Source organism: Ixodes scapularis, unplaced genomic scaffold (assembly GCF_016920785.2).
Source record: "Ixodes scapularis isolate PalLabHiFi unplaced genomic scaffold, ASM1692078v2 PGA_scaffold4__175_contigs__length_147842914, whole genome shotgun sequence".
Lineage (NCBI taxonomy): Eukaryota > Metazoa > Arthropoda > Arachnida > Ixodida > Ixodidae > Ixodes > Ixodes scapularis.
This window is the reverse complement of record NW_024609879.1, coordinates 15,904,667-15,976,597: the sequence shown is the minus strand read 5'-3', so window position 1 is coordinate 15,976,597 and position 71,931 is coordinate 15,904,667. Positions and strand designations below refer to the sequence as shown.

Here is a 71,931-nt window from a genome sequence, read left to right as displayed (position 1 = left end):
TTGATGAGTTGGCGTTCAATGAAGCGATGTTCGATGAAATGTCCATTATTCAATGAAAGGCCAATCAATAAAACAAAGCTTCATCGGACGACGATGCCTAGCTGTTGTGAGCCGCAATATTTCGCGCAAAAAAGAAAGAAAGCAGAATAAACAACAAGTAAAACCACAGAGCTGCCCTGCCTCATATCACCCTCAGTTGGAGCTCGGCCGACACATTGCGCCGATCAAGCATCATTAACAGCTCAACACCTAAACGCCACGGCGTTCACTATCTTTGTTTGGGTGATTCCACCCACTAATATAACAACGCATACAATGCTCCGTGATAAAGCACTTTTTGTCTTTGTGTATGTGTTTTTGTGACATCTAACCTTTGGTTGCGCTCTGACTAAGAATGAAACCATGTATACTAAAACATCGATAGTGGTCTCTATTTTTAGCCACGCTCGCACACGTAAACGATGTGCTTGTCTTTGACACAGTGGCATTCTCATCTCCCATACACGAACAATTGGACAAATAGGTTGGTCGGCCTTTTGACCGTGACGTATGTATAATTCAAAGAAGCACCGACAGGCGGGCGCCCCTTTGAAAACGAATCATGCTCGCGTAGAGATATTTAGCGGCTATAGAATTGTCCGTGGGTATTCATTTCTAGGCCAACGTGTCGGCGTCAGTCGGTACAGGCGCTGGAGGCGTGATGAAAATGCTGGCAGAAGTCGGCTTGACGAGCCCCACACTCTCCCCTTGTGGCAGATGGCAAATAAACCAACAACAATATTTGTCGACGGGCAACTGATTGAAGAGGCCAATCGGTAGTAGGATGACTCGACAAAGGGTAATTCATCAAAAATTACAACTCGTTGACAATTGTCTGTGAGGCCATTCAGTTACCACATTGCACTCATCTTCTGTGTTAGGACTCATATGTTAGACATTTTCATATAAGCAAGTTTCGGGCACCGGATATTTTTTTGAAACGCTGTTTTACCGAATTTCGCATCTCCCGGTTCGTTGAATTTTGATATGAAATCATAATATAATTATTGTACTTGTCACTTCTTCAATTAGAATTGGTTACAGATAATTATAAAATAAAAGTAGGCTTTCGCAAAAATTATGTCGATTACAGGCTATGCCAACGTAGCCGAACGGTAAAAAAAATGTTATGAGGGTAAAAGAGTCAAAGTACAGGCTAGCTGGTGGAAGTCAACCATTTCGTCGTTTACCCTGAGACTGGGTTTTTTTTTGAAGAGCAGAAGTAACAGAAAAAACAGACAGGTTTCAAACGTTTGGGACCTGTCTGTTTTTTCTGTTACTTCTGCTCTTCAAAAAACCCCCCAGTCTCAGGGTAAACGACGAAATGGTTATGAGGGTGTTTTGGTTAGGGTTCAGGAAACACAAAGGCGATTCTTCAAATGAGCACTGGTCACACAGGCCGACTGGTAAAATAAAAGCACCCACCTCGCACAACTGGAAAAAACAATTTCATTAGACGCTTCGCCTCCCATGCGGGAGGCATTTCAGTAGTTACAGAAGAATGCCCGTGTAAGCTTCGTGGAGAGGGCCGCGGTTTTTGTTACACACGGATGTGTCCCTGCGAACAAACAACGATTCTAGGAGTTTTCGGGACCCCCATCTGTCCTCCCTCGCGAAGGTCGTCGCGGCCGGGAAGTCAAAAGACGCATAGTACACCAGTTCAGAGTTCAGTCGGGTCGCGTGGGATGCGTACGTGACGTCACGCTTGTGTTTACAAAGCAAATGCAAAGTTCAACCTCAAGTCAAGGCTATTTATCAAGAATGTCCGTATAAGCTTCGTGGAGAGGGCCGCGGTTTTTTTTACACACGGATGTGTCTCTGAGAACAAACCACGATTTTAGGAGATTTTCGGGACCCCCATCTTTGTCATAGGGTGACTCGTTTATCGGACTGTTCGTCGCAGCGAGAGTGCAGGGAAGGATAATAATCCATCCCCGATATCGTGCAAAAAAGAATATTAAAAAAAAAAAAAAACGAAGCGGAAATTCTGATTTTTTTTTTTGTGGACAGGACATTGTAGGTGAACATGGCTTCCTTGTTTGATTCACCAAAGTAGCAAGAAAGCGGCATTTTACGATCGAGCGAGCACCGTTGGACACACTGCTCGAAATAATTTTTTGGGGAGTTTAACGGCTTTCCACTGCGACATAAGCACGTGGATAGTAGAACAAATATTGACAACAATAAATGTTGAATATTTTTGGCACGCTCACACCTGCTTTTTCTTCATAATTTGATGACTCATATGCTGATTTTGGTTGCGCAACCGTACTTCTGACCGGCAATTTTATTGCATACGCGAAGCTTTTGCGTGCGATCCACTAAAGTTTATTATTTTTGGGTGTCCAAGTTGAAGCGGTGCGTGGTATTTTTCGATCTCTGTCCTAATTATACGAAGTTTCACGTTTTCATCCTGTAAGTGAAGTGAGTTGGTTAGTGCTAGCATCGAAGGCTTACTTCGAAATCTAATATGGAAATAATGTCTCTGTTGATGCATCGCGGACAAAGATACATATGCTCTTATCACTGTAGCAAAAGAATGTGGCAGGATGTGTGCTTTTGTTATGATCGTGTACCATTGTAGTCGACGTCATCCCAGCATGGCGTATCGTTTTTGTATTCTGTTCAGCCCTGTGAACCACACTTAGGAAAAAAAAATAAAAGTTTGCACGTTGTTAGTTAAATTTTTTGTTATACTGCAGAAACACATTGCGCCCCGTGTTTTTGAAGGCACGGTAGACGGTGGTGACAGTGAGGTGGCCGACCTCCATGTCCGCCGGCGTCTCGCTCGACCTCCTCGGAGGACAGGTCGTTTTTACTGGTGACTGGTGCATACGTGGAGCAACTCCGCGCGCATTGCGTTCTCCATCTCAGAGAACGCAATACATGACTCAGCTCTATCTCGTCATTGCTCCAAAATGACAAGTGGAATTCGCAACTGTAGTCGGTCACAGGTCAAGAACGAAGTGGGAGCTCCTCCCACCCTGTTCCACTTCAGCGGAGCGAACAGGGGAGAGGAGGTCGCCCCCTCTCCAGCATTCGCAAAAGGCAAATTTTAGTTTATTAGGCCACTAACTGTAAATTTACGCTCGTTCCTTTACGTCCGCCGCAGTCCATAATGTTATCCCGTAGGAATACCAAAAGTATCATTTCTTTCAGAAAAAGCAAACAAACAAAAAAACATAATAATAAAACGCTCGGTATATCACAGCTTTGACAACGCTTCACGTGTGTAAGGTCCCCACGGGGGGCACCTGTGAAAACAGGTGTTTGGAGAGTGGCGTCTCCACGGACCCCGAGCCATGCGGGTTCGCTCGCCCACGTCTGGCTGTGCGTGGCTTTCCCGTGTCCGGGGAAAAGGGCATCCTGGTGGTTGAGCCGAGCCTGGGGTAGGTTTGGACCCTTCGGGGCCCCCCGGGTGAGGCAATACACCACTTCGGCCCCCGCTTCTCGTAGACGGGAGTCCTGGTAAGGCCCGGCCAAGATGAATGTATGAGACAGAGTATATGCAGTGTTTTCTATTCACAGAAATTGCAGAGCCTGCAGTAGAAAAAACATCAAGCGACTCCGATGTCTCAGATGGAATGTCTTTAATCACGCGCGCTCGCGACCACACCAGCGTTTGTGCATTGCGAATGGCGATGGTGCGGCGAGTTAAAAGAGGAAATAAGAAACAACGAAGTGGGCCCTTACGGGGCCCCCACAGGGCTCCCCCTCTAGAAACGTTGCCTGCGGTCGGGAACTGACTGCAGTTGACGGACCGAGAGGCCGGCGAAGTTGAACTGAGCGTGGTAATAGGGCTGAGGCAGCATCCGATAACCGCCGAGATGAAAGTGGGCTGGCGTCTGGCAGGCTGCAGGCAAAGGGGATCGACTGCGTGCTATGCTCCTGTAGTTGCCTCCAGCGGAAACAGTGGGCACTCACCGGTGGCTCTAAGTAAACCTCAGACTCGCAGAATGATGCGACCAGCTGGGGGGGTCGCTGCAGGTACAGTCACGATCAGAAGTAATTGGAACACGGGAGCGGTAGCCCAATGCTCTGGGCCCAACTGCATTGCAGCGCAATCTAGCCGCGCTCGTGGGAACTGATAAGAGTACGCGCATCCGTGCATGCCGGCGCCGATGGCCCTTCTGCTCCTCTCGATCTATTCCTTTACCGGAGGTTCTAATCGTTCCTTATCGCTTCTGGGACGCAACGCTACGTCCCCGATGGCGCTGCAAGCAGACAGCGGGCACGTTTTCAGCGAGGACGATAGCGAGCACGCTTCCCGTGGGTGTGAACGGTGGAAGCAGGTGCACTATCAGCATTATGTGAAGTGGGGTGTTTGTGGCTTCTAATTTCTTGCATATCACGTTGCCAAGTTCAATGACGTGAGAAATGCTTCGGGAATCGCCTTCACGACTCTCCAGTGAAGCGTTTCTTCACGTGCTAGGACACGTATCCAATAAGTGAACTTTAAATACGCACAATACGCTGGTGTGCAATGAACCTCCAGTTTGCTTTTTATATACCATTTTAGTTTATCGTAGCAGACGAGTGAACATATATGTTTGCGTCACGAACCGTCTGTTTTCATGCTCAATAGACCTTTGACATCGTTTTTAGCGCCATACTTGTTAGAACTGTCGACTACTGCTTTTTAGAACTACTTTCAACTCTGGTAGCACAAAGAAGATTATGGCCTTCGCGTGCCATAATACTGAAAGATTTATTTCCTCAAAGAAAAAACAGCAACAACAAAAACAAGATACCTGCAACGACTTGTTGGCCTTCCCAAGAGCGCGGAGGGCCTGCCTAGTAGCTGGTGAAGGTTCCGTTTACGCTAATTGCTTCCGCTATTCGTTGGGGCAGCGACTGCCTCAACGAGGCCGTCTCTGTTCCGTAGCTGGTCGCATTCGGCTTCGACGGCTCGCCAAAGGTCGTCCGGGGTTGCCGTGACAAGGTTTAGCCTTGACATGTGGTGCTTCAGCAATCCCCAAATATTTTCAATTATATTAAAATTCGCCCCTTTCGATGTCCAGCCAAGGGCTCGCACCGCTCGCTCCTCGAGAAGAGCCTGAAAGGCCCTTGCTGTGTGTATCGGACTATAATCGTGCTGGAGAAGAAAGCACCCGTCAGGGAACGGGCCGTTCAGTGCGTGTGGGATGAGGTGCATGTCCAGCAGCTCGCAGTATGCGCAGGCATTGAACGCTGGGGGGAGTCTCACGAGCGGACCAAGGCCTTCCTTTGTGATGGCCCCCCAGACATTTACCGCGCAGTGCCCGCTGCTCAGGACGTCACAGACACAATCGGGCTGGTACCTGGTGAGGGGAAAAATATAAATATAACTGTTACCAACACGCAATGGTTTTTTTGGTCGAAATGCATAATCTGCTAGTACCATTGACCAATGCGACGTGCAAGTCAATGTTTATTGAGCAGTTAAGGCCGCTTTACACAGTAGCGTTTCGGCTGTCTTTTCTGCGCGGGAGAGGGGGGTGGGGGATACGTTTATTGTGAGAGGGTTACGATAATCCTTTCATAATGGCAGGTCGCGTCGTCACAAGCGGTTGCGGTGGGTTGCAACGCAAGCAAGCGCGGCAAGCAAGCGCGACGTGTGAACCGGTCTTTAACCAGCACGAGCGGCCTCCGTAAATAATCTCAAAAGTAGCAAAAAAAAATGAGCATGTCTTTTTTACCTGACAAGTTACAAATAAAGCGTATGCACCAGAGAGCTGTTAGTATTCCGTAGCCTGCTGACGACGTCGTTACTAGGGAGCTTTAGTAGATCGTTTTCAAGGGCCTCCTACCGCTTAGCGGAAGCTCGCGCTGCCACTCCAAACCATGCACTGAAACGCGTGCCAGGAGCGGTAGCCGGCCTCTGCAAACAATTTACTAAATCTCACTACTATCCCAAAATATACCTGCAGTTGTAGGGCCTCCAGACATGGCGCTGCTGATCCCATCTTGACGAGAATGTGCTCTCATCTGTAAAAATCACCTCTCTCCAGTCAGTCACGCTCCACCGCTCATGCGCACGTGCAAAGTTGAGGCGTTGGCGCTTCTGCCTGTCTGTCAGGTATGGCTTCTGGGCAGCGATGCACGAAGTAAGACCGGCTTCTTGTAAGCGCCTCCGGATGGAGCTTTCGCTGAGGCCAATCTGCAGCGCATCTTTGATTTCTCAGGCATTTTGAAAAGGATCAACCACGACGGCTGCAACAATGAGTTGGTCAACTTCTTCCGAACTTGACCGGGGCCGCCCGCTCCGGTGGGTGTCCTCAATACGTCCATCCTCGTCTCTGTAAGCTTGGATGACGCGGTTCACAGCACCAAGCGACCGTCCTGTTCGGTCGGACATTTGTCGTTGGGATACCCCTTGGATGCTGAGTTCAATAATATTTCGTCTTTCAGCCAGTGGCACCCTTAAAGGCATATTGGTGAGACAGAAACAGAAAGATTGCTGTCCCACTAAAATGTGCTCTCTAATATCTTATCTCGACATAAACAAAATAAAAACGCTGATCGTTGCTTGGAACTTATGGCCTTTGTGAACTTCGCGTGTTATTTTCTGCAGCTGGCGTTGCTATCTACTCGAGAACAATATAAATATATTTTTTTACGTAGCAATGCGTCACGCCATTAGCGATTGCCGCGTCATTAAACCAGCACTGATCCGCTTCAGATGACCCTGATAGTGCACCAGTTTCCTCAGTTCGCGCTCGCAGGGAGCGTACTCGTAACGCTGGATGGATTGATGAATACGGCTGAGCCCTTTGGATCGGGCGGTAGCTTACGCCACCTAGCCATTTTGTTTTACCATTTAAGCTTAGAATATTTAAATGTGAAATCTATATTCACTCCGCAGTGCAAAGAAAGTGAGGCTATGAAACCCCCTTGCCATCAGTGGATAAGAAAATACCTAGTTTTCTCTCGATTTCTGCCACCATTCACTTAATCTTTGCTTGGTAATCTCTACAGTCTTGAAATCCACTCTCCCTTCGCTGTCTCTAAAACCCAATGACTTTATTAAATCTATGTTGTCTTCGGTAGGCATAGGGTGAAGCCCTTTACAGTAGAGTATCAAGTGCTCAGCCGTCTCCTCCTCCTCTCCACAAGCAGTGCACACTGTATCAATTTCCTGGTACTTCACTCTGTATGTTCTGGTTCGCAGAACACCCGTTCTTGCCTCAAACAGCAATGAGCTTCCCCTAGAATTGTCATAAATGCTTTCTTTGGCAATAACTCTTGTTTAATCTATAGCTTTCCAGAGCCGTCTTTGTCTGCATTCCCTCTAGCCACCAATCTCTTTCTGTGGCCTTAACTTTCTTCTTAACTGAGACTTGCTCTTCCGTATCTTCGCTATAGCCCAAAAACTTTCCTCTTAATTTCCTAGTGCGCTGTCTCCACTTTGTGTCTACACTCCTCATGTATAAATAGCTGAAAACCTTTCGTGCCCATTGCTCCCCGTCCATTTGCCTCAACCTATCCTCAAATTCTACCTTGCTCACCGCTTCCCTGCTCTCAAACGATGCCCATCCCATGTCTCCTTGTACTCCCTGGTTTGGCGTTTTGCAATGTGCCCCCAAAGCCAGTCTACCTACTCCGCGCTGTTTTATTTCTAGTCTCGCATGCACTTCGGATTTCATGCATAGCACTGCGTTTCCAAAAGTCAAGCCAGGCACCATGACCCCTTTCCAAATCTCTCTCACCACCTCATACCTGTTGTAATTCCGAAGTGCTCTATTTTTCATTACAGCTGCATTTCTGTTGCCCTTACCTATTATATACTTTTCATGGTCTCTGAGATATTCTGCACCATCACATATCCATACTCCTAGATACTTGTATTTACTAGCTCTCTCAACTGTAATATTCTGTATCTTCAGCCTCTCAACTTCATCCTCGTTAAAAATCATGACTGCCGATTTTTCGCTACTGAATTCTAAACCTAATTCCTCTCCTTCCCTACCACAGATGCTCATTAATTCCTGCAACTCTGTCCTGTTAGCCATTAGTACAATATCATCCGCATACATCAATCCCGGTAAGGATTGCTGAATTTTTTGGCCTAGCTTACTGTAAGAAAGGTTGAACCCAAGCCCACTCTTCTCTAGTCTATCCTCCAATCCTCTCAGATACAACATAAACAGCAAAGGCGATAACGGGCACCCCTGCCTAAGGCCTCGTCTTATCTCTATTTTCCCTGTCGCCTTTCCTTCCCATGTTATAATCACCTTGTTATCTTTGTAAATGTTCCTTAATAGTGCTGTTAGTCCTTCATCTAGGTTTAAGTTCTCCATTATGTCCCACAGGTTTCTTTGGTTCACATTGTCATAGGCACCCTTGATATCCAGAAATGCCAGCCAGAGCTGTCTGTTTTCTTTTTGCGCTATTTCTATACACTGTGTTAGAGAAAATAAATTGTCCTCCAACCTTCTTTGTTTTCGAAACCCGTTCTGTAATTCGCCCAGTATGCCCTCGCAATCTACCCATTCCTCCAGTCTGTTCTTTATAATCTGCATTACCAACCTGTAAATAACCGGTGTCACAGTTATAGGACGATAATTCCTAATATCAGACTTATCTCCCTTTCCCTTATACAGTAAAACCTCGTTATAACAAAGTTGAAGGAGCGATCGTAATTATTTCGTTATAACCATTAGTTTGTTATAGCCAATGTCCATTTCTTCCCTATTAGCAAGCAAGGGGAATTATGATTGCTTTGTTATATCCATTAGTTTGTTATATCCCATTTTGTTATAACGAGGTTTTACTGTATATCATACTCATCCTACTAAGCCTCCATTCATCTGGAATATTTCCTTTTGTTATCATGGTACTCACTACCTCCCTTAGTTTTGCCTTAGATTTAGGACCCAAATTCTTCACCAGCTTGATAGGGATACCATCTGTGCCTGTCGACGTGCCACTAGGGACTCTTCGTTCCGCCTTTTCCCATTCTCTTTGTCCAAAATCCGCGATGTCACAAACTGGACTGCTACTTCCTTCGGTTCTTCTATCTTTCACATGTAACCGTTCCCGAAATTTCTCCTCCATCACTGCTCCTGTATATTGTATCGCATCATCTCCCTCTAATTGATCTCCCTGATGCGAGAGTATGAACCTCTGTCTAGCTTGCGTTGTTTCACCGAGTGAGTTCAAGTGCTCCTAAAACTTCTTGGCAGCGTTTCTATCTTTCTTACTTACATTACTCATCCATTCCTCACCCTTTCTCTGAATTTTCGCATTGATCAAACTGGATGCCTCTCGGCGACATGTTATAAAATTGTCCCATTTTCTTTTTACTTCCGTTTCGGACTCCCCACTACGCTTGGAATACCTGTGTTCTCTAGAGGCTTCCTGACGTTTTTGTATCGCTTGCTTCACTTCTTTGTCCCACCAGCTTTTTGGTCTATGTCCTTGCTTCCCCTTTCGTTTACTCTTCACTTTGTCTAGTTCTAGAGCAAAAAGCCTAGTTAGGCTCTCATAGGTCCAATCTGTATACCGTTGCCCTGAAACTGCTGCCTCTATTCTTTCAACAACTATTTCCAACTCTTTGTCGCTGCAGAAAGTTTGCTTTGAATTATGTTGTCTAGTTTCAGCATTTACTTCTCTGGCAAAATTCAGCTTAATACGTTTGTGATCACTACCAAGACTTTTGGAACCTTCTTCATCTATTTTCATTACTTGTAACTTACCATATATTTTGTGTGACATGAGTACGTAATCTATAGTTGAATGCAGATTGCCAGTTTCCCAAGTTATGTGCCCGTCACACTTCTGACTGGTATTACATAAAACTAAGTCATGTTTTTCCACCAGTTCTCGTAATATGCTTCCAGTTGAGTCCGTATACCCATCCAGACCCTCAATATGGGCATTCATGTCTCCCATAATAATTATTTCGGAGCCTTCCCCTAGTTCACTAATGTCTCTTGATATGCAATCAATCATTTTTCTGTTTTCCTCTTTAGCACCTGTCCCTGTCCGTAAGTAAACCACTCCAAGGACTGTTGATTCCCCAGCGACTTTTCCTTTCAGCCACAAATGTTCGGCGCACTCCTTTCTGATCCTTTGAAAGTTCATATTCTTCTTAATAAATGCTCCAATTCCACCTCCCTTCCTCGTTCCCTCCATTCTGTTGCATTCTTCCCACACATAGTCAGGGTTGCAAGGTGGCTGCTCCATGTCTCTGAGATGTGTTTCCACAAACCCATACACCATTAAATCCTCCTTTCTTAGTTGCTCCTCCACCTCTTCCCATTTTAACCTATTTCTACCACCCTGCATGTTAATATATCCAATGTCTGATTGTGCTGTTTTTTTATACCTGTTCTTACGTTTTCTCCTCTTTTTAACCCTGGGTGCCTCTCCTGACTTCGTTGGCTTTTCAATTACTTCAGTGCCCCCAGGGCCCTCGGTCCCCCCAAAAAAGCAGTCACCGTGCGGCCCATCCTATCCCCCACCCTGTAACCCGTGGCCTCACTGTAGTGAATGCCATCTGCAAAAGGGCGGGAGCCAGCCTCGTACACCTCTCTGTTTACTTCCATTACGTCGTACCGAAGCTGTCGACACATACCCTTAATTACTCCGTTGGCTTCGACAACCCTCCTCTCCGTTAACCCGGACTGCCCCCGAACTTCTGGAATGGTGCACGCAACCACATGCACATTCTCAGACACGTCCCTCAGCTTACGTATTCCCACGTTTAGCTGCTTTCCGAGGTTCTGGCTCCTACCCTTCAGCACATCATTAAGCCCCGCATGAACTATTACTAGGTTCCTTCCCTCCCGGTTATCCCACACCCCCTCACGTGCTGCGGTCATAGCATCCACCATACACTTCCCTGGCTGGACCTCTACGGTTACCCTCTGGTCTCCCTTCACCCTGTTATGTACACCCCTCCTAACCCGTGCTACGTTAGAGCTCCCCACTACCAGTACCCTAGATCCCCCTGGTGCCTGCGCGCCTTTGTCCTGCGACTTATCTGCTGTCACCTGACTGCCCGACGCCTGCTGCTCGAAGGCGCCATTGAGCTGAGGTTCAATCAGCTCTCCAGCGTCGTCGAGCCCGCCTGCCAACAGGCCGGACTCCCGACCACCAGGGACCCCAGCCTGCAGACTGGCGGTTCGTCCCGCTAGAACTGACACTTCCTCCTTTCTTCCCTCGCTACTCTCACTCGCTCGAATTACCCCTTCCAGGCGCTCTACCCTACTGTCACACTCCCTCTTACGCTCCTCTAAACCCGCCTTCCATACTTCCCCCAGCTCTTCCGCCTGCTTCTCGAGGCCGACCCGCTGCTCCCTCTCATGATTAAGCTGCCTAGTCAGCTCCTCTACCTGGGCCTCGAGACCCACCCGCTTCTCTCCTTCTGCCTTAAGCTGGGCCTCAATCTCCCGAACTCTACCCTCCCATTCCCCAGTTACCTGCTGAAGCTTCACACAAAGCCGACACTCGAAACTCACCTCCGCCGCCACCTCCAGGCTCCCGAAACCCGTCTCCTCCAGGTAACACCACCTCCCACACCCCTCGCACTGCACCAACTCGTCCCCACCCTTGTCATGCCGACCCAAATCTAGACCCATGTCTAGACCGGGAACAAACCGTCTCTTCCCGCCAAAAATTCAAACAGCCTACTTTGCGAAACTAACGTTAACTGCTGCTGTTCAAACCTAATACTGCTACCGTATAGTCACTTCCAATCAACTCTCAAAAAAAGAGAGAGAAAAGAAGAAAAACTGGCACTTAGCTTCGGATGCTCGAGGAGAACCAGGAAACACGTCCGCTCACCGCAACTCAGTTACAGTTACCGCTCTCGGACGCTATCAGCGCCATCACGTGTCGTATCTGAGAAGCAGGGAAGGATTATCTTGATCTCGGGTAAAAGAAATAGATAGAGCGGTGCAGAGGGACTGTCGGTGCCGGCATGTACGCATGCAGTCTCCTATCAGTTTCTACGAGCGCGGATAAGTCGCGCTGCAATGCAGTTGGGTCACCGCTCCCGTGTTCCAATTACTTCTGATCGTGACTGTACATTCCTCAGAGTCGCAGTGTTGAGCTGACAAGCGACGCTGATGTTCTACGACTCAACAGCCGCACTGCCCTTGACGGTCAACGACGCGCCGTAGCCGGTGGCAGAGCAATCACGGCAGCAACGAAGGTAGCGAGCGCCGCAGGCCAGCGTACCGAGCCGGCAGGGACGAGCGAAGTGGATGCGTCCCGACGTGCCGGCGTCAGACGCGATGGGGGATGAGGTGATGCAGGCCACAGGTGAGAAGGCCGACCTTGAGGAAGACGTTACTGACCTCCGCACCCTTGTCCGAAGCCGCATCGTTGTAGTGTCTCAGGTCGCGGAGAACATTCACCTGGATGGCAGATGCTCGGAGCAAATCACGTTCAGGTCACCATTTTTGTAGAGAAAGCGTCAAGCGACTCCGATGTCTCAGATGGAATGTCTTTAATCACGCGCGCTCGCGACCACACCAGCATTTGTGCATGGTGAATGGCGAACGTGCGGCGAGTTAAAAGAGGAAATAAAAAACAACGAAGTGGGCCCCCACGGGGCCCCCACACCTGATATGGAAAAAAAAAAGAAAGGTGTGCTCGACATCTGTCTACTCAGTGGTCTTGTCCACGGGGGCCGTGTTCTTCATGCATTACACAAAGGCCCCCAGATACTCGTCATCTCCCATTTCACCCCTGTGAAAGAAGACGGTGCGCAGCCGCTTTTCCTTCTCTGCGTTAGCCTTGCGGCGTGCTGGCTGGCCGTGCAGGATGCTCTCCATGTCCCCCTCATTCTGATCCTGCTCAACCCGCAGGTGGCGCAGGAAAAGGAGGAGGCCAGGGTGCGTCTCTCTGATCAGGACCCCGAGGCGCCAATGCCATGTCTCGAGGCAGTTCGTGCCTCGAGGTTGGTTGTTTTCCATGAGAGGCTCTACGGTCCACAAAGCTGGTGGAAACTGTGGGGGAATTCTTATCCAGATCCCGTGGTTGGTGCGGAGCTTCCCGAGGATGCAATACTCTTCAAACCAATTGAAGATGACCGTGACGTCCTCTTCGTCCTCGAACTGAACCTTCAGCATCTAGAATGTCTTTACAGAAAAAAAATTGTCATGGTTATTTGAGGCACCAATGAAAAGTCACACTTCTAAACTTCTTAAAAAGTTATATTAAAAAGTTATTCCGGCACTATTTTTAAACATTTCATCCTCATCGTATTCCCCATCTCTCACCCCTCATCTTCCCCACAAATGACGTAAGGTCAAGGTGGTGGAAAAATCATTGAAATACGTCTTAAACAAAAAGTTATAAAAAACACGAGGTAAATTTTAGATTTCGGAAATGCCAGTCCCAAAAGATTTCAAGCCCAAATTTTAGTTGATCAACACAAAAGGTTTTTTAAGAATGTAACAAAAAACACTTACATGGTCATGTAACTTCCTGCCACATAGCGTATCAACTAGCCGATTTTTATTGACTATCTCTGGGTCATGTGACCTCATGTGTCCTCATGTGACCTAGTGCCACTAAATAAGACGCTTCAGAGTAACGACACTTGGCCATATTGTGTCTTAAAATCATGGTTGCCAGTTATCTGAAGCATTATCTGAAATCACAGGAAACGCTTTTCTGTCCTCCACAAATGTTTAGACAGTTCACGGCAGAGCAAAGCAATATTACATGACCTTCCCAACACCGAATCTAATGCTGAGGAAGTCGCACGTTCTAATCATGACGATGGGCAGTTCCGTCTGCTCTGCATAAGAGCCAAAATGGCGGCGGCCACAACAATGTAGGGGAACGGAGTGCCGATACTCTAAGCGCAGCTTATTTAGTGGCTCTAATGTGACCTGCTGTTGCAAGGCTTGTCAAGCTCACTGTGTCTCTATCGCATCCAAACTTGGAGTTTACTGCATATTCTGTCATCCCAATCTGACTGTTATCAGGATGCTGAAAAATAACTGGACGATATTACTGATTAAAGCATAAAAATGGATTTAATGGGACGATGCCCGTTTCAAGCTCGCACCATGGCGAATAAAAACAAATTGATCCTTGCCCCTAAGCCGGCTCTCGATCGTCGTCGTCTTCTCTCTTTGACCGAACCGATCGCTGTTGAAAATGTTCAACAGGCTGCCGCCTTAGGGGGACAACGAGGCACCTCGAGGGAATAAAGAAGTTGTACTGGCCGTTCGTCGTAGTATTTGTCCACTTGCCAACTTGAAGTCGCATGATCGAACGTGGGAATCCCGACCTGCATGCAATTCTGTTATCCATCATAGTTTCCACATCGTTTTAGGACACATTGGCTCGTGTATAATTACGATGTCTCCGACCTTTAGATCATTATTTTCCTGTGGCTTCGCATGATGTGCCGAACAAAGCTGCAGAAGGTAGTCGAACATCCATCTTTTCCAAAACTATGCAACTAGTAGTTGTCGGTAGTTCCAGCGTTTTGAGAGTTCATCTGCTCTTCGTTGTAGCGCCTCGGCGTCTTTGGATGTCGGCAATGCTGTGAGTCGCTTGCCGATCAGGAAATGAGCAGGAGTTAAGGCTCTTAGCTCGTCGTGCTCTGAATGCATAAACGTCAACGGTCTTGAGTTCACCGCAGCCTCAACTTCCTGTACCACAGTGGTGAGCTCTTCGGAGTTTAGTGAACTTCGTCCAAGAATCTTTCGAAGGCAGGACTTCACGCTATGAACCATCCTATCCCAAAATCCCCCCCAGCAGGCTGCCCGTTCAGCGCTAAGTTTCCAGGATATCTGGTTGTGGGCAACGTAGTCTTAAACGTCCTGGTGGCGTGAAGCTGTCCATACTTGCTTGATGTCTTTAAACAACCTTTTGAACGTGAGAGCGTTGTCCGAGTAGATGGCCTTTGGCAGACTTCTTCGTGCCACAAACCGACGTAGTGTTAATAAGAAGGTCTGGGAAGACATGCTTGATATGACTTCAAGGTGGACCGCTCTTGTCACTGCACACGTAAAGAGAGCTATGAAAACTTTGTTCGGGGTCATGTTCTTGGTATAAAGGGGGCCGACAAAGTCGACTCCCACTATCGAAAGGGTTTGTTGGCTCGATGCGATCAGCAGGTAGAGGAGCTTTAGGTGCTGACAGTGGCTTGAGCCGATATCTAGAGCATGTAGGGCAGTTGTTTATACATTTCTTTACCAGTTGTCTGCCTCAAATAATCCAAAATCTTTCACGCAATTGCGTTAGTGTCTTAGCGACTCCTCCGTGTAGAACTCGGATGTGTGCACTTGAAATTATCAACTCCGTTATGCGGTAGTTGGCTGGTAGAATGAGAGGATGTTTTACTTCTTCTGTGGAACGCAATTCTTGGAGCCTTCCGCCTACTCGCAACCCTCCTTTGCCATCAAGAAAGGGGCTAAGCTCGGCGATCTTCGAGCTTTTACTTACTTGCCGTTTGTCTGTCAGTGAGGCTATCTCTTCAGAGAATACCGAGTTTTGAACATGTGTGATTCAGTACAGTTCTGCTCGGATTACTTCGTCCGCTGAGAGGTGATTTGCCGACACCTTTTCGCTTGAACAGTTGTTCATAAAACGAAGTATCCAGGCAGTAACTCGGATTACCTTCTGCAGTCTGCTGTAACGGTGGAGGTCGAACAACGGCTCGAAAGAGCTAGTTCTTGCTGGTAGCCCAGCAGCCGTTATGCAGTCTTTCTTTTCCACCAGAGCTTCTTCAACGCAGTGGTCGGGCCATTCATAAATGGGTCTCTGGAGCCACACTGGACCTTCCCACCAAGCTTTCAGTCTCTCGGCGGAAATTCCCCCAATGAGAAAATCGGCCGGGTTATCCTTTCCCGGACAATACTAAAGTGGAAATTTACTGTCAGCCGTTGAATCTCTTCAACTTGATTTGCGACAAACGTTTCCCAGCGCTGCGGTTGCCCTTGAATCCACTTCAGAGTAATCATGGAATCTGTCCACATGTAGCAGGTATAGTCCTCTGTGTCAAACGTCTTCTGGACGTACCTCAAAAGCCGTGCTCCAATGAGTGCTTCTATCAGCTCTAACCGTGGGAGCGTTTGCCGTTTGAGTGGGGCAACACGAGCCTTTGCTAGTAATAGACGAGTATTGACGTTCCCTTCATTGTCAGATGATCGAATGTAGACTGCAGCGCCGTGTGCTTGAGGACTGGCACCCGTGAAGACATGCAGTTCAGTAGACCGCTCCAATCCTCGCCATTCATGGAATAGGAATCGGGGTATGGCGAGTGCTTGAAGCTGATGAAGTTCGTGTCACCACGTACTCCATTCATTGCTGATCTCTACAGGAAACTCAGCGTCCCATAAAATATACTGTTCCCACAGCAGCATTTTTCCCCACAGAGAGGGAGGCCAATGGACACAAAGGCCACTTTCCAGCACGCTAGGAAACATTGAAAAAAACAAAAACACGGTGACAAGGTGGTGGTGGGAGAGGATCTGTGAAAGGGTGACAGGCAAGGCAGTTCAGTGTTATGAGTCTTGACGATATAAGTGGCCACACATTAAAGTAATCAGAAAAGTAATGGTTACTTTTTAAAGTACTGTCCATTTATGTTTGCTGTCGAGTAATCAAGTAATCTAACTGAATACTTTTTAGCCCAGAGTATTTGTAATTGATTACCTTTTTTAGTATCTGTACAAGACTGCCTATGAGATAAGTAATGGTGAATTCGGGTGGTCGCCTCTCTCCTCTGACCTCGATTCAGCAGAGCGCCCCCTCCTCGCCGCCAGAGCTACTCGGGATCCTTTTCAGCCGATCACAACTGCTGCCTTCAGAGCGCTCCGAGATTCTCAGAAGAGTCACGGAATTAAAATTTCTGGACATTGGTAATGCATTAAAAACAACACGATCTTACAGCGTACGGTGGACAATTGAGCAGAAGTTACGCTCGCAACGTGATGAAATAACGGTTTTGACATAAATTGTTTTACTCATCGGCACGTAAAAAAAAGAAAACAGTATGCGAATTGATTTTTGCAGAACGGAATGAAAGCCAACGCTTGGAAACAGTTGTCATCTCATCGCGTTTTCGACAGTGAACGCGCTGCGATAGCGGTCATGCTTACGACTGAGCAGGCGAATATAAAATGGTTTATAAACCGCATTTTTCTTACGGCGAAATGTCGTGCAAGCATCGCTATGTGACACAAATCACAGTGCATTATATTCGGCTCTCCCTTTATTCTACAACACAAACCTTTGAACGCACTTTTACCAAACCTCAAAAATTTCTTGAAGCGACTACAAAATCCGGTAAAACAGCGGCGAGCTCTGCGAGCTGTTTCGTCGTCGGTTAGGCTTAGTGGAATCAACGCCGTGAGATGAACGATCTTGTGAAAGCACTGGGCACACTTCACATGTCGGCTTTTCCTGTTACGGGCGGAAACGAATGTCGTCCCGTCCGTTGTAATCCTCGCACCGTCGAATGCACAAGCACTTTGTAGAACCCCACATCAATCACCGTCATGCCGGACCCCGCACACCACTATACACCACCACAGACCACTGCCGGCCATCGCAGTGCTGTTAAGTTTTTTTGGGCGAAGTCGCCAGGACGCGACCTAAAAGTCGCCAGTTTTAGCGAAAAGTCGCTGAGTGGTGATGATGATGATGACCTTTTTCGGATTTTTTTTTTTATAAAACGTAAAAGCTTTTTTTTTTCTTTTTTTTTTTGTGACGAGACAAGTGAATAGTTGGAGTCGGCCGTCCCATTCCCAAGGACTCGCCAACACCTTGAGTGACTCAAGGCGTTGGCGAGAAGATCCTGGTCCATGAACAAAACAGCGAAAGCCTGTTCTGCTTCATCCTTATCGAACAAAACCCTAGCTTTAACCCGCGTTAAAGCGAGGGAATTGCTTCGGGGTCGGAGAACGTCACCTCACCCACAACCGGATGAATAGAAATTAACAAAAATGAGTGACATCCAGAGCTGTCCCCTGGAAGCCACCGGAGAGCTATCCGACTGACATATTTTCCCCCCGTTCACGTAGCTTTAGTAACAATTTACATAACTAGAAAAAAAAAAAAAAAAGTCCCCAAAAAAGTCGCTAATACTCCAAAAACACAAAATTGTCGTTAGGACGACTGAAAACACTCTAAATTTAGCGACTTTTTCGCTAAGTTCACACCACTCCCAAGCAACCACGTATGTCCGTCGGACGTCCGAACAAGAGCCGAATATCCATTGCCAGGGAAGGACGTCCGTCGGACGTACACTGGACATCCGTTTCCGTACGTCCAAATTCGGACTAATAGTGGACGTCCTGTGGATATACAGAAATGGATGTCCGAGGGCTGTCCATTTGTGGATGTTCGAACATATCCCAATAGGTATTGGGAAACCATTCAAAAACAGTTACTTAAAAGTGGTTCCATTCTGCACTAAACGATTATCATAACAGAACCTTTTTGTGCAGAGGATATACCTTTCCCTAATGAAGATAGGTTTGAGGCCCCCCCCCCCCCCCAAGATTCTTTGACAGATTTGATGGCCCCTTCAAGATTTCCTGAGGTCTTAAGAGGTCCCATCACAGTATTTCCTGAAGTTCCATAGGGGCCCATCACAATTTTCTGCAAAGTCTGATGGGCCCTCTAGGATTTGCTAAGGGTTTGAGGGGCGCAATAGATGCTTTCTGGGGTCTCCAAGATCATTCAATAGGTATGACGGGGAAAAAAAGAGGTGGACACATCGGTAATTCGTTTTTTTTTTTCAAGTGTTGTCCGAAGGTTTATTAATAGAGGCCTAGAACCTTAGAATTGTAAGCTCCTTTCAAGCTGATACTGTGTGCGGTAAAAAGAAAAACAGTATTGTATGTTCTCGACTACAAGTAATCAAATGAATTGTGATGCATGTGTACTACTTTTTAAAGTAATTTTGCAATCATTTGATTACATTTTACGTAGTGATGTCGCAGTGCCAGTTGGCCTTATGTTTCGTAAGCTAGAAGGAAACAAGGATGTTAGACAGCAAAATAGTTTTTTATTTGCAATCAGAACCAGGGCAGAGGCACCTTTCTCACACTTGAAGGTAGATGCCTACTCTCCCTTAGAAGTGGTGCACCTCTCCTTTGCGCGGCGAAGCCACTCCTTGACTTCCGTTTCCACCTCTTTTTTCGTAGACTCTTTGCAGTGCTTTGTCCGCTTTATAGCAGCTGAAAGCAATAGATGACCCTTATAGTACAACTTAAAAAGGCAGGGAATTGCGTTGCAAACTTCTACTTACCAAAGATCAATTTGTACAGCTTAAGGCTACGGAAAACCTTCTTCCCTTTGCGCCCATCCATGCTGAACTTGGCTGCAGCTTCGTCACTAATCAGGTGTGCAAGCATAGACCTTACAGTTGTTTTGATAGACAGGTCCCCAAGGGAGGTCAGCTCCACAACCTGGAAGGAACGTACAGAGCACGACACAGTTAATACGAACAAGACATAGCCAGTTTTCGCTGTTTTACTCTGACCAGTGAAACGCTATCCCCAAAGCTACTTATATCATGGAAAGGGTTCATCTTGGGGCAATAACCTTGGTTATAAGAAAATGCAATCCTCAATTCACTGTCCATGCAAAATGCCAATGCCGTGTTTGAGCACATAAAACGTGGGGCTGGTGCCTGGGGAACGTAAGACATGACATAAGGAGCATTACGATACCCAGAAAGCAAGTATAGCCAAAAACGTTTGGCATTCAAGGTTAGCTGGATAGAAAGAACCTGAGCATGAATGGGTTTACAGCTTGTATTAACTGGGCTAGGCTTTACAATTAGCCAATTCACACCCCCTCTTTATCTCCGAGGCCAGTATGAGTGAACTGGTGATACCTTGAGAAAGATTGAATGAATGTGAGGGCCCAAATTTTATTTTATTTGGGCAGTTGTTTACACCTCCTAGTCATTGTTCTATCTCATTAGTCATTTCCCATGCTCTAAGATCTGGAACTGTGGGACAGAGTTGCCATTTGAAGAAATACGGAAGTAGTCAGAGCTTGCTCTACACTCATGAAATAATGCTAAAGTATAGCACCATTACAAACACCTTTGTTGCTTACCAGAGAACAGGCAGTCTCACCCCTTCGATGCATCTCGATTTAAAATCACAGCTTGCTCCTAGCTTATTTGTTATCTGCATGTCTTAACCTTAGCTGCACACTAGGGATAAGACATAACAGCAAAGCCTAGAGAATGCAAACACCAATACTTGCCTCAGTAAGTGACAAAAACTAGAGTATGGGCAGGCATTGATAACAGCAATTGCTTACCAAAGCCTCACTCGTGGCATCTGTAAGAGCGCCATCAAACACCTCAATTGCTTCAGGAGTGTCGAGGGGATCAACGAGGATCGGCTGGCTGGGCTCTACAACGAAACTCACGCGCTCGTAGCAATGTCGAAATCATGTCCATTATCTCCGTCTGCTGGCTCCTCATGACGCTCATCCCATTCAGCACCCGTCGCTGAAACTCTGCATGCAAAGAAAAGGCTTGAAATAAATATTGGCAAATAAAATTAGTGCAGGCAGGAGACAACATCCTACTTACCAGCAGCACTCAAGATCCTAGCAGTGGCCCGCAGATCAGCTAAAAAGAAAAAAAAAAGATGGCAAAAAGTCAAGAGCTTAGCCATTTCAAAACTATTCAAAGTTGTGCAACCATGCTGTGAAAGAAAAACAATTGAAATCAAATTAGCTTACCGCAGGTCGAAGCACTGGTGCTAGGCGTCATGTGTTGCATAGCCTGCAGTGCTGAAAAAATTTAATGAAGGACACACAAAATATCTTAATACGCAGCTGCAACACAATTCTGCAGTTAAGTACCTTGATCTAATCGACTGGGAGCCGACATCCTTGTCAATGTTTGAGATGCGGTTGAAAAACCACTGGCATCTACGAAGATAAAGACAACTGCAGGCGCTAGATGCAATAAGGGTACAAGGTGACTTGGATTGCTTCTCATATTTATTTATGTTATTTATTTATTTGGTACTTCTGAACTGCCCTTCAAGAGCCCGTGGGCCTACAGGAGGGTGCACCATGCATACATGCAAGAGCTCAAATGACACAGAATACAAAATTAAAAAACATGCCTAAAAAAGTAGGAAAAAAATTTACATATGTAATATCAACAGAATGTGACCTCCGACAGTGGAAAACATACAGCGCAGAAACCTGTTGCCCCCATATCTGTTGTTTAAAAAACAGAAAGGAAAACATACAATCAATGTATACCTTGAGCAGGGCTCGCACGCTAGGACTTCCAGGCAAAAAAATATCCACCTCTGGAGAGTTCACTTTATTTAATATGCTAAAAGCCTACCGAAAAGTTTCCAGATGTGAAAAAGTCACTTCGTTTGTGGCGGTATGGTGCTCCATACATTTGCTTGCTCAAATTTGATTAAATATAAAACTTCACCCAGAAAGATATGAAAGAGATGGCGATTGTTTTTGCAAGCTTTGCATTTGAATTTGCACTGCTAGTGTGCGTAGCTCTTTATTTGTAAAACGATCATGCAATGTACCTTTATTTCGTGAACTGGGAGCCGGTGTCCTTGTTGACGTTTTAGGTGTCTGGAACGAACCACAGGCACCTGCGAAGATAAAGACAATTGAAGGGGCTACATGCAAGAAGGGTACATGGTGACATGGATTTTTCTCATATTTAGGTTCCTAGATGTGAAGAAAGCCACCTTGTTTTTGGTGGCATGGTGCTCCATATATTTGCTTGCCCAAATTTGATTAAATATAAAACTTCAGCGCTCACACGGAAATGAAATTAAAGTTAATTGGTTCTGCAAGCTTTGCACCTCAACTTGCAGCAATATGTGCATAGCCCCTCATTTGTAAAATGGCCATACATTATAGGTTGTTCGCACATAACGTCAATTTGGCATTTTGTTGTTAGCTTGTTTTTTCACACAAATTTACTACATTGAAGGATTACATCGTAACCGGTTGAGATGATGTCAGCGGTGCTCTACGCATTTGAGGGGGCGTGTCAATCCTTGGAATGCTCGAGTTTGGCACACGCCAGACAGCTCACAACAACAAAATGGTGGACGAAATTACGTCAGTGAAAACACCCTATAGCTACCTTTATCTTGTGGACTGGGAGCCAGCGTGTTTATCGAAGTGCTAGACGACTGGGACGAACCACTAGCACCTGTTTGGAGATGTCTGATTAAGTTGGGAATTGGTAACATTAGAATACAAAAAGCGAAAAACAATATAAGTGGTTTTCAGGAGAAACTGTACCTCGCATTAGTGCAGCTTGCGACATTTCACTGTGTATTGATCTTGCCGGGCTCGCACTCTGTGATTCCAGTCTCTGGCTACTGGCTGTGAAAAGCGACCAGAAAACCTCAAATTGTAAGATGAAAAAAGTACAAATTGATCTCCCAAAATATAAAAAATGCAGTTGTGCCCCAACCCCCTATATAAGCACATTGTTTACGTAAAACGACAGATCAAGTACGTCTGACGACACACCCTAGACTTATCAAATGCCAGGTTCGAATTCTAAGCTAAAGGTTAAGAAACAGTTGCAACGGTCAACAAGGCTGTCAGCTGCAGAACAAAATAAAAATCAAATAGCGTTACGCGAGTTCTGCCGTGCGCAGAGCGGCATCGGGGCTTCCGGGAATTCATCCGAGCTTGAGTCGGACTCGCTCCAGCGTGTGGGGCGAAATCTCCTACGCTTTGGGCGTATCTCCTCGTCCGAGAGATCAGATGTGAACCGCGACCGCTCCAACTTAGATCGCCCTTCTTCGTAGGAATCTGTAGTCACATAAGAAAAAAATACTTACAATTAATGAACACTGCTGCACGCATGAAGAGATGCAATATACTCACTGAATAGTCCTTTCACAGTCACCTCGAACTCAGAAAACCCTGGTCCTGGTGGCCCCCCCTTTCGCACTAGCTTGACAGCCTTATCGGTGGACACCTTCGGCCATAAACAGTTGTTTCCCGTGACCCACGTGTAAGGCACGATCTCCACCTCTTGGGTTAGCCTAAATTCCACAATTGCATACATCCCTGAAAATGAACAGAAAAACTGATGTGAGAAAGTCATCAACACTAACCGGATCTAAAAAGTTATGCAAAAGCTAAACATTTACCTTGAGCTGCTGAAATGGCGGCGGTTTCACGGTACCGTCGCTTTCACCGACAGTAAAACGTAAAACCCGGTCGTGGTAACACCAGAGTCCAAACCACGCGCTCCTAGAGCCGACAATGCACAAATATCGATGGATTTCGTTGGCTATGGATTTTAACGGATATGTGACACTAGCGGCACCTAGAAAAGTTGAAAACTACATGACGTCGGGGTTAAACATCAATAAATAAATAAATTGGTAGCGTTTGTTTTATTCATACATTAGTTTGGTGACTTATCAATTTAAACAAATCTCCACAGACAAATTATAACAGCACAGTCGTACCGTCGGTGTCATCCTTGGTGTTATCCTACGTTGATTTCATGAATTGCAGTTTACACCAACACGCTCGGCAACAAGCAGTAAAATAATTATGCCTAATTTTTAACAACAAACAAGAAAAGTAGCGAGAAGTATATTCTTATTGAATCATATACCGACTAACCACTGATCGGTATAGCCAGCTTCGCGACCTCACCTGTCTCGGCTGGCAACCCGATTTTCGAGTTTTGTTCTTTTTCTTTGTTTCTTCCGTGTCCACGTTGTTGCTGTCGCGTGTCAACGGTTATACAACGGTGTTACTAAAATATTTTTATTTCTGTTTTAAGTAGTATGGTGCGTGTGTGGCAGTACTCACGTTGGACAATGTTCCAGAAGAACTTTTCGTCTAGTTGAACTATCTGCTTGAGTTGTCCATTTCGGGTTAGTACTTGCTTTCCATACCACGTCCTTTTTTTCCATCCCCCTCTCTTTTTGTGTTACTCGAAATTCATTCCGTTCGTGTTTTCGTAAGTAGCGTCCTAAAGGACTAGTACAGATGTTGGCTAGCGTTTCACAACTTTCGTTCACCTATAGTTGAACGGCCTACTTGTTTCTATTTTTGGGAAAGTTAGTTTAGTCTCATTCTGAACCGCTTCGTTATTTCGCGCATATCATCCGTACCACGCTTTGTTTTTTCCGTCTTCGCCCGTTCCTGTCTGGCTGGAAGCACATCCAGTCTGCGACTGTGAGCTACAGGTACGTTGACGGTGTACGGGAAAATTGCACGCACTCATGCCTTTGTCAACTTGTTTTCTTAGGTCTGCACGGTGGAGAGGGGCTTCCCCACGCCTGGGTCAAGCACATCCAGTCTGCCGCTGTGAGCTACAGGTACGTTGACAGTGTACGTGACAATTGCCCTCACTTATGCCTTTGTCAACACAGGGGTTTCCCCACGCCTGGGTCAAGCACATCCAGTCTGCCGCTGTGAGCTACAGGTACGTTGACGGTGTACGTGAAAATTGCCCTCACTTATGCCTTTGTCAACTTGTTTTCTTAAGTCTGCACGGTGGAGAGGGGCTTCCCCACGCCTGGGTCAAGCACATCCAGTCTGCCGCTGTGAGCTACAGGTACGTTGACAGTGTACGTGACAATTGCCCTCACTTATGCCTTTGTCAACACAGGGGTTTCCCCACGCCTGGGTCAAGCACATCCAGTCTGCCGCTGTGAGCTACAGGTACGTTGACAGTGTACGTGACAATTGCCCTCACTTATGCCTTTGTCAACACAGGGGTTTCCCCACGCCTGGGTCAAGCACATCCAGTCTGCCGCTGTGAGCTACAGGTACGTTGACAGTGTGCGTGACAATTGCCCTCACTTATGCCTTTGTCAACACAGGGGTTTCCCCACGCCTGGGTCAAGCACATCCAGTCTGCCGCTGTGAGCTACAGGTACGTTGAAGGTGTACGTGAAAATTGCCCTCACTTATGCCTTTGTCAACTTGTTTTCTTAAGTCTGCACGGTGGAGAGGGGCTTCCCCACGCCTGGGTCAAGCACATCCAGTCTGCCGCTGTGAGCTACAGGTACGTTGAGAGTGTACGTGACAATTGCCCTCACTTATGCCTTTGTCAACACAGGGGTTTCCCCACGCCTGGGTCAAGCACATCCACTCTGCCGCTGTGAGCTACAGGTACGTTGACAGTGTGCGTGACAATTGCCCTCACTTATGCCTTTGTCAACACAGGGGTTTCCCCACGCCTGGGTCAAGCACATCCAGTCTGCCGCTGTGAGCTACAGGTACGTTGACAGTGTACGTGACAATTGCCCTCACTTATGCCTTTGTCAACACAGGGGTTTCCCCACGCCTGGGTCAAGCACATCCAGTCTGCCGCTGTGAGCTACAGGTACGTTGACAGTGTACGTGACAATTGCCCTCACTTATGCCTTTGTCAACACAGGGGTTTCCCCACGCCTGGGTCAAGCACATCCAGTCTGCCGCTGTGAGCTACAGGTACGTTGACAGTGTACGTGACAATTGCCCTCACTTATGCCTTTGTCAACACAGGGGTTTCCCCACGCCTGGGTCAAGCACATCCAGTCTGCCGCTGTGAGCTACAGGTACGTTGAAGGTGTACGTGAAAATTGCCCTCACTTATGCCTTTGTCAACTTGTTTTCTTAAGTCTGCACGGTGGAGAGGGGCTTCCCCACGCCTGGGTCAAGCACATCCAGTCTGCCGCTGTGAGCTACAGGTACGTTGAGAGTGTACGTGACAATTGCCCTCACTTATGCCTTTGTCAACACAGGGGTTTCCCCACGCCTGGGTCAAGCACATCCAGTCTGCCGCTGTGAGCTACAGGTACGTTGACAGTGTACGTGACAATTGCCCTCACTTATGCCTTTGTCAACACAGGGGTTTCCCCACGCCTGGGTCAAGCACATCCAGTCTGCCGCTGTGAGCTACAGGTACGTTGACAGTGTACGTGACAATTGCCCTCACTTATGCCTTTGTCAACACAGGGGTTTCCCCACGCCTGGGTCAAGCACATCCAGTCTGCCGCTGTGAGCTACAGGTACGTTGACAGTGTACATGACAATTGCCCTCACTTATGCCTTTGTCAACACAGGGGTTTCCCCACGCCTGGGTCAAGCACATCCAGTCTGCCGCTGTGAGCTACAGGTACGTTGACAGTGTACGTGACAATTGCCCTCACTTATGCCTTTGTCAACACAGGGGTTTCCCCACGCCTGGGTCAAGCACATCCAGTCTGCCGCTGTGAGCTACAGGTACGTTGAAGGTGTACGTGAAAATTGCCCTCACTTATGCCTTTGTCAACTTGTTTTCTTAAGTCTGCACGGTGGAGAGGGGCTTCCCCACGCCTGGGTCAAGCACATCCAGTCTGCCGCTGTGAGCTACAGGTACGTTGACGGTGTACGTGAAAATTGCCCTCACTTATGCCTTTCTCAACTTGTTTTCTTAGGGCTGCGCGGTGGAGAGGGGTTTCCCCACACCTGGGTCAAGCACATCCAGTCTGCCGCTGTGAGCTACAGGTACGTTGACGGTGTACGTGAAAATTGCCCTCACTTATGCCTTTGTCAACTTGTTTTCTTAGGTCTGCACGGTGGAGAGGGGCTTCCCCACGCCTGGGTCAAGCACATCCAGTCTGCCGCTGTGAGCTACAGGTACGTTGACAGTGTACGTGACAATTGCCCTCACTTATGCCTTTGTCAACACAGGGGTTTCCCCACGCCTGGGTCAAGCACATCCAGTCTGCCGCTGTGAGCTACAGGTACGCTGACAGTGTACGTGACAATTGCCCTCACTTATGCCTTTGTCAACACAGGGGTTTCCCCACGCCTGGGTCAAGCACATCCAGTCTGCCGCTGTGAGCTACAGGTACGTTGACAGTGTACGTGACAATTGCCCTCACTTATGCCTTTGTCAACACAGGGGTTTCCCCACGCCTGGGTCAAGCACATCCAGTCTGCCGCTGTGAGCTACAGGTACGTTGACAGTGTACGTGACAATTGCCCTCACTTATGCCTTTGTCAACACAGGGGTTTCCCCACGCCTGGGTCAAGCACATCCAGTCTGCCGCTGTGAGCTACAGGTACGTTGAAGGTGTACGTGAAAATTGCCCTCACTTATGCCTTTGTCAACTTGTTTTCTTAAGTCTGCACGGTGGAGAGGGGCTTCCCCACGCCTGGGTCAAGCACATCCAGTCTGCCGCTGTGAGCTACAGGTACGTTGACGGTGTACGTGAAAATTGCCCTCACTTATGCCTTTCTCAACTTGTTTTCTTAGGGCTGCGCGGTGGAGAGGGGTTTCCCCACACCTGGGTCAAGCACATCCAGTCTGCCGCTGTGAGCTACAGGTACGTTGACGGTGTACGTGAAAATTGCCCTCACTTATGCCTTTGTCAACTTGTTTTCTTAGGTCTGCACGGTGGAGAGGGGCTTCCCCACGCCTGGGTCAAGCACATCCAGTCTGCCGCTGTGAGCTACAGGTACCTTGACGGTGTATGTGATAATTGCCCTCACTTATGCCTTTGTCAACTTGTTTTCTTAGGGCTGCACGGTGGAGAGGGGTTTCCCCACACCTGGGTCAAGCACATCCAGTCTGCCGCTGTGAGCTACAGGTACGTTGACAGTGTATGTGATAATTGCCCTCACTTATGCCTTTGTCAACTTGTTTTCTTAGGTCTGCACGGTGGAGAGGGGCTTCCCCACGCCTGGGTCAAGCACATCCAGTCTGCCGCTGTGAGCTACAGGTACGTTGACGGTGTATGTGATAATTGCCCTCACTTATGCCTTTGTCAACTTGTTTTCTTAGGGCTGCACGGTGGAGAGGGGTTTCCCCACACCTGGGTCAAGCACATCCAGTCTGCCGCTGTGAGCTACAGGTACGTTGACAGTGTATGTGATAATTGCCCTCACTTATGCCTTTGTCAACTTGTTTTCTTACGGCTGCATGGTGCAGAGGGACCTCCCCATGCCTGGATTTTGCACCATATGTTCATAACACACTTAAACTTCCCTTTAGATGACAGGGAATAGCTTTTCCCCGTCATCTACAGGTAGGTTTCAGTGTGTTGTGAATATGCACTCATACCTTCGTCAATTTGTTTGCTTGGCGGGGGAGAGGGGGAGCCGTAGCGGCCTCCCTCCACCGAGGACTAGCACTTCGTCACTCGTCCGGTTAATTTGCGATAGTTACCGGCACTGGTATCTTAAGCTTTTCTCGCTAGGCATGAGATTGCTTTTCCACGACACAGCCAATCTGGTAGATAACATAGGCTAAAAATACTGAAAAAGTCTCTAGGCACAAGTGCCATTCATATAGTCCAATTAATATAATTAAAGCATATTTCTTTCATTTGTTTACAGACGGACACTCCCTCCAAGGTCTGACTAGGACATGGGTCAGACAACAGCAAGACAGCTGCTAAATATATGGCAGAAGAGCTTTCCAGGGCAGAAAGGTATTGCACAGTTGACAAAAAGGGCGACTGTCGAGGAGTGGAGCCACCAGAAGATCTGGAGAAAATGCATACTATTAAAATTATCATCTTATTTCAATATAGATTTGGCTCATGGTCTTTCATTGGCACAGCATGCGGGCTAGGGTACGACATTTTGAACATTCATAGCTGTCCAAGTAAAGGGTAAAGCATAAAGCGCCGTTCACACTCTTGCGACCGAGAGACCAGACCGGTTTTTAAGCCTTTTGCAACTTCTTAGGACCGGATGCGCTGCAGCGGAGCTGGTCCTAAGAGATCGCAAGAGGCTTAAAAACCGGTGTGGTCTCTCTCGGTTTTACTCGGTCGCAAGAGTGTGAACGGGCCTTTAGACGTAATGCCCTAATCCCTAGGGATTTTCAGGCGCGATATTCAAAGTATGTCCGCTGAGGATCCCTGTTCGGATGTCCTCCGGATGTACAAAACTCTTACCTTTGTACGTCCGTCGGACGTCCACGGGACGTCCTTCGGATTTTCGCGGATGGCCCTCGGATGTACGATATATCCGAAAAGGATATCCATCGGATGTCCGATGGATGTCCAGTGGTTGCTTGGGACTGGGCCATCGTCAACAAAACCACGTGATCACCGTCAAGCTACCACGTGACGCCTGCGCCGCTCCGCACTCCGACGGCTACAGACGGAGTGCCAGAGAGCGCTCTGAGAGGGAGAGGCGCCCTCGGAATGAACCACCCGATCAGGCCACAGCACTCTCGTTCAACCACCCGATTTCGCGCGCTCTGGAAAGAGCGCTCGAGAGCGCGCAGAAAGAACCACGCGAATTCGCCATAAGTTTGCACATTCTGTGTTACTTTAGTGAGCATTGTACAGTACCAGCCAAAGCCAACACGGCCGCAGCACCGCATGGCCTCATACTATATGTGTGCGGCATGTTGACTGTGAAAGAGGTCTACTCACATTACAGTATTCTCTATGCCCCTCCAAAAAAATTGCATCACAAAATAGGTTATAGGGCTAGCTCAAAGCATATGCTGTAATGAAGACCTAAACAACAAAAGTCCACCACAGAAGAATTAATTTATTTATTGTACCTTGAGGGCCCTAAAGGGCATTACACAAGGGATGGACAACTAAAAAAATGAAAGCCGCTTACAACTCCCTGTAACGCCGAATTAGAGCGCAGCTCTTGAGGAGGAGGAGGGAAGGGCACTGGGGGGGGGGGGTTAAACTAACCAGGGGGGGGTCACGTTACCTTGGGGGTCACGTGACCCCCAATGCCGATGATGTCATCACTGACGTCACTGATGACGTCATCAGTGACGATGACGATGCGGGTACCGATGACGTCATTAGTGACGTCACTGATGACTTCACCAGTGACGATGACGATGCGAATGTCGGTGACGTCATCAGTGACGTCGCTGATGACGTCATCAGTGATGATGACGATGTGGATGCCGGTGACGACATCAGTGACGTCACTGATGACGTCATCAGTGATGATGAGGATGACAATGCGGATGTCGGTGACGTCATCAGTGATGATGACGATGTGGATGCCGGTGACGTCATCAGTGATGATGACGATGACGATGTGGATGCCGGTGACGTCATCAGTGATGATGACGATGACGATGTGGATGCCGGTGACGTCATCAGTGATGATGACGATGCGGATGCCGGTGACGTCATCAGTGACGATGACGATGTGGATGCCGGTGACGTCATCAGTGATGATGACGATGTGGATGCCGGTGACGTCATCAGTGATGATGACGATGCGGATGCCGGTGACGTCATCAGTGATGACGATGACGATGTGGATGCCGGTGACGTCATCAGTGATGATGACGATGTGGATGCCGGTGACGTCATCAGTGATGATGACGATGACGATGTGGATGCCGGTGACGTCATCAGTGACGATGACGTCATCGGGGGGTCACGCGACATCGGCGGGGGTCACGTGACCTCGAGGAGGGGGCCACGTGACCTCAGGGGAGTCACGTGACTTCGGGGGGTCACGTGACCCCCCACGAGGTCACGTGACCTTGGTGGGGGGCTCGCGCGGTGCATTATGGGACATTTCCCATGATGCACCGCGCGGTTACGCCGACGGCGACGCCGCTCAAGCCGGAAACGGGCCCCTAAGAGCTGCGCTCTAAAAAAAGAAACAGTTAATAAGAAGTTAGAAGGAAAATGCATGTTCACAAAACAAATACAAATAAGCAACGGTACAAGAAGCACCAAAGAAAGTGTGGGAGCTCTTGGTTTTGAACCTTCATGCCTATATGACTGCCATTTAAAACATACAGGAGGGGTTGCCAGACGACACTGTCCTTGAGCTGCAGGGAAATTCCTAATTTTTAGGGAGTTGCATGGCAGGAGGGTGATATTACGGGAATGGTCACCTATCCACAATGCTTTCTGTATCATCTTTTGTTCTGAGTTTTTTCACATTGATTTGGTTCCATACTGACTAGCATTTCTGTTAAATTTTTCAACGAAATGCTTTCATCATGAGAAGAAAGTAAATGAGACATGTATATTTTGAAAGGTTTTCAATGACATGCGTGCGCGAAGACAGTAGTAAGCATACCTCGGCAAACCTCACTCATGAGGGCCCTCACTCACCCTCATCTTCACAGGTGAGGTGAGGGTGAGTGAGTTTCTGAACCAGGAAAATTCATGAGTGTGAGGGTGAGTGAGGGCTGTGAGGGCCGTGAGGGCTGTGAGGGCCGTGAGGGCCGTGAGGGCTGTGAGGGCCGTGAGGGCGGTGAGGGTCATGAGTGCGTGAGGGGCGTGAGGGCGGTGAGTGGCGTGAGGGCCATGAGTGCGTGAGTGGTGTGAGGGCGGTGAGTGCGTGAGGCCCCCTTCAGATCGAGCATCTTTCTCAGCAATTTTGGTGTTAATGGCGGGTTGTTCTCTAGCTTTCCCTAGATCGACACGAATTGCTGAGATCGGGTCCGGCTCGAAATAAGCAAGCAACTCGGAGCAATTCGAATACGTTTGAAGCGGCTGCATCCAATCAGGGACGCAAAATTTTCACGTGATACCTCGTGCCGGTGATGATGACACCGAATGACTTGGTTCTGGTTTGAAATCGATCGTTTTTTTGGAAATAAACTGGTTTCAGAAAGGTGCATTAGTATTCTTAACGAGGTTTAAATGCATAAAAACACGTTTATAACGCGTAATTCTGTCTAAATAGTGCAAGAAAAATAAAATTTTATGATGACGATGGCAAATTGCAGCAATTGGTTGCTGCGTGTGATCGCGGGTGGCCCGTGTTGCTGGTGTTGCGACGTAAAGTATCTGGGCGAAATTGCCCCGTCCGAAGCTGGCCTGAGTGGCGTGAGGGCCATGAGTGCGTGAGGGGCGTAAGGGGTGTGAGGGCCGCATGGGCGGTGAGGGGCTTGAGGGCGGTGAGTGGCGTGAGGGCCGTGAGGGCGGTGAGGGACGTGAGGGCGGTGAGGGCCGTGAGGGCGGTGAGTGGCGTGAGGGCGGTGAGTGGCGTGAGGGCCGTGAGGGCGGTGAATGGCGTGAGGGCTATGAGTGCGTGAGGGCCGTGAGGGCCGTGATGGCGGTGAGTGGCGTGAGGGTGGTGAGTGTCGTGAGGGCCATGAGTGAGTGAGGGGCATGAGGGCCGTGAGCGCGGTGAGGGGCGTGAGGGCCGTGACGGCCGTGAGGGCGGTGAGTGCGTGAGGACCGTGAGGTTCAGTGAGGGTGAGTAAAGGGCTGAAGGTGAGTGTGACTGTGAGGGTGAGGGTGAGTGAGGGGCTGAAGGTGAGTGTAGCTGTGAGGTTGAGGGTGAGTGAGGGGCTTAGGTGAGTGTGGCTGTGAGGGTGAGGGTGAGTGAGGGCGACCTAAAATGCCTACCTCTGGTAGTAAGTGAAAAATCAGTTACCAATTTCTCTAATATTTTTCGGACAAGAATGTTGCCGTCTCAGCCGAAGGGAGGTTGCAAGGAAATGAGCAACTGTAATATATCTAAATTATGTTTCCGCCTTATCGGCGACCTTCTCTGTTTTTTTTGTTTTTTTAATGCTTAGGAATGACTAGAGCCACAACTTTGAACCAAGTCATTTGATACCTCCTAACTATTTTAATTTAAGAGTCCTCAGGTCACGAGAGCCACCCTCGGGCCCATAAAGAGCCATATGCAGGGTGTCTAGCAAATTAATATTTTCGAATTCTCTGACTTTGAAAATATTTTTTTTTTAGTATGGAACCGAAGCCATCGGTCTTCAAACAATACGCGTATTGTTTGAAGACCGGTGGCTTCGGTGCGTTTCCATAGGAGCGAAGCCTTTTTCTTTCTTTACTTTTTCCTCGGGTAAATTCGCTATTTGCAAATTTTACAAAAAAAAATGCACCATCTGTGGGCAACGCTGCACAAAGTCATAGCACGATAGGGTAAGAAACCGAATTTTGCGGTCGATTTAAAAAGCCTGGCTGCTCCTTGAATCACCCAGTAGTAGCTCTAACTAAATATAGCCTTGTATCGCGCCCTCCATCCAATCTAATCCAAAGCTTGGACTGAATTTGTCGGCTGTTCCCTTTGCGTCAGGTAGCACACTCTACATCGGATGAGCAGAGCCCGCGCTCTGCTCTAAGCAGAATTTATTGCCTATTTTTTTGTCCCCAAGCCTTTAAGTCCTTGCTCAGGGTGCTCAATGGCGTTTCCGGCTCATTTTTTCTGACTGGGCTCACTTTTTGACTATACCCCTGATAATTCCCCCATTTTTCCCAGTAAATAAAATTTCCCCGACGATTCCCGGTTTTCCCGGTCGTTCGACACCCTGCATAAGCGCCTAACAAGCGCCAGCTTGGCCACCCCTGCCATACAGCGAACAGCTGCACATGGGAAAGCAAACTCTGTCAGAAAGCAGCGGGAGCACTCGTGCACATAAAGTAGAAAAACAGGCAAGAAGCAGAGGGGGAGAGCAGCAAGTCAGAGAAAATAGCGTGCTTCGGCGGAAGTACTAAAATGCAAGTCAGCAAGGGCAAAGCTGTGATGCGTGACTACAATCCATGAGATGTTCAATTGCTGTAGCTTTGGCAGCGCTTCTTTTCGGAAATATTGCTTCCAATGAGGAGATGACAGGTGCACCAAAAAGTGTTGAATGGAGATTCATACTATTGTGTAAAATGATACAGCGGCATCTCTAATTATTGTTGTTGCATTAAAAACTTTAACGGTGTTAGCTTAATTTAATGTGACTGATATTTCTCAGACCACAGCCTGTAGCACACACAGTACGGAAAGGATAATGGTTTTCTTATAAACTACTAGAATTCGGGGTTTGCTGCCTTGTAGCAATTGGCTCCTTGAGGCTTACGCAGCTTGTCATGCATAACATGATTGCATTATTGATCATGCCACCACAGTGTGCCATCCCACATTGAGGCATCTGTGAGAATGGGTGCCTGCCATTCACAGCGGTGACCATGCCACGTGACGGCACCCTGCCAGCTATGGCTCGCAGACTGTGAGGTTCCTCAAACCGACATCGATAGTTAATTGTATTCTTGAATAGCGCTGGAGGCACGCACTGCCATACCTTTCCAAAACCTTTATCATGTTTCTAGCGACTACACAAGCAAACAATGGCTTCTCTACAGATGCCATTCATGATGACTTTGTCCTTCCTTACGCACAAATGAAGAGCCAGAGCACAACAAGCTATAATTCCTTAAATCTACAGACGGGCCCACACCAAAATGAAGACAATGCAAGCCTTGCTGTTCCCTTACCTGCTCTTTTACCTTCTCGAATCTGTGCATTTTTCACTAAGATATCTTCTAATCGCCTTAGCACGTTGCACTGCTTGATCCATTAGTATTTGATGTTCGACAAGACGTCCAATGAAGAAGTCTAAAGAAAAATTGCATTGAGTGTGAAAGGTCAAACTTTTTACTTGCTAATACTAAGCAAGATATAAAAGTGTGAACAGCAGCAGAAGTACTTATTTGCACAATGTTTCCAAAGGAGAGAGAGAGGACTTCTCTCGCGATGTCATGTAATTAAAAATCTCTGCTTCTGTTCATACTTTTGTATCTTGTTTTGACTTTATCTTGGTGAAAAGTATTTACAAGATCACTGGCTATCTCCAAAACAACTCCAACAATATCAAAAGTTACATGCGGCTATAAGATGCGGTAGTTTATGTATAGGACTTCGTGTTTTCGGAGTTTATATTTCGCGAAATTCGGGGGGTGTTTTTCGGAGTTTATCTTTTAGCGAAAATTCGGTGTTTATCGGAGTTTATTTTTCGTAAATCCCCGATTCTCCGAAATTCAAATATTAATTTCGGAGTGCTTCCTATTAAAAAATAATTAATAATAACCGGATGCAAACGTATGCCAGATAAAAAATAAAACGCGCTTGTGTCAATTGAGATTTTTTCAGTTGAATTTGGCGTGTGTGTCATTGGCATTACTAATTTGTCCCACGACAAAAGTCGCACACAAGTGTGGCTTCGATAAACATCGATAGCTTAAAATCAATAAACTGCCCGAGGTAGCCCAAAGGAAGCTCGTAGTCATCCCATCAATCTATCCCGCGGCCACGCGAGGTGGAGTGGTTAAGGATGTAATAGAGAAGTTTCAACTGCCCCTCTTCCCTATTTTATACAATCTCTATGGTCCGTAGCTTTCACTGTTACCCCCAGAAACATACCCTCTCCTTTCTCTAAATCCCAAACTCCATGGCCCAACTGGAAACCAAAAGAGTGGGTTTTGTCGTGACACACATGGTACGATGACATGTTTCCGTGAACCAACCTTGACGAGACAAGCCGCAAGACCCCCTTTTGACAACGGTCCGAGGCTTTAAAGATAATTATGGTGTCATCTTCCCAGGACCATTAATCCCGCGCTGCTCAAATTTAAAAAAAAAAAATACTTTTTTTTTCTTTTTTTTTTGCGGGGGGGGGGGGGGGGGGGGTGGCATGGGCACATCACAATTCGGAGTTTATCGGATAACTCCGAATTGAGAATAATTTTACCGGCGGGTGTTTTTCGGATTTATCCGAAAACACGGAGCCCTATTTATGTACCATTCAGAACCTTTTACTGCGTTCCTACGTCCGAGGCTTACGGACCCTAAGCAAGAAGATTGGCCGCTGTCAAAAAATGAATAATCCTTATTTTATGCAGTTATGAGGAGAAATGGGCAGTTGAAAGTGAAGGAGAATGCAAGTTCATTGATGCACTTTTTGCGTAAACCAGCATGTTTCAACAGAAACTCGTACCAACAGAAAATACCCACAAGCATTGCTGTTGTCGCTGTTTTTACTACTATGACAGTTAACATGACTGTTCCAGTGTGTTGCAGCTCGGAGCATGGGGGGGGGGGGGGGGGGGAGAGAGAGTTTGTGCTGCATAATTCACAAATCTTCCCAAGTTGGATTTTTTTCTATCGTACCGAGGTGCACTGATATCCCGTTATGTTGAGGGGATGGTGAACTAAAATAAGCATTTAATGTGGCTTTACACACCCCAGAACATCGCTCATACAGCGATATCCCCCAATGGGCAGTCATATTTTTGAAAAGGGTGCTACTGAGCAAAGAATCTGACGTAGCTATTCTGGTGGAGCAGTTAAGAATGAGATGAAGTGCCCTCATGCCTTTGTTCCTAGCTTCGGCTACCCTCCTCGAGGGTATGAAGCAAAGAGGAGGAAATAAGAATTCTAGTCTCGTGCAATTGCATCCCTTATTATACTCTGTTTCACCTTATGTTTTACCGCAGAGAAGGCTACAAGCGCGAGCTCCTTGCTCTAGGGCACGTCCTTGGCACATCTAGGTGGCACAGGCTCTCGTGCGTTCAAAGCAGCTCCCAACGCTATGAGCTCGCGCTTCTAGCCTTCCCTGCGGTACAACATCAGGGGAAACGGAGTATAGGGGCGAAGCTCCTTAGGGGCTAGCCATGTCCGTATGTCCGTCCGCCGTCGGGTGCACGTGCTCCTGCTTGTGAGCTCACGAGCACGTGAGCACGTGCTCCTGTGCTCGTGTAGGGAAAAAAACGCATCTCCACGTGGTGATTGATGTTGATTGAGGCGAAGCTCTGGTGGTGCTTGTCTGTGTAGACAATGAGCCGCAGCATGCCGAGCCTTTCATTCGTTTTCATCTATGTCGGAAAGAAAATGTGTGGTATGGAACGTGGTTATATACGCATTTGAGCATTTGACTGCAGCGTGACATGGATGAAAAGGAACGAAAGGCTCGGCGTGCTGCGGCTCAGCGTCTACGCAGATAAGCACCACCAGAGCTTCGCCCCAATCAACATCATTCACCACGTGGAGACGCGGTTGTTTTTTTCCAAAAATACAACCCTCCGTGCGAGATATCGATGTAAAAGTGATATTGAGAAGTTTGTTGCGTCCTACCTTATTTGGTAAAAATACAAAGTTCGGTTCAGCATCCCTTTAAGTCCATGCTCCTTTAATCCTGCTGCAATCCTCAGATTCATACTCCAAGACCAATGACTAAACAGCACACAAGAACAAGAAGGGTCGTAACTATCGAAAAGCTGCACAGCCACTTCCGGATGTAGAGTTACAATACGAGCATTAGCATGGGCACGAGCTGCAAAGGTACTAATTCTTCGAAAAAAGAGTTAATAAATGCAGCCTATAAAAGCATGTGATCGGAGAGGGTAAAGCAAATCAGTCGGTAATAATACGAAGTGCATCTTTGAATCTTTCGCTAGAGCAAGGTCTGCTGATATTCGGTTTCAGACAAGACACTGAACTAGAGGAGGGGTAATGAGCTCAGCGAGCGCTCACAGCTGCCGCACTCCATGTCGACGGCGCCACTAAAGCATGTTCTGGATAGGCTCTATGAACCGGGCAGCCAGGGCGGCTCGCATTGCATTTGCTGCGTGATTAAACACTAATTCGGCATGACACTCTATCGGCCACAAACGACAGCAAACATGGCGTAAAGCATACCTGCCAATTCTTCCGAAGTTTTCGTAAAATGTATGAATTGGGGCTAATTTTATGATTTTACGAATCTTGCTTCAAATCTTACGAAAAATATACCTTTTTAATTTTTGTTTTTTGTTGTTGTTTGTGTAACTCCGTTGTTGGCGGTATCTTGCACCGCCACAAGAGGACGATAGGTACCGTCCACAGCAGCGTCGTGGTTTTTACTCTCCGTCTATCCGGTGGCCATGGATCCAAAACCAATCCAAAGCTCAAAGCTTTTGTTAGTGTGTTCGGGGGTGCACGGGTGCACGTTGGTTCGGCGTGTTCAGACGTTGTTGAGCCAGGTTGTTTCGGCCAGTTTCGAGGCGAGAAGTACGGCGTCTGTGTTTGTTGCACGTGTAACTGTAGCATTCTCCTGGTCACTGTGGCTTTGCGGCGCAATGCCGAACTCCAAGCCTCAAAAAGAGGTACTTTCAGGTGTTCCAGAAGTCCTACACGTCAAAATTTCCAAAAAGCGAGAGAAGTTTGGATTTTGTAGCACGTGCACGTGTGATGTAACCCCGCAGGGGGCACCTGTGAAAGCAGGTGTTTGGAGAGTGGCGTCTCCACGGACCCCGAGCCATGCGGGTTCGCCCGCCCACGTATGGCTGTGCGTGGCTTTCTCGTGTCTGAGGAAAAGGGCATCCTGGTGGTTGAGCCGAGCCCGGGGTAGGTTTGGACCCTTCGGGGCCCCCCGGGCGAGGCAATACACCGCTTCGGCCCCCGCTTCTCATAGACGGGAGTCCTGGTAAGGCCCGGCCAGGATGATTCAGCCTAGTCGCCACTTCTACTATCCCCTCCTCTCTTTCACCCTTGTCTTCTCCTTCTTTTCACTCTTCTCATTTCTCTTCTTTCTTTTTTCAACTCCTTTGGCGGCAAGGGCTAACCTTGGGTGGCGACAGACTCCTTGTCCAGAACCACACTTGGGTATAGTACCTGGGCAGTGCTAGTAGCGTAACGTCTCCAGCAAAGCCCTGTTTGTTATGGTGCGTTACCTATTCCCGTGTTGGGCTTCGTGGTGGGCGGCACACCACAGGTTCTGAAGACTCTCCGCCTCTTATGGCTTCCCCCTCCTCCAAACCGAACACGGCGCGTGCCCCTAAAAGGGGTTGCTCCGTACTTACTTTCGAAAAAGCATCCGAACCGCCAAAGTTTCCAAGATTTTTTGTCATTCAAGCCCTAGATGAAGAAAAGCCACTGGCTAAGCTCTCGCCTTTTCTAGTTTCAAAATGTCTTGATGCCATTATTGGATAAGCTTTCAAGGCGAAAAAGCTTTCTGGTAACCTTCTTGTCGAGGTTGAAACAGAAGTTCAAAGCAGGACGCTTCTAAAACAGACATGTCTAGGCGAACACCAGATAAAGGTAAGCCCACATCGGACACTGCATAGTGTTCGAGGTGTTATTTCTGAGCCTGATCTGATAGATTGCACTGAGGATGAAATTCTGGCTGGACTCCAGAAACAGGCAGTGGTGGCCGTCAAGCGGATCACCATCCGTAAAGACGGGCAGGAGCAGCCAACCAAGCATTTGATCCTGACTTTTGAACTGCATACGCTTCCTACGACCGTTAAAGCTGGTTACCTACACTGCAAAGTCCGGCCTTTTATCCCCAACCCACAAAGGTGTTTCCGGTGTCAGCGCTTCGGGCATGGCTCGCGAAACTGTTGGGGCCGTGAAACTTGTGCAAAGTGTGGCAGCAACGACCATGTTGCTGACATTTGTGAGAATACTCTCAACTGTGTTAACTGCCAAGGCAACCATGCTGCTTATGCTAGAACATGCCCACAATGGAAGCGGGAAAAAGAAATCCTAACCCTTAAAGCACAAAAGAATATTACCTACCAAGAGGCAAAACAACAGTATTCCTTTTTCGCAAAAGGAACGTTTGCGCAGGCGGTGCAAAGGGGACCAGCACCGCGAACAGAATCGAAGGCCACTCAGGTCTCTCCTGAGGTCCTGGCAGTGGCTCTTCAGTCCCCAACCCCCCAGCAGCGGCAGCAGCTTCCCCTGGTTTCTGGAGGAAGCGCACCAGCTGCCTCTCGACCACGGGACAGGCAGGGAGCCCCCCTAGCTGTCTCCACTCCAAGGTGTCCCCCCAGGGAGAAGGAGCGAGAGTCTTGCCCCAACTCACGGGAGAGGGCCTCGTCCAAGGAGCGGCATCACGCCGCTCCTTCAACAGCTGAGGGGCGGGGACGGATGGAGTTGGGCGACGTTCAGCCCAGCACCTCCACTGCTGCCCCTTTGAGTGAGGGCGGTCGTGGCCGGGGAGTCCGGCCCTGTACCTCGACTTTGCCCAAACCTACACAACAAGCCTCGTCTCAAGAGGTGGAGGCGAGGGACGAGGCCACCGAACCTTCCGCTCTTTCGTCCGATCAGGACGATATGGAATGGGAGATTTCTAAAACAAAGAAAAAAACGAAAAAACCAGTAATACCTCCAAAGTAGTTTCCTCTGGGAACGTCATCCCAAGACCAGAGTAGTTGATTGTATTTTTATACTTGCATCTCTTTTACATAATAATGCCTCCACTTGTTCTACAATGGAACTGTCGAGGTCTTGCAAATTATGATGATATTACTGATATACTAGAGGAACACAGTCCCGTTGCCCTCTGTTTGCAAGAGACTCACCTAAAAGAGAGTCACACAAATGTCCTCACCCACCTGAAAATTCCCATTAAATCCAATTGGAATTCCAACTGGTTTTAACTGGAACCAATTGGTTTTAGTGGGTTCCAGCTTGAACCACACTGGCCAATGGGTCTCACCAATTGGAATTATTTTTCCAGTTGCAACCTGAATGGGTTCCCAATGGTTCCCATTGGTTCCCGTTAGTTCCCATTGGCAGTGACCAATTGGTTGTCCAAAAACCCAATTGGTACCAATAAGTCACCAATTGGTACCAATAAGAAAATTCCAATTGGAACTTAATGGGAATTTTCAACTGGGCAGGCATTTCCAAGTGTTTCGGAAAGATCGGCAGCATTCAAGCCATCCATCCGGAGGTTCTGCTGTCGTTTTGCAACGCTCTGTACCATGTTTGGAAGTACCCTTAAACACTGAACTAGAGGCCGTTGCTACCCGTATACTGACTAACCGATTGATTACTATTTGTTCAGTATATATACCTCCAAACTACCAGCTTAAGTATGAGGAACTTAAATTACTTTGTGATCAGCTTCCTTCTCCTTTTGTGCTTGTGGGTGATTTTAATGCTCATAATCCTCTCTGGGGAAGTGGACGAAAAGATACACGAGGAGCACTTATTGAACGTTTTTTACTGTCATCAGGATTATGTTTGCTCAACTCGAAAGAATCTACACATTTTTCATCAGGAACACGTACATTCACATCAATTGATCTTTCAATTGTGCATCCCACATTATTTCCTTTTCTAACATGGAAAGTCATTCCTAATCCATATGGCAGTGATCATTTTCCCATTATTTTAGACTTTCACAATCACCCTATTACGCTTCCAACTCGGACACCTAGGTGGAAGATTGACAAAGCCAATTGGACACTTTTCAAACAATCCTCTGTTTTAGCTATTACATCTCTCCATCAACTTTCTATTGAAGAGGCAGTAGACCATATTACAAAGCACATATTGGAAGCTGCTATGATCGCAATACCCATGACATCCACTCACCTTCCCAAACGACCGAAGCCATGGTGGAATGAAGATTGCCAAAAGGCTAAAAAGAAACAAAACAAAGCATGGGGCATTTTTAGACGGTACCCTACACCGAGTAACCTTGTTACTTTCAAGAAAACGAAGGCTTCTGCGCGATTTGTTCGCAGGCTGTCTAAAAGACATTGTTGGATGAAGTATTCGTCATCTATAAATAGTCAGGCGACACGAAAGGAGGTATGGGATCGAGTCCACAAAATAAATGGCTCCTACCATGCTTTTTCCATTCCTCTTTTGACAAAAAAATGGAATATGCCCTGAAAGCCTCGAAGAACAGGCAGACATTCTTGGTGAACACTTCGAGTTCGTTTCCAGCTCAAGGAACTACACGCCTACTTTCCTTCGACACAAAGTACAGGTAGAAAAAAGGTCAGTAAATAGTTCGAGTGGCTATCAAGACCCATATAATGCTCCACTTACGTTGCATGAACTTGAAATGGTTCTTCATTCCCCTAAGCATACTGCACCTGGCCCAGATGGAATTCATTACATTATGCTTCAACATCTTCATCCTTCAACTGTTCACCTCATTTTATATCTTTTCAACAGAATTTGGTCTGAAGGCCACTTTCCAACTTCTTGGAAGGTGGCCTTTGTAGTACCCTTGCTTAAACCAGGAAAGGATCCTTCTAGTGCTTCTAGTTATAGGCCTATTGCATTGACTAGCTGTTTATCAAAAACTCTGGAACGAATAATTAACAGAAGGCTTATGCATTATCTTGAAACTCACAAAATTCTAGACGGGTATCAATGCGGCTTTCGGTCGGCACGATCCACAGTGGACCACCTGGTTCGCTTCGAGACAGCCGTGAGAGAGGCATTTGTGAACAAACAGCACTGCCTTTCTGTGTTCTTTGATCTGGAGAAGGCTTATAATACTGCCTGGCGATTTGGAATCCTGCAAGACCTCATCAACATCGGTATTTGCGGGAGCATGTTCGGCATCATTAAGAGCTATTTAGAGTGCCGCTCATTTCGTGTGAAACTTGGAACAACTTTCTCTCGGGATTTTGTACAGGAAAATGGTGTTCCCCAGGGTGGTGTACTTAGTGTCACTCTTTTCATTATAAAAATAAACTCCATTGCCCGAGTAATACCTCCTTCAGTTCAATACTCTATTTATGTTGATGACATCCAAGTTTCAGTATCATCATGTAACCGCTCCATATGTGAAAGGAGAGTTCAACTGGCAATCAAGAAATTGACGAACTGGGCTGATACCAACGGTTTGAGGTTTTCCACAGAAAAAACTGTGTGTGTATGCTTTTCTCGCCGGCGAGGAATTTTTCAAGATCCTTCATTAACCATTTATGGACTGCCTATAGCTGTGAAGAGTGAACATAAGTTTTTAGGTCTTCTGTTTGATTCAAAATTATCTTTTGTTTCTCACATTAAGCAGTTGAAGTTGAAATGCACAAAATCACTTAATATCCTAAAAGTATTGTCTCATCAACCTTGGGGTTCTGATAGATTGTGCCTTTTACGCATTTATCATTCAGTGGTTCTCTCCCGTCTAGATTATGGCAGCTTTGTGTATGGCTCAGCTAAAGCATCAGTATTGAAGATGTTAGACCCTATTCATAATCAGGGGCTACGGCTGTCTATCGGAGCATTCCGCACCTCCCCGGTTCCCAGCCTTTATGCGGAGGCCAATGAGGTCTCTCTTGAGAAAAGACGCTTTGCTCTAGGATTTATGTATTCACTCCAAGTAAGGTCTGTTCCCCTCCATCCTGCTCATGATTCTGTTGTAAAAATTAGGTTTCAAAGGACTTTCCAAAATAAGCCAAGTTTTGTTCCTCCTTTTGCCTTGAGAAATACTACGGCAGCAGAGCTCTTTGGTCTGGAGCCCCAACCCTGCGTGACACAGCACAGAAACACTGTAGCTCCTTGGGATTACTCTCTCGTCCATTGTGACTTTACACTGACAAAACACAGCAAGAAAGACACTCCGGACGAAGTGCTGAGGCAAGAGTTCTTCGAACTACAGAGCCACTATCAGCACTACACAAGCTTTTATACAGATGGTACTAAAACTGAATCGTTTGTAGGCTGTGCAATGATTGGACCATCTGTTTCCAAGGTAAAAAGACTGAACCCCTTTGCCACAATTTTAACGGCAGAGTTGCATGGTCTACTTCTTGCTGTTGAACATATCGTTGAGAAGAGGCTACGTCGCTCCGTAGTATACTCAGACTCTTTAAGCTCATTGAAAGCCCTTGTTTCCCTGAATATCCCCACAAACCCGTTGGTTTCACACCTGCAGAGTAAAATAATCTGTGCGATCAAAAACAAATGTGATATTGTGTTCTGCTGGGTGCCAAGTCATGTTGGCATCCCGGGTAATGAGGAGGCAGATCAAGCTGCGCACTCTGCGGCCACACAAATTGTGCACCTTAAAGAAATTCCCCACAAGGATTATCACAAGGTGGTTAGACATTGCATACTACAGAGATGGCAACATGAGTGGGATACTGAGATAAACAATAAGTTGCATATGGTGAAACAACTCTTGAAGGAATGGGAGAGTGCTCGGCACCGTGAACGATTCTACGAGGTGGTACTCTGCCGTCTAAGGATTGGCCATACACGGCTCACACATGGGCATCTTTTGCGGGGTGAAGATGCCCCACAGTGCGAACATTGCCATTGTCCTCTGACTATACTTCATATTTTAATTGAATGCAATGCGTATGGCCTAGAACGCCGTAACCACTTTTCACAGCTTTACAAAGAGCATACTCCCCTACATCTGATGATTTTACTTGGCGATGAACCCCTCATACCACACTCTTGTGTTTTTAACTTTCTCAAAGCAATCGGCTTTCTACACCGACTGTGATTTTACTGTTTTGAACTCATGTCCATTCCTCTTACACTTATACATAGGTCATGTCCATTGTTTTATCCTATCATCTGCTACTAAAGCTCTTTCTTCTCCTTAACCCTCTCCCAGCAATAGTTTATGTACTTGGCGCATTATAGCCTTAGATGCTTTTGCGCCACTAAAACCCAATCAATCAATCAATCAATCAATGTGTGATGTAAGCGTTTCGCACGCTGTCCAGACTGACATTAAGCTGCTCATCGCTTCGCGTAACCCAACCCCCCCCCCCCCCCCTGCAGCGGCAGCGGGACTTTTACGAATATGAAAGTCCACAGGTTGGCAGGTATGGGTAAAGATCAGTTCAGCACAGTTCAGAATGGGAGCCACTTCGCGTTGCCATACTGCCAAACGGCCAAACCGCAAGCCAAACAAACGCGTTGCGGGCCTTCGGAACGCTCGGAACCGGTCCGACCCTCAAGTCTGTATACGACCGCACCGCCGCCGCATACATCCGGGTCTTTTCTATGCTGGCCGCTCGTCGGTGCCTGGTCCCACTACCCCTTTCTAGTATGCTCCGCATTTTCCACCGCTTGGTGGCGGGTATGTCGACTGGTCATTCTTGTTTCCGTACTTGATAAACTGCGTTTGTTTCTTTTCTTGATGTAAAATACTGAACAAAAACCACTTTCATACAAAATTGAAACGGTTCGTGCCACCTATATTTTGTATTTCGACTCAAAGAAAGCTTTTAGCTGCTCTGACCGGTAGTAAGGCCAGGACCAAAGACCTCGCATATCGCGCGCTTTCGGCACCGCGGGTCGTCCCCATAGGTGGAGGAGGTTTCCGCGTCGTCCGGTTAAAATATGACTCCCTGATATTTAGTTTCTCTCCCTGTGCCTGCTGGCTTGCCCGAACCCCAAGAGACAGAAAAACCGCAAAAAAGTTAGACCCTTAAATATGATTGCAGGGCCCCTTTAAAGGTACACTAATAGCATTTCTGACATTGTCTGTCCTTTGTGCACTCATTCTACAGGCTCTAAGCATTCTAGGAATCCAAAAAGTATGCTCGTGTGACGTCTATCTGTTTTACCAAAATCGTGATCGAAGTTCATGCCACACCCCTTTTGGAGAGGAACTGGCGCACAGAACTCAGCGAAGGTGCCGGTGACATGAGAATGGGCGTGTCAGTTAATCACAAACAGTCTTTCTGAAAGAGGCACCTTGCAATTGGCGGACACGCGCCCGTCATCACGCTGCAGGCAGCTGTGCTGAATTCTCAGAAATGGGCATTGGCACCTGCGCCACTCAGAAATGAGCATGGCACAAACTTCTATCACATTTTTAGTATGGAAGTGGACGTCGCATGGAGCATAATTTTTGGACTTCTAGGATATCCTTGCAGTCTGTAAAATACGCTATCATGAAGAACTTCGGAATAAAAAACAGCGCGAAAAGACGAGGACCAGACCAAGAAGTGACACGGACGTAGCGCTACGTCGCTACGCTACGCCAGCGCTACGTCCGTGTCACTTCTTTGGCCATGGTCCTCGTCTTTTCGCGCTGTTTTTTTTAATTTCGAAGTATGTACCAACTCGCCCAAGCCTCAACTTTATTATGAAGAACACACAATCTTTAGTGCACATTTAAGGGGTAAGTGCAAGGATAGTGTACTCCAGCGTCAGTCTTTGGCAGCGCTCATAACAGTTTAGTGAACGGAGCGCCAAACTCTCGTACTCCGGAGCACGAACATAACGCTTCCACTACCGCATGTTGCATATCAAAGATACCAAGCTAGTAGTCGCTTCCAATGTCTAAACTACTCAACTGCTGCATGAACCAACATCACTTTACCTGACAAACAGACAGACCTCACACAGTGTAACCTGAATCGAACACCCAAAGCACCACTGGACTGGCCTTTTCCCTGTCCCCAAAACTTTGCTTCGATATTTTTCTGCTGTTGATAGCAGAGGGTTGCTGGCAAAATGAATCTTAAAGGCCCTGCCACACTGAGACAACAGTTGGAAAATTCTATCCAGCAACACGAGGAAATTGTGTTGCCGGCGACCCTGTCACATCGTGGCAACAACAGTCCGGCAGCATGTTGCTGCCACCCGGCAAACGTGTTGCCTGATTTGTTGTCCGACCACCCTGTCACACCGCGGTGACGGCAAGGACAACACGGGGAACACTACGCCATTTTGACGGTTTAACTTCGTTCGTGGGTGGCGCGGAGTCGCTGGAAATATGACTCTACAAAGTGCTAGCGCGTTTGAAAGGCCGGAAATTACCACGGGACGACATCAACCAGTGACTGTGATTAGAAAACGACACGGGGAGTATTTTCCATCCTTTATGTTATCAAAATGTTCTTCATTCGCTGACAAAGCACATAGCCCTAACCGAGGAAAGTGACAAGGAAAGTACAAAAAACAGCGCCATCTGTTGAACGCAGCAGAAATCAGCGTCAGCCGCCATCTTGCAAGGTTGGCAGCGGCAGCGCCGATACCAGTTGACATCGCGTGACTGGCGTGCGGCGCGTGCATTTTCGACCACGTGTGTGATGCCTACCTACTGCTGTGTGCCCCTCTGTAAACAGAGTGGGTATTTGGACTCGTCCGGAACAAGGGTACGTACTTATCGATGTTCACGTTATGTTTTGACGGGCTTAGACACGATCGCGCGGCCAACAAAAGTAAAAGCCAGCACTGAGTATTGTGCCTTGCATCCCCTGTTCCTAAGTGCAGTTTGCAGCATTCGTAGTCCGATTCCCTTGTTTCAGCTAGGGAGGAGACTACACACTATCACTGACTGATACTTCCCACACTCCGTGGGTGATTGATGCAATGGGAGTTCTTTTTCTTGCTCCGAAAGCAGGATGCCTTTACGAAGCATGTTCCTGCACTGAACAATAGGAATGTCATGACCCTTTTCATGCAAAAAATGACATGTATGAAGTGCACAAAAAAAGAGGAGAAAACATGCACTTATTTTCAGAAAAATTTTGAAAAATAAACTGTGTCAAAGAAGTCATCATGCTGTCTCTTTAAAAAAACATAGTAATAATGTATAGCATTTTGACGCCGGTGATGTTCGCAAGTTGCTGTCGCGAATGCTCGCATCGCGGCGTGAAAATGACTGCGATTTGAGTCAAAAAGCGACAGGGATCATGTTATTTTGGAGAAGAATCGCAGCGTGGAAAATGGAGTTAAAGAGCGCGAAGCAGCACGAAAGAGCAATTACATTTTGCAATTGCTAGTAGTAGTACACTGTTAGTCAGTACGACTAGCGTAGCGCAATGTACTTATTTGAGGCAGCAACAAAGAAAGTGAACGTATGTGTTCGGCGTGCCTGCCCCCGTAAAAATATTTTTTCGTGGCACAAAATACGCACAACCAACGATCGGCGAGAACCTCAGCAATATCTGTTCGGCGATCGGTTGCTTTTCTCAGCGAGTGACACCTATGCGAATCAAAGCCTGTCGAATTTTGCAATATCAAAGGTGCTCTTACCTTTTTCTCGCGTAGTTTGCCTTCACGGACGACGAGATGACAAACCCTTCCACAAGTAAACTTCTCTCGAAGGAACGCACCGATCGACTCTCGTACAAACGTTCCACTTCGTTCACAGCTGGAAGTTGGGAGATGTCGGTTATCCAACCGGTGATGGGGAAAACCCCGCTTGTAGCCAGGAGCGAGGTAAATAAGAAAGTGTCGTTGGAGAGAGCAGCACCTACAGGCTACAGCCGCACGCACGTCCGGGCGTCCGGAACAACCCTGCAAGATGGTGTCGGTCGATCGTTTACCGAATTTTCACCGTTGCCAGATATTTTGAAAGGGGTCTATATGATCGGGATTTCTGTCCGGCTCGTTCTTTCATGCAGTTCCTATTTCTACTCTAAAATTGAGTTAGCACCGGCCGTGCTTCAAAGCGTCTTTTATCGCGTGGTTTTCGGCTGAACTGAGTGCTTAAAAACTGCAACACCGTCACGATCGGTCTTCATAACAATCGGTCGAATAAATATTTTGCAACGCTGTCTATTTGCCTACAGCATCCTATGTGACCGCTTCATTCCCTAAAACGTCCTGGGTATTTTCGAAACAAATCAGGTGTCTGGTAGCGGCTGTTTCCGGGTTTTAAGCATCAACAATCATGATCAGAGCGGCCGTTTTAATGCTTTAATTTTTTATATCTGATTTCCTAGATTATTTTATTATACTTTATCAGCGGGTGAGTAGGCATGCCATTTTATTTCACTAACAGTAATGTAAGATGGACTCTCGGCAGTTCTAATTTCAACACCAGTCTGAATATTCACGACCGTAGCTGTGACCATTCCGACAATCGCTTTCCATAATTATGCAGTAAAAAGATTTCTCAAATTATTTTAGCTGCACTCCAGCCTTAATTTTTGTTGAATAATGTTTTCCAAGCCTTTATTTGAATAAGACATTATTGAGAGGGAACTAGCTCTGCCATTGAAGCTATCTGTGTTGTTGTGTTGCCGGCCCGAACTTCAGTCAGCCAGTGATCAGGGCAACACACGTCCAACACAAGTTGCCGCTGTTTTTGTTGCCGAAAGCTGTCATACCGAGGCAACATTTTAGTTGTCGTCCTTGTTGTGCTGCTGTTGCCGCGATGTGATAGGCTTGTTGGACATCGTGAGGAGCGAGCAAAAAGTTACCCGACTGCTGGACAGCGTGTTGTGTTGCTATTGCCGTCGTGTTGCCTTAGTGTGACAGGGCCTTTAGAGCACTGATAAATCATAAAAACAAATGTTACTTACCGAGCAACACATTAACCTTTTCTGGTGTCAGGCAGGGGAAGGCCTCTGTTTGCCTTTGAGGCTTTGCTTTGTTTGATATTTTCACCGTAGGGCTTTTCCCCTTCAGGACATCCGTCCCCCGGATCGATATGGCAGCCTCCTTGGTGAAGAGGCTGTCAACCATCTGTCCGTTCAAATCTTCCCACTTTTTCTTGTTCAGCAAAATATTTTGGCCAATGTCAATCTTTGAAAAAAAAAAAGTATTGCTGTCATGAGAAGCAGATGCGGTCTGATAAAATTTAAGGAAGTATGCAACATGGTACCTATCTGAGGAACATTACCTTACCCAAATAGTTACATAGCCACAGGTAAAAAAGGATTACTCTCTGTAGTTGACATACATTAACCACATTTTTGATCAAAATATTTATTCCAGATGAAGTGTTCCACTTTCTGCAGATAAGGGCTTTGTAGTCTTTTTGGCTATGAAACAAACAGTTTGCAGTGTTCCCTGTCAACACACTTAAGCGAAACCCGCAGAGCCGCTGTAACGACGCTGTGGCAGCACGTCGAAGGCTGCTGACGTCGCCAAAAAATGTGTGTTTTTATAGAACGGTGTGGTTTATATACAAACGTTTTTGTGAAAATGTCTGAAAAAAGGGGGTGCGGCTTAATAGTCCAGCAAATATGGTAAATGGTTCGTACTTGGTTTTTACAAATTTTAGATTATAATTTTTTTTCTGTGATCCTGCGAAATTCGTTATTATAAAAATTCTACTGTACTTGCACTGGACCATTAACAGAAAATATGGTCTGTATCTCACCATCACTGCATCAGGTGCAGCTTGTGCCCTGGGGACCACGGGTGGAGGAGTTGCTGGTCGTGTCCCACCAGCTTGAGAAACTTCATCCTGCGAGGCAATCACCCGAGAATATGCAACAGGAGGTCTATTTTGGCTTGGCAATTCATTTGATGCTTTCTAGCTACCTCGGTGGCTCCGAGGCAAAGTGCCAGCCTACAGAGGCCTCATTGGCGAATTCAAATCCCTGACAAGGCACCACAGCCTGTGGATGCTTTCTGAGATCCCTAAAACTGTCGTACTATCTTGTCCTTTCGAACAGATGCACACAACCACATCATCAGATACAGCACAAGACATTGCCTTTTTCAACATTTGGAGGGCTGTCTCCTCATAGCACCCGACTCCCACTTGAGTACTGAGACACCACGGTACTCTCACGATATACTGAAATATAAACAACAAAGCGCATGGCTTTTGGTACATGCTGCACCCCCTGGAGGTCACTCGGGAGCTCGGCTCCCGTGGCACAACTAAGCACGCCACAGGTTTTGATGGCACGCTGCTTGCGGCCCACCACCAAAGCACGCCACACCGTTTCTTCTATTTTTTTTTTCGGGGGGGGGGGGGGGGGGGGGGGGCTATTCATCACAGATAAAGGGCTGCCCTGAACCCATCCATATTTTTCTGCGATCGCCATGCTCGGACATTATGGCAATCCTTGTCCTTTCCATAAATTAGACACCTGACATTGCTAGTCGAGGAAGAACGAGCTATAAAAAATATTTTCAGCATTGGTTAGAATCTAATAACCGTGTGATAAAATAGGCATATTGCTTGTTGTGTAAAGCGAGGCATACAAGTTGGCCACTTGCAAAATGTGATATTTGTTTATATGATTTTTTTTTTTGCTTCGCACTGCTTTTGCCAATAAACTCGTTTTATTTTTTATTCACTCTACAGCTCGTTTGCTTGACCCATGCACGCAAGCTCTTTCACCAGGACCTTCTCAAGGGTCTGAGATGACCCCTTTGAATTAAGTTCTCCCGGTTTTCCACAGATGGAACAAACTGCTTCACATTTAGTTCCTCACTCCCAATATGAGCACAGCGATAACTTAATAAGCTCATTGTGGGTGTGCTCCATGTTGTGTGGATGTGCTCCGTGTAATGTGGGTGTGCTCCGCGTAATGTAGCTTTGTTCTTGGAACAAAAAAAAGGACAGGAAAACTGCTGGGAACTGATGCATCTATGCATCATAATATTTTTGTCTGTAATAATAAACTTCGCTATGTCATTCATATTTCACTGCATCGCTATAATAAATACACCATTAGTATATCGATCCTCCTTTCTGTTCAATCAAACTTCCAGTTACTTCCCCCGCAACATTAGCAGAACATATAGTCCGCGTCTTACCACCACTGCGCCAGGCTCGTCCTGCCCCTTTGGAAGCGCAGGTGGAGTCACGACTGCTGGGCCTCCAGAAGCGTCACCCTGTGATGCCATCACCTGAGGATTTGGAACATGAAGTCTTTTTAGGCATGAGAATTCATTGCATGCTTGTATCCCAGTCAGGGGTAGCCATCTCAATGAATCTGAGGCGAAGTGCGAGCCTACAAACGACCGTTCTCCGAGTTCAAATCCCAGCCAGTGTACCACGATGTGATCAAGGAAGGCGCGGTGCCTTGTAGCCCAAATTTGGGTTGCATGTCATCAATCCTCGTACCTTTGGTGGGGTATGCCAAATTCCCTTCATTGATTTGTCATTTAAAAGCTCCCCAAATTCACCCTTTTTGGGGGTTCACAGCTGACATCGTGATTGTGGTTCTAGCTGATGTCCTGGTAAATGCAGTCTCAACAGTCACCGGCATCAAAGTTGCACTCATGGCTGGCGGACTTGCTGGGACTGATGGCTCGGCAACCAGCGAGTTCAGAGTCCATCAGGCTGGCTCCAACCCGACTTCACCAACTTCAGCTCCCTCCTCAAATTCCAAATAATAAAGGGGAGCAGTGTCTTCTGTTGTGTCCTTCTGGCACCGGTGACAACCTAAAAGACCATGTTATTATCACAGCATAAGAGAATGGAAGTAGCAAGAATAGAGAGTGAAAAAACTTCAAACGACACGCAAATGCCACAAAATATAAATTTCAGTGACAGAAAGTCTCTGTCGGCTGCCAGAACTGCTGTGCAAATGCAAATAAAAAGAAGGCGTATCAGGGTAGAAACATTTGTGATTAAAACATTTTGTCTAACATTTTAAAAATGTTTAGTGCATGTACCACACAGCAACCCCTCCACTGGGGAGTGTGTCTTTAGCTGCACCTCTAAAAATGTGCCAAACACTTCACTTTCTTCGGATGGTTAAGGCAGGCCTACAAATGCATGTCAACTTTTTTGGCTGAGGATCTGGGTGCTGTCAATTGTTAAATAGAAAACAAAACATGCTTAATTTGATTAGCATCTGCCAGATTGCAAATAGTTTCATTGTTTTGGCTGAAAAAAATCTCCATTCTGGTTCTTAAACATTAATGCGTAGAAATGCCACTAAACTTTCAGGCATGCATTAGTTGCGGCATTGCTTGAGAGAGGGAGCGACTATAACTCGGACAACAAGCACACGCTTGCCGAGAGTAAAGCACGGTTCAAACCAAAAAGTATTTTCTTTTTCTGTTTTACTGTTATCTGAACTAGCTATCGGAGCTCAGCCAATCGCAAGGTGGCTCTTCGATAGCAGACAATGGGCATTGTCTGCTATCAGAGGGGTGGCTTGCGATTGGATGACGAGCATTTTTCGTCACTTCAATTTCGCCATGGCCGGATTATGCACTGTTTTTCTTCAGCGGAAAGTTCCGCTAAGGAAGGGGCGTGTTGCGATCTTAAACCACATTTTTGACAAGGAAATAAGCATTGCACAAGCAAGATTTTTTTGTTTTTTAGGATGCTTATGTTTCGTCTCACCCTAGCATAGGCTGTTGTTGGCCACACATGATAACAGCGCGAGCTAATTGCCTTGAATGATGCCTCGGAGATTCCACGAGTGCTCGTGCAGCCCAGCCGCCAGTCTGGGCTACTATCTTGTGTAGCACAACCTTGGCAGCTAGTCTAAGCTAAAGTGAGACGAAGTGTAGAGCCTATAGGAGTTATCTTTGCGCGCTCAACACGATAAATCAAAGAACGAGCTATGTGGAAGGCTAAAGAATGGAGGTACTGGCTGGTCTATTATGCTATGCCCTGTTTTCATAGCATACTTCCACGCCAGTACTTTGTGCACCTCACACTTTTGTGTCAGGCAACATTTCTGCTCGTGCAGAAGACTGTTAGCAGGGCCGACATCAGGACTGCTGAAGCACTTTTGACGCGTTTCCTACAACATGCATCTGCTCTTTATGGTGAAGCTGCAGAAACATCAAACATGCATCGGCTTATGCATTTGCCAAAATGTGTGATGCAGCTGGGTCCCTTGTGGGTTACATCAATGTTCCCGTTTGAGAGTGCAAATGGTGTGCTCCAGCACTTTGTCACCGCTGCGAAAGGTGTCCCTATGCAGGTTGCCGAGAGATGGGTCATGAAGCAGACCCTGGCAAGACTCGGTGATGTGACCCACCTCCGAGCTAGCTTTGACCAACTGTTTCGGACGTTTATGAAGATTCGGGACGTTCCTGAGAACGGTGTTTGAGGTGTTCCACAGGCAGGCTCAATGACCGTTGCTGTGCATTGTCTTCTTGAGTGTCACTTTGGCCAGGTACCCACTCTTGAAAGGCACTTGAGAGCAAGGGTACAGGGCTTTAAAGTCCACAGCTGCGAGTACACGCGCCCGAAGAAGACGTGCGCATAGTTTGTAAAGATGCGAGATGGCACATACTGCGAAATTCAGACTATTTACAGAAACACATCAAGCAGTGCCATTTTTTTTTTGTAAAAGCCTCATTATTGAAGGCTTTGGAACTGCTAGTGCCAAGTACTTGCACAAGTGTATTGCCGCGCGCAAGGTCACGGACTTGTAGAAGGTTCTCTTTTATTCTTTCTGCGGACATAACTTCTATCGTTTAATCCCTGCTTTTGTTTTTTCTCGAAAGTGCATGTTCATTCTCGCCCCGAGCGCGCTACGCTCGAACCTTCTCCGCCAAATCTTCGAGATAGTGACTCACTCTAGATAAAAGGCCTCCGGCGACTTTGTCGAGTCAGTTTTTGCCCCAGCGTTCGACTCTGCTCTTTCCCCGACTTCGACGCCCGCGACGCTCTGCTGTTATCTTTTGTTTCCTTTTTCTTTTTTTGGGCACAAGTTCACCCTTATTAAACGTTTCAGTTTCGCCAGTTATTCTCTGTTTCCTCGCCCTTTCATTCGCGACATTTTGGTGGAGGTGCGGGGTACCGCATGTCCGTGCAGCGCACCCTTCCAAGTTCCCGCAGTACAAGTCCGAACCCACGCTCCGGAGGACCCGACGAAGACCAGATCGAGACCCGATCAAGTCGCCGCATCCAAGGTCTGCTCCCGGAACACGGACTTCTGCCACCCACGACCAAGCCGAAGACGACGATGGCCAACCAGGCGCAGACCCTGGCCGCTTCTGCCGTCGTGTACCTGCCGGTCGCACCCAGGACTCCAACGCCTTTCCACGGAGACGTCCACGAGGACATTGAAGACTGGCTGCAACACTATGAACGTGTAGCCCGCCACAACGAATGGACGACTGAGCAATGCCTCCACAATCTCTACTTTGCACTCGAAGGGACAGCGAGGCATTGGTTTGAAAACCACGAAGCGTCCTTCACTACGTGGGAGTCCTGCGCCGCCGAGTTTAAGCGAACTTTCCTCAACCACCACCGTCGGCAGCGAGCAGAGGACCTTCTTCAAACAAGGGTAGGGCCCCAACGAAAGCGTGACAAGCTTCGTAGAAGATGTCATGCGCCTATGCGCCCGAGCCGATCCGGAGGCAGCCGAAGAGAAGAAGCTTCGCGTCCTTATGCGTGGCGTGAAGGCTGAAATTTTTGGGGGCCTTGTCCGCAATCCCCCGACAACCGTCGACGGTTTTGTGGCTGAATCCACTAACATCGAGCGAGCGCTGTCGGCCCGAGCAAGCCATTACCATCGACTCGCCGGCGTGCCTGCTCCTCCAACCGCCGCATCTTGCCTGAACACCACCGGTGTCGACGGCCTTCGGGAAATCGTCCGCGACGTCGTCCGGGAGGAGCTCCGGAAGCTGCTACCCACCGCTAACCGACCCGCTTCGCTCCCCATCGCCGAGGTCGTACGGGAAGAGGTGCAGAGAGCCATTCAGCCAGAGGCTCCCAGAAGCGTAGCAGTCCCCGAAGAACCGGCGCTAACTTACGCCGCAGTGGCCCGACGGCCACCGCTTCCTCCTCGCGCCTATGTCGCGCCGTCCCGACGTCTGCCTCCTGCGCCGCCGCACGACCGACGCCACGACGACCAGGTCCAGTACGCCTGCCAGGCGCCTCACGCACCCCGGTAGACCGACGATGTGTAGAACGCCCGACCGACGTCTTCTGTGCTTCCACTGCGGGGAAGCACACCACACCTACCGCCGATGCCCATACCGACGACTCGGGCTGCTCGGGTTCCACCCGAACGACCCGCGCCCCCGGTATGGTGAACGCCCTCGGGAGATTAACGAGTACCTGCGACGACCACAGTCCCCCGAGCCTGGGCACCGCTGAGAGCCCCGGTCGCCGTCGCCCCGACGTCCAGCTTCGCCGATGCACCGACCCCGACGTGAAAGCCTGTCCACCCTCGCACCTCGTCGGGGAAACTAGGCGCGGCAACCCCTGGAGGTGGAGTTGCCAAAGACGACTGACGCCAAGAACCTCCACGAACTTCGGAGGGCCCCCACTCAAACACCACCAGAGACCGAGACGACGCTTCTGTAACAGTAAAGAATAACCTAAACATCGTTATCGACGGCCACGACGCGTCGGCTCTCGTCGACACCGGAGCTGACTACTCCGTCCTGAGTGGAAGGCTCTCCCAACGCCTTCGGAAAGTGACGACGCCGTGGGATGGCCCACAGATACGGACCGCCGGGGGACATCTTACCACGCCAGTCGGAAGATGCACTGCTCGCGTCGAGATTCACGGCGAGACGTGTCCGGTAAAGTTCGTCGTTCTACGAGACTGTGCGAGAGACATTATACTCGGAATGGACTTCTTGTGCGAATACGGCGTCATTATCGACCTGGAAACCAACGAGTTGAGGCTGCGGAAACCTGTCGTAGTGCCCGAGGATGACAAAGCTACGACAGCCACGTCAGCTACAGTGCGTGTAATCTCCGACCACGTAAGCTTGCCACCACGCTCGAGTGTACTTGTGCCTGTCGTGACCGAAAAAGGCATCTGCGGAGAAGCTTTGCTGGAAGGTAGCGTTGAACTGTTATTACCAAGAGGGATCGGCGTCACAAGAGGCATCGCGGAGCTCCAATGTGAACGCACGATTGCACTCGTAACGAGCTTCCGACAGGAGGCTCAGCACCTTACGAAAGGCACCGCCGTGGGTCACGCCGAGGAACTCCCGACTCAGCCGCTATCGCCGGAGTGTCAGAAGACCTCCCCTCGTGGCCACACGAGACAACGCCGCCTTCGCAGTTCGACATCAATCCAACCCTGCCTACCCCACAACGGCGACAACTCAGTGATCTTCTCGCCGAGTTCAGGGAGTGCTTCTCCACGTCGTCAAAGGTACGCCAAACGACGGTTGCGAAACATCAAATTGTTACTGATGACGACGCACTTCCCGTTCATCGATCGCCGTACCGTGTTTCGGTGAAAGAGAGAGAAGTCATCCAGAAGCAAGTTGAAGAGATGCTTGACAACGACATCATCCAGCCCTTAAACAGTCCGTGGGCTTCACCGGTGGTCCTGGTGAAAAAGAAGGACGGGACTCTTCGGTTCTGCGTGGACTATCGCCGACTGAACGCCGTAACGAAAAAGGACGTCTACCCGCTGCCCCGCATCGACGACACTCTGGACCGGCTGCGCCACGCCCGATACTTTTCGTCGATGGACCTGAAGAGTGGGTACTGGCAGATCGAGGTCGACGAACGGGATCGTGAGAAGACTGCCTTCGTCACGCCGGATGGACTGTGCGAATTTAAAGTGATGCCGTTTGGACTGTGCACAGCACCGGCGACTTTCCAGCCCGTAATGGATACCTTCCTCGCAGGCTTGAAATGACAAAGCTGTCTCGTCTACCTCGATGACGTCGTGGTATTCGCAAGCGACTTCAACGAGCACCTGAGACGTCTGCGAGCCGTGCTACAAGCTATCCAGAATGCTGGACGGACGCTCAAGCCGTACAATTTCTGGCAGAAGCCCTCGGCTTCCGAGTTGGGGACACAGGCAGGGATGCTGTGTGCTGGACCAGTGCGGACTTAAATCGCGCTGCAGTGGCACTGCAGCCCAGCTGCAGCGATGCAGTCGAGAGGACTAAAAGGAGGCTGGAGGACTGGTGGCGAAGAATGCAACAGTAGTGCAATTTTTTTTATCTCCGTTTTTATTCGGCTAGGTCTGATTTCTATTCAAACCGCCTGCTTCAAAGGGAACAGGCGGTTTCAATAAAATCATCATCATCATCACATTATGTTAAACGCGATAAACACACTGCGGCGCGTTTTTTGATAAAGATGTAACATCGTTTCTCTTGTGCACCTCGATCCCGAAGCGTGGAGCAATTGTGGGTTTCTGATTGGCCGCACCGAAGCACATGACCACCTGCTTTAACGGAAGTAGCAGACGACACGCACGATCGCAGTCTTTTTCCTCGTGGTTTCGCTTGTTTAGTCCTCCCTTCAATAGTCCTCCCTCCCTTCGCCCTTTCTCCTTTCATTTCCAAAACCATACCGATTCCGACCGGTGACTAGTATACAGTTTGATCAGCCTCGTATAGAACAGAACGATGGCAGACCAAAACGCTGGACCGTCGTCAGTGACGACACCGAAAAAGAAACGAAAAGTCCGAGGGGAACTGGCAAAGGATGAAGCCGAACCTTCGAGGAAGCAGCGCTTCCGCGAGGCATGGTTGGAGCATCCGGAGTTCAAGGGATGGCTCGCACCGGACCCAAGAAACCCATTTCGTGCATCATGTAAGGCCTGCAACGCAAGCCTGGTCGCCGGACACAGTGAGTTGACCAAACATTCAAAAAGAGATGCCCACATAAAGGCAACCGCGGGGCTGAGAAAGCAGAACTTGATGACAGCATTCGTACAGAAGCCAAACCCGCACGAACAGAACGTAAAGACTGCTGAGATCAAAATGTCGGCTTTTGTGGCTGAGCATGCCTTATCCTTCAAGGCAATGGATCATCTGGGCGAGCTCTCTAAGGTGGTCTTTCATGACTCAGCCATTGCCAAAGGTGTGAGTCTTCACAGAACGAAGTGTGAATCTATCGTAAAAAACGTGTTGGCAAAAGCGGAGACTGAAGTTCTCGTGCACAGGCTGGGAGCTTCGAAGTTTTCGATATTTGTAGATGAGGGCACGGACATAACGAACACCAAACTCCTCTGCTGTGTCGTCCGCTATTTTTCAGAAGAGCAAGACCAAGTAATCACACAGCTGTTGGAAGTCATCCCACTTGACGCCAGGTCGTGCTCATCAGAGTCGCTCGCCTCAGCTGTGGAGAAATGCCTGTCTGAGAAGAAAGTCCCGCCAACCAACATAATCGCGCTCGCATGCGACAACGCTGTGTGATGGTGGGGGAGCGCAACTCCCTGATGACAAGGCTGCGAGAGAAGGCGGATGACAGTTTTATAACCATCCGCTGCATCTGTCACTCGCTGCATATAGCAGCAAGCAAGGCAGCACTAAGGCTTCCCAGGAACGTTGAGGACCTCTTGAGAAACGTCGCCAACTACTTCAGCCATAGCTGTAAGCGTCAGGCTCAGCTCGCTGAACTCCAAGAGTACCTCCACAAAGAGAAGAACAAGACACTGAGACCAAGTGAGACGCGATGGCTTGTTCTGGGGTCAGGTGAGCAAGACGAAGACGTTCGATGACAAATTAGTACTTCCTAACATCGCTACCCTGGCAAAGCTGGTCCTCACCCTTCCTCACTCCAATGCAGAAACAGAGCGCATCTTTTCAATGTTGAGTGACATGAAGACCCGTAAAAGAAACAAAAAAATTGGGTTGTGTGTGTGTTTATACAGCCTAGAACTTGGTCTGCCTCACAGGGGCGACGAGTCTCCCAGCTGTAGATGAGAAATTTAGCCAGTGCGGTACAGCCGCTAGCCTGGGGTCTTTAACGTGCATCACGCAGTAGTGATACACGACCGCACGCCGGTACGATGCTCATCCAGATCGAAACGGGCAGGGGTGGGGCTCGAACCCAGGATCCCTGGCTTCTGCAGCGCGAGCTTTCGCTCCACGTGCTCCGAGCTGGTGTGCGCTAGACCACTCGGCCACCGATCCCCCTAAAAGAAACAGGCTTGGGCCGGAGAGTGTCAATGCCCTGCTCTTGGTCAAGTCAGCCATGGCAACCCGGGGAGAGACGTGTGTCAACTTCACTGTGAAAGAAAGACATATGAAGCTCTTTAACAAGGAAATGTACAACTAAGAAGTTTTTTTCCTTTTCAACATCTGTGCATATATGTTTTTAATCGTTACTTTTGGTCACTGGAACGCTATTTTGGGCCACCAGAGCGTTTTAATAGACATAAGCAGGGGACAATAGCAATCATTGCAATAAATGGCAATTTTCCTGTTTTCCGTTGTAACTTTTGACTGAGGCAAGTATTATTTTTTTAATAAATTTACAAATTAAATCCACCACCTAGCCGAACTTATGTGGTAGGCTAGAGTGTCGTAACTTACGCATCCGAATTTTTAGATTTCGGTCTCGGCACGGACATTGGTACTTCTAGACAATCGTAATCATGACGTTACTGAACGCTCGCGTAATGGCATTGACAGGGGCTCCATTCGGATCAGATTTTAGTTTCATACACTATCCCACCACGGTAGAAACAAATGCACAGCCCGTGCGGCCTACTCTTTGGAACTGTCCGCTATCACAAACAAGCACGGTGCTTACGTGAGGCAGATTGGCATGTTTGCTGCTTGAAGTGATAATAAATTATTATTATTATTGAGCGAGCAACGGGCCGTCGGGATTGGCACGAGAGTGCCCTCTCTCCTGCGCTAAATTATTTACACCAGTGGCCTACACACAACTCTCGCATAGGAAAATCACTATTAGAAGCCCCGCAAAAGCGGCCATTCGTCCCAAGACTGCACAAAGCGCCGCTTGAAACTTAGAGAATGCATGCATGATCGATACGGTCAGGAAAAGGAAACGGGAGCAATGGATATCCTAAAATGTAAACTGAAAGGCACAGGGCGTGCAGTTCACGTAAGATGTCTGTTTTCGTTACATTTACCGCCACAAAACGAATTTGGAAGAGAATGAAAGGACTAGGTGAACGAAGCTTAATTTACTCACTAAAACATTAAGAAAAGAATATTTCCCATTTCTAATTAATTGAATTTCAGGGAAGACTACAGCGTCAAGGGCCACTGTGGTGCATATGCTGTGAATGCAGCAGTTTTCTTTTTTTCTTTTTTTTTTTTTGCGTAGAGACGGTCGTAGCGACTTTCGGTGCTGATGTAGGGACATGTAGGGTTTTTCAGAGACGTTTGTAGGGACTTCCGCAAAAAATAGTTAGGAACACTGGCGCAGTAGGGTAGGGCCGACAGTTACTTGGGTGGCGGCGACCGTCGAGCGTTTATTTTCTTTGTTTTCTTTCCTCTCAAAACTCTGACTGACTGACCGTTTATTTTTCTACGTGTTCTTCCCGCGCGTGCCGACTTCAAGCAGCAAGAAAGCAGTACTTAAAACAGACCACGACGAACAAGAACGCTGGATCCACCGACTCCGACGAAGCGAGCTGCTCAGAATATAGGCCTAGCAGGCATTCCGACTCGGCGCTGCGTTGCTTCGTCGCAAGACCGTCTGCCTACGACCGGCTGGCGTGCTAAATGGAATATGCCCGCGCGACCCTTGTGGACCCTTCCCGTATTATAGTTTGATCGCTGACCTCAATTCTAGATTAAGAGGTGAGGTCAATCTCTTCCCCTTGTTTTCCGAGGCAGTGTTGACGAACACTCGTCGAAAAGGGACTCTCGTCGATTCTATCTTGTTTTGTGTGATATAGAGCTGAAATAAACGCCGTATGGATTACCTTCGTAACACGGTATGTACACTTTGTTATTGGTATGCCATTTTTATTCTGACAGACTGCACGTCACTGTCGAGCTATAACAGTTCGTGGGAGGTATACGTACAACCCCGGTCCAACCTTTCTTTGCCGAGTGTCGCGTCAGTATCGAGTTGCAATCGTAAAAGAACGGTCCCGAAGCGCTTACAAACAGCGCGAATACAGCACTTCCATCAAGCGTCCGCTCCGAGTAAACAGGTATTTACGTGGCTCTTGCTGACACTCGTAGCTCAAACGTATCTTTTTTAACGTCGGCTCGCTCCTGCATCTCCGAGGCCGCGAAAAACGCCATCTACGTCGCTTTGCAAACGACTGACACGGGCCGGCCCTTCTGCCTACAATGACAGGGTGGTTTACTTCTGGAGTCTTCATCGGAAGACTCGCTGCACTTCCCAACAGGCATACCGGCGTATGGGACTAGTCCCATGCTGTCGCTGTAGCGCAACATATCTCATTGAATTTCGCTCAGCTGCGATGCGGCGATGAGAGGCGCCGATTCAGGAAATACGTCGGTGACATCAGCGCAGTAAAACCTACCGGCGCACCCCAACTCGTTGCCGCTAACACTCCCATTCTCCTACTGCCGAGAGAACTTCCGGTTCCGGAAACGGCCTACGTCACGGCTTGTTTTGCGGTCAGTTGGAGAGAATGAAAAAGTCGATATTTCAATAATTTTTTATGTAGAAGTTAATAAACCGAGACGAAAACGGATGCCTGTTCGGCATTCAGTGAACATTGACAGTTTAATGTAAAAGTTATCTGGAAAAAGTAAAAAGGTCATTTCATGGTCCCTTTAAGCTTGTATAAACCTCCAATTATTGACCCCTTCCGCAGTTAACAACGCTTCCTGTGTAACAATAGTTGTGCCTATATGATGGGGAGTGTTATCGAGCATTCTCTTGTGCTTTTATTGGATGCCTTTCAGTGCTCCTAGCTCTGTATTTTATGACTTATTGAATAAAACTGTTTGCTGTGCTTCTGCATTCAGCACCATTTCTGTATTTCTTCGTGGTTTGTGTGAGTGCACGCAACGCAATACAGTCTCAGTCAGCAAAGGATGATATCAGAATGAGAAAACAGCGCAAACGAAACGACGGACCAGTAGAAGAGTATACACACAGACAAGGTGCTCTATCAGTATCAGTCTCTGTCTGGACCCCTTTGAATCAGTGTAAAGTAAGCGTAAGAATGCTGCGGTGAATTACGTCCTTACAAATACTTTGTATCAGGTGTGGCCGGACAAAGTACTCAAGAGCCGCAAGCAGAATTAGCCAGGTGATTTCGGGTAAAGGGCACCGACTAAAGATATGATGAAGATTTCCATCTTGGCTGCAAACAGGTGTCTGCCCCGCACCTGGGTTCTCAATTGTCGTCGGGTTAGCATATGGCTTCAGCAAACGACACATCACTCATGTGGGAGCATATCCAGGCATATCTATAGGAAGCGAGCAAGCCGGCCATGTCGCGGCGGTCGCCTATTGTTCGCCGCGACCTGGCGGTAGCCGCCGCAGGAGCATCGGGCAGCAATGGCGACGAACAGCACGGCGGACAGTGTCCCCGTCGTGATTACGACGGAATTTAAGGCAGTTACGAGTTCGGAAAGTTCCTTCGGAAGCCGGTGTCGCCGGCTCAGAATCATCGCGAAGTAATAACAACGAACAGCACAGAGGACAGTGGGCGACTAAGAATCCGGAAAGCTTCTTCGGTAGCCGGTGCAGAATCATCGGGGGGAAGCAGTGGCGATTAGCAGCACAGCGGACAGTGTTCCTGGGGTGATTACGACGGGGTTTAAGGCGGTTACGAATCCAGAAAGCTTATTTCGTGGTGCCAATATGACGAAGACAAAACTGTTTTATGAATCTGGCCGCGTGTGCGACGTGAAGGAGGTCCGTTTCGACGGACAAGTGGATGTCACGGAGCGCCGTACTCTGCAAACAAAATTAAGCGCGCCCGCAAAAACATTTTGTTGGCGTTGAGTGGACTGCGGTAATTATGTACGTTTATTTCTGAATCAGCTTGACAATAACTGGGCGATTTTTTTTTTTTTTCGCGCCGTTCCGCGATTCTCTCTACAGGGTGTCACAAAAGAAAATTTGCACGGTCTTTTTTACCGCAAAAATGAACTAGACATCGCCGAACGCTCATTCTCCGCCCAAAGGTAGCGCTAGAGGTCACATCCAGATGCCAAAGTTTCAGTCCGATTTGATAACTGAATCAAAAGTTATGACTCATTTTCTGAAAATTTCAATGGGAAAATGGCGGCCGACGGAGTTTTCGAACACATGGGGCTCTATGGCACCAGAAACCGAAAACGGGCAAAAATGGGCTCCATTTTCCCATTGAAATTTTCAGAAAATCACTTATAACTTTTGATTGAGTTATCGGATCGGACTGAAACTTCGGCATCTGGTTGTGACCTCTAGCATGTACCTTTGGGCGGAGAATGAGCGTTCGGCGGTGCCTCGTTTATTTTGCGGTAAAAAGGATCGTGTAAATTTTCTTTTGTGACACCCTGTACTATCTTCCTTCAGGCTGATGGAAACATCCAACGGTAGGCTTAGGAGGGCGACCGCATTCCGCTTCTCGATTCCGGTGAAGTATTTGCTGCATACTTTGGAGTTTGCCGTCGGTGTCGATGCTGTTCCATCGTCGCTAGAAGAGAAAAAAAGTTAATTGTATTATTCGTCAGCAGCTTAAACAAAGCGCGAACTGGAAGGTAAGAAACATCACTAGCCTGTATGGACGCACAAGTCGTACCCAGGTTGCGCAGTACTCCGCCTCGTACAGCTTCGAAGGGACGATGTAGTACTTCGTGCCGTGCGCGACCTTGCCGACCACGCAGCAATTGTTGCGGCTTTCTTGGTGCGGAATAGCCATCTCAGAAATTACAGCGCTAACCCACTACAACGCACAACCAACGCATCGACTGGCAGAAGGTGCCCGATGCAACAGACCCGTTTGCCGCTAGGGGCGCCCTGGTCGGGGCTTGAATTAGATCCGCACGGTTCCTCATGCTTTTGCTGCATCTGCCATGCTCAGCAATTGCGACGCGAGTTCGTGTGATCAGACGCCCGGTGGACTAACGCCAGTGGCCCGTGGTCTGGTCTCCTCGCCCCATGTAAGGCTGGAGGCACTTGCACGCGTCGGACGTCGAGTTCGGTTCGAACGCATGGCCGCTAGCGGTCGTCAGAGGAACGGCCGTGGGCAGCGTACGCGCGGAGCCGAGTTCTCGCGGTGCGTCGAGCTTACGGCACATACTTGGGTAGTAATTCAATTACAGTAATTGAATTACTGTAATTTAATTACTTTTTGTAGTAATTTGTAATTGTAATTAATTACTTTAAGCAAAAAGGAATTGTAATTGTAGTTTAATTACTTTCTAGCATCAGTAATTACAACATTTCAGGCAGAATTACAATTACTTTGCTAGATTTTACGGCGTCGGCACTTTTTCTCCCCTGACCACAGAGACGGCAGTACAGCCTAAGCGACAGGGGAGAAGGAGGGGCTGGGATAGAACGGAATGAACCGTTTTGTAAACTGTAAAACGATTTAATGAGAAATTGGAGAAATAATCTGACAAGTGACGGCTACGTTTACGTCGGTTTTCGTTCGGATCGCAGTTGAAATCTGTCTCTTCGTCTCGTTCGCTTCCTGTTGCTCGGGTTCCTAGGGGTCTCTCTTGTTTCTCATTCTCCGCAGGGGGCATCGGGGTTCGAAGTCGAGCTGGTAGGGCTCCGATCACATCATCCGGTCGAGGCGAAACGTTCGAGGTTCTTCCTACGCGTCTTCGTCGCTAGCATATTCACTTACATATTTCAGTCAAGGTTGGGGATTTTACCGCATTTACTCGAGTAACAGCCGCACTATTTATGAACAAGGCCCTTGCGTCCACTTTTGCGCAGAACACAAATACAGCTAATCATCGCTTTGCGCGTAAATAACACAGCGAATAACTAGATCGCGAACACGTTTCTCCATACAAATACAATCTTCACAGATGGTATCTTCGCGCGAAGGCGTCATCTCTCTCCTGTAAACCGCTAGAATCATGCTGTCGATCGCGGCGATTGGCAGTCCGCGTGTTTCGAGGAAAAGCGAACCCTCAGGCTTTCTTCACAAACAGTGCGGCTAATATTCAAGTAAATACGGTATTGTCCATGAAATTATTCTATTTTCTTTAAGTGTTCTTCACGTCCCTCTACTCTAGCTTGTCTGATGGTGCCACTTACAGTAAGTTATGCTACTGTAACATCGAGGTCTCGTTAACACGACCCACCGCACCTTACTTCCAACCGTTGTTGCTACACTGCTCTTCCCCTTCCCAATCTTCGTCTACCTTTCTGCATAAATTTTCATTATTTACTGTTCGCTCCAACCCCTAACCCTTTCAACCGTTTCTCAACCTCACTCTAAAAAAAGCCCCTGCGGCTACTTTCCCCCACAACAATCGGAGAGCCAATCATCGACTCTTACAAAGCTAGCTCAGCGAATGACGATGCCGAAACATATGTTTAGACCAAAAAACGCAGTCTGAGTTGTGACATTAAGCAATGCAAGCGTGACGTGTTGCATTGCTGGATGTCACAACTCAAACTGCGTTTTTTGGTCTAAACATACGTTTCGGCATCGTCATTTGCTGAGCTACCTCCGTAAGTTGCGGTGATTGGCTCTCCGAGTGTTGTGAGGGAAAGTAGCCGCACGGGCTTTTTTTAGAGTGCTGATTGGACGAGATTTCAAAACTTAACAAGCCGCGTTTTTAGACTGTCAAGAGCTTGTTCTAAAATAAAATAAAAATATAATAAAATTTTTTTTATTTATTGCGAATATAAGGTGGGTAGTTCTCAGAAATAAGTAATTGTAAAGTAATCGCATTACTTTTTAGAAGTAATTTGTAATTGTAATGAATTACTTTCGCATAGTAGTAATTGCAATTGTAATTAAACTACTTTTGGAGCAAAATAATTGTAATTGTAATTAAATTACATTTTGAAAGTAATTTACCCATGTATGTTACGGCATGCACAACGAACGTATGATAGAATAGTAACAAAAATGTTTCTGCATAAGCCCGTGTACCATTCTCAACTTGGTGAAATCAGACGACCGATGGGCACGCGCGCGACATCATCTGATAAACAGCTCGAGCAATGCGAGTGAATATTTGTACGGTCAGATGTTTATTACTGCTCTTCTATAAAACATGGTGCGCCGTGCACCGCTCGTGTGCTCGCAACACGTTTCTCTACGGCGCCGGCCGCGGCGGCGCCGTAGAGAAACGCGTTGAAACGGCGGGGCAACACGCTCAGCGTGCGGCGGCGGCGCAAACGGCGGCGCGCGACGGCGCACAGGTGTGCCACGTGACCCGCGGCGGCTCCCGCGGTCTCCAACTACAAATCCGTTTTGCATCGTAAATATAGCTCTAAAATGTTTAAAGCGCAGCTCTTAGGCGCCCGTTTCCGGCTTGAGCGGCGGCGCCGTCGTCGTCGCCGTCGTCGTCGGCGTAATCGCGCGGTTCATTATGGGTAAATTTCCCCGCTAAATTTAGCGGAAAAATTCCCCCGCTAAATCTAGCGGAAAAATTTCCCCACTAGATCTAACGGAAAAATGTTCCCGCTAAATCTAGCGGAAAATCTTCCCCGTGTAGGGTGCAACGCACCCACAGATCCATTCTTCTCATCAAAATAGAAGAGATGGCTCAAGGCAGTAGACGCACACGCCTCGGAGAGCTCGTTCAGAGATTGCTCTGAAGCCGCCATCACAGGCAGACACCTCGTTCTGTTGTCTCGTTCTATGTCCTCACTTCAAATAACGTGATAGGGCCTCGCGGCCCCCCACATATTTAGTGACCCGTTCGAGGACCATGGACAACGGCGAACCCCAAGGAGCAGCGGCTGGATCCCCGCTTCCATCTCGTCGGTTGCAGTCCGACTTCCGCCGTACTATGACAGAAACCCGAGGGTCTGGTTCCTGCAGGCTGAGTCCCAGTTTCATCTCGGAGCGCGCCTCGGAGAGCACGAGGCAGACGACGGGGTTGGGAATGAACCGGTGCGCCCGTTGTTTTAATGTGATGGTGAACGTCGTGCGAAACTGGTCCGGTCCAGTCAGGAGCTCGCGTGAGGATTGGGGAGTCCTGTAGAGGAGGTTGGAATGGCCCGTCGATGTTGGAGCAGACTGACGCGAATCCTGCGGTGTCAGTTGTTGAGAAGCCTTGCACGGAGAGTCGCGTTGTGGAGTCGAGCAGACGTCTCTCCTTGACGTCAACGAGGAGGCTGTGGTGTTGTAGGAAGTCAGCGCCGATGATCGCGTTGCCTTCGTCTGCGACCAGGAATACCCATTCGTAGACTCGTCTGAGGCCAAGATTTATGGTGACGGACCGTTCCTTGTAGACGGGGATCGACGAGTTGTTCACAGCACGAAGGTAGTAGATGGGCGTTTGTGATCGATCCGCGCATTTTGCAGGAACAGCGCTTGCCTCAGCCCCGGTATCGACGAGATAACGGGTTCCAGTAGTCCTGTCGCGATGTAAGATAGGCGAGTTCCTGGTAGGTTCTGACTACTCATTGCCTCTATCGGTTTGCTCCAGGAGCAGGGACGAAGGCAGTGCCGGGCGTCGGAGCCAAAGCGGCGATGGTATACGCAGACGTCCGCTGAACGTGCCGAGCTGGTATGGTCAGCATTTCTCCTACGAGATGTTGAACGTCCACGTTGTTGAGTGCGTGGACGATCTCGCCGGTGGGTTGCTGCGGTAACGCTCTGTTCCAACCGCTGGCAAAGCTGCTCGAGGTTGCCGTCGGACGATGGAGTGCCTGGCAGGGCAGGCATCGCTTCGCCACCGTCTTCTGCTTCCGATGTAACGCTGGCGACGGGTGGAGTGGCAACTTCAATAACGGCGTCTGCCAAGGCTGCGAGGCTTGTGAGGTTGAGAGCCGTAGCGGCGGCCAACACCATCTGGACGTTGGTTGGCAGGCGCTGAATAAGTAGCTCCCGCAGCAAAGCGTCACTGATCGTGTTGGCGGGATCTCCAAGGAGCTGAGTCATCCGCCTAGCAGCTGGGACAGATGTCGATCGCCGAGTTTTTCCGCCAAAAGAAGTTCTTGAATGCGGAAGTGATCTGATGCCCCGGTTCTCTGCAGGAGAGCCGCCTTCAGCTGGTCGTACGAAGCTGTGGCCGAGGGTTGCGCAAGGATGTCGTATACTTCGTCGGCTGCTGCCATCGACAGCGCCGAGACGACATGATGATACTTGCTTTCCTGGCTCGTCACACCGCCGAGATGAAATTGGGACTCAGCCTGCAGGAACCACACCCTCGGGTTTCTGTCATAGTATGGCGGAAGTCGGGCTGCAACCGACGAGATGGAAGTCGGGGATCCAGCTGCTGCTCCTTGGGGTTCGCCGTTGTCCATGGTCCCCGACCGGGTCATCAAATATGTGGGGGCCGCGACGCCCTACCACGTTATTTAAAGTAAGGACATAGATACCCACTCCCAAACATCCAGGACTTTACTGTCAACCTCCAAGGCGCTACCATTTTTTTCGAAGGTTGACCTTACCCGCGCGTGCCACCAGATCCCCGCCGCTGACGAAGATGTCCCAAAGACAGCTATTACAACTCCATTTCACCATTTGGTTTGTTTGAATTTCTCAGTATGCCTATTGGCCTCAGTAATGCGGCTCAAACCTTCCAGCGGTTCATCGACGCTGTCACGCGCGGGCTTCCCTTTGTATTCGCCTACGTTGACGACTTGTAGGTCGCTAGCTCGACACCGGAGGAACACACCAACCACCTCCGTCTTCTTTTTCAAAAACTTTCAGACCACGGCATCATCATCAACGCCGCAAAAAGTGAGTTTGGAAGATCAGAACTCGAGTTTCTGGGACATCAACTGGACCGACACGGCATCAGACCTTTGCCGTCGAAAGTGCAAGTGATCAGAGACTTTACAAGACGTAGCTCAATCACAAAGCTTCGCCAGTTCCTCGGCCTGGTAAATTTTTACCGCCGGTTCATTCCGAACTGCGCAAGCCTAGTCCAATTGCACTCAATGTATTTGTTCAACTGATGCTAGTGGTATGCGTAATGTTTCTACATGGTGGCGTGAGTAAATAAATATATTTTTGTAGCACATTAATTGGGCGGTACCTAGCGCAACCTTGCCTAGTGTAACTGGTATGCGGCATTTGAAACTGATATGAAATAATAAGTTCTGATATGGAAAAGGTGTCCAATAAACATATCAGAAAAATATTCATATAATTTTTTCAGTAGGGAACCCCTTGATTCGCTCCTGGCAAAGTCTGCACGTGCCACTTCCAGCCTACCTTGGAGTGAAGACGCGAAGCAAGCCTTCTGCGAAGTAAAAACTACTTGCAGACGCTGTACTTCCGCGGCATCCACAACACGTCGCCAGAACCTCGATAATGCCGGATGCTTCAGCTACGGCTGTTGGGGCGGTCTTACAACAACAGGTGGACGGTGAATGGCAGCCCCTGGCTTTCTTTTCCGAAGTTAAAACCCGCCCAGACCCGCTAAAGCGTCTTCGGAAGAGAACTGCTCGCGGCGCACTTGGCCGCCCGGCACTTTCGACACTTTGTCGAAGGTAGCCCCTTCGTCATCTGGACGGACCATAAATCACGTATACCTACACCGTCCGCAACTCTAGCTCTGTCTACCCCTCGAGAGATCCGTCAGCTAGCCTTCTTGTCGGAGTTTACGACAGACATCCGGCACATCAAAGGGAAATCAAACGTCCCCGCTGATGTACTGAGCCGAACTGACGCCGTACGTTCGCCTGCTCCGCAACTATAGACATCACGTTGCTGGCTCGTCATCAGGCATCCGACGAGGAACTACAGCAGCTCCGCACATCAAACACCTCTCTCAAGCTAGAGGACGTTGAGTTCCCAGGAGGCACCACCATCGTCTGCGACCCGTCCACAGAAACTCATCGCCCATTCGTTCCGATTGCGCTACGAAGGCAGCTTTTTGATGCCATTCATTCGTTGTCGCATCCCGGTGTGAAGGCGACACAGAAGCTAGTGGCCAATCGCAAAGTTTCGCTTCGGCTGAAGTCCGACGTGCGTGACTGGGTGCGGACCTGCTTGGCATGTCAACGAGCCAAAAGGTTCACCGTCATCCCGTACCTCCATCCGCGAGTTTCCTGCCACCAGATGCCCGTTTCGACAAGGTCCACATCGACCTGGTCGGGCCCCTTCTGACATCTCATGGGCAACAATACATCCTGACGTATATCGACCGCTTCACAAGGTGGCCGGAAGCTACACCATTGCCCGACATGACTGCACCCACCGTCGCCGCGGTATTCGTGTCGTCCTGGGTGGCGCGCTTCGGATGCCCATCTGAAATCGTCACCGACAGAGGGCCACAATTCCAATCCAACTTGTTCACCTAGTTGTCCCGAATCCTAGGCATAACGAAGTCTCGGACAACTGCATACCATCCGCAGTCTAACGGCCCGGTTGAGCGTTTACATCGTCACCTTAAGTCCGCGCTCAAGGCCCACGCGAACCCCAGCAAGTGGGTACAACTTACGCTCGTCTTGCTTGGGGTCCGAACGGCGCTGAAGCAGGACCTCGGCTGTGGAACTTCAGAACTCGTCTATGGGACGACCCTGCGACTACCATCGGACTTTTTCGATGTCGATCTATCTACAACCACAAGGACAGAAGACTATGCCACAAAGGTGAAAAACATCTTCGCGGACCTTCGACCAGTGCCAACTCGAGCGGTATCTGCGAAGACGCCACACGTCTCTCAGGACTTGCACAGTGCAACGCATGTGTTCGTGCGCCCAACCGCCCGACGGAAACCGCTCCAACCACACTATATGGGACCGTTCCCGGTTCTGGAAAAGAAGCCAAGTGGCTTCGTTGTACAGATCACTGGACGACGAGACACCATCGCTCTCGAGCGTCTAAAGCCAGCCCATCTGGAGCACGCACCCGTGAACCTCATCACATGTCACGCGCGAGGAAAGTTCGAAGTCTGCTCAAGTTCATTGGACAAACTCATGACCAGAGCTAGCGTCCTAATTGTGTGTTGTCGTTGTTCTTTTCGTTTTCTTTAAGGCCTGTTCACACATGCAGCGGAGCGCTACAAGCATAGCGCTTACCTCGCGCCAAGCGCGTGCTGACGGGAACGTTCACCAGCTTTGCATCGCACCGTCAAAACTGTTGCTTATGGTAGACGATAAGTAGCTGACGGCACGTGAGAAGCGCTACATCAGCGCTCCGCTGCATGTGGGAACCGGCCTTTAATCGCTCGTTGGGGCTCCTCGCTAAGGGGGGGGGGGGGGGGGGGGGGGCATATCTGTAGGGTGCAACGCACCCACAGATCCACTTTTCTTATCAAAATAAAAAAAGATGGCTCGAGGCGCAGCACGCGCACGCGCCTCGGAGAGCTCGTTCAGAGAATTCTCTGAAGCCACCATCACAGGCAGACACGTCGTTCTATATCTCGTTCTATGTACTCACTTTAAATAACGTGGTAGGGCCTCGCGGCCCCCACACCCGCTAAATCTAGCGGAAAATTTCCCCCGCTAAATTTGGCGGAAAAATTTTCCCGCTAAATCGAGCGGAAAAATTTCCCCGCTAAATCTAGTGGAAAAATTTCCCAGCTAAATCTAGCGGTAAAATTTCCCCGCTAAATCTTGCGGAAAAGTTTCCCCGCTAAATCTAGCGGAAAATTTCTCTGTTGGGTCACGTGACCCCCCGAGGTCACGTGACCTGGGGGGGGGGAGGTCACGTGACCCCCCCCCTTCCCGAGAACACGTGACCCTCAGTACCCTTCCCCCCTCCTCCTCAAGAGCTGCGCTCTAATTCGGTATTACAGGGAGTTGTAAACGGCTTTCATTTTTTTCTTCGTTGTAAATTTGTTTTATAACATTTTTTCCATCTAGCCTGTCTAAAAAAAATTTTTTCTTTGCATGTGTTTTTTAACAGAATCATCTGCCTTCCTGACTGCAGGCCTCTCGCTCCTGGAAGCAGAAACTGAAATATACCCCCCCCCCTCCCCCCCACACACACACACGCGCAACTATTTTTTTCTCTCTGATTTTTGTCTCTGAATCTGTATTTTAATTTTTTTTTTTTTGTTTCAGTAATTCATTGTTCTAACTGCGTTCTCTGTATCAACGGTATCGAGGTGCCCCTCTTTTTAGCTGACGTTTTTGTTTCTGAATATGTTCTATGATGGTTTATATTCTGGTTATGGCAATTTTTGTAG

General features: G+C 48.2%; 2 protein-coding genes, 1 long non-coding RNA gene and 2 pseudogenes across 3 annotated transcripts; 3 read left to right on the top strand and 2 right to left on the bottom strand.

Annotated features, from left to right (window-relative positions):
- Positions 1-18,770: 18,770 nt before the first annotated feature.
- On the bottom strand, positions 18,771-23,232 carry LOC115310604. Its single transcript, XM_040217862.3, is given in 13 exon segments — positions 18,771-19,178; positions 19,250-19,409; positions 20,278-20,383; positions 20,385-20,478; positions 20,555-20,593; positions 20,707-20,757; positions 20,830-20,898; positions 21,531-21,599; positions 22,103-22,171; positions 22,264-22,347; positions 22,609-22,785; positions 22,861-23,046; positions 23,130-23,232. Coding segments are annotated over 12 exon segments (1,218 nt in total). The 5' UTR covers positions 23,045-23,046; positions 23,130-23,232; the 3' UTR covers positions 18,771-19,062.
- On the top strand, positions 23,141-28,507 carry LOC115330092. The gene is made up of 3 exons (XR_005798736.2): positions 23,141-24,185; positions 24,248-24,317; positions 28,312-28,507. It is a non-coding gene; the product is annotated as an uncharacterized LOC115330092 (long non-coding RNA).
- Positions 28,508-34,168: 5,661 nt separating this feature from the next.
- LOC120846163 lies at positions 34,169-51,947 on the bottom strand (annotated as a pseudogene).
- Positions 51,948-52,610: 663 nt separating this feature from the next.
- LOC120846164 lies at positions 52,611-56,849 on the top strand (annotated as a pseudogene).
- A 205-nt stretch (positions 56,850-57,054) lies between these two features.
- Positions 57,055-58,261, top strand: LOC120846165. Its single transcript, XM_042293776.1, has one exon. It carries the CDS (start codon positions 57,370-57,372, stop codon positions 58,159-58,161), a length of 792 nt encoding a protein of 263 aa, XP_042149710.1. The 5' UTR covers positions 57,055-57,369; the 3' UTR covers positions 58,162-58,261.
- Positions 58,262-71,931: the final 13,670 nt, after the last annotated feature.

Excerpts from the sequence above, each read along its gene's own strand:
- LOC120846165 (XM_042293776.1), top strand. The coding sequence starts at position 57,370 with ATGGCAGACCAAAACGCTGGACCGTCGTCAGTGACGACACCGAAAAAG.